The 72,089-nt window shown below is 41.5% G+C and overlaps 1 protein-coding gene and 1 long non-coding RNA gene across 6 annotated transcripts; both read right to left on the bottom strand.

Annotated features, from left to right (window-relative positions):
- Positions 1-19,329: 19,329 nt before the first annotated feature.
- Positions 19,330-31,548, bottom strand: LOC106783139 (uncharacterized). Of its 5 annotated transcripts, XR_011438459.1 has the most exons (7): positions 31,210-31,387; positions 28,507-28,705; positions 27,257-27,385; positions 27,008-27,127; positions 24,929-25,049; positions 24,396-24,581; positions 19,330-20,115 (listed from the first exon to the last, which is right to left on the bottom strand). It is a non-coding gene; the product is annotated as an uncharacterized lncRNA (long non-coding RNA). The 5 variants fall into 5 exon arrangements; XR_011438456.1 differs by lacking the exons at positions 27,257-27,385; positions 31,210-31,387 and adding an exon at positions 31,398-31,548; XR_011438458.1 differs by lacking the exons at positions 27,257-27,385; positions 31,210-31,387 and adding an exon at positions 31,442-31,502.
- Positions 31,549-66,061: 34,513 nt separating this feature from the next.
- Positions 66,062-70,426, bottom strand: XCL1 (X-C motif chemokine ligand 1). The gene is made up of 3 exons (XM_001490960.5): positions 70,161-70,426; positions 67,974-68,088; positions 66,062-67,100 (listed from the first exon to the last, which is right to left on the bottom strand). The coding sequence occupies exons 1-3, from the start codon at positions 70,219-70,221 to the stop codon at positions 66,938-66,940; spliced, it is 339 nt and encodes a 112-aa protein (XP_001491010.1). The 5' UTR covers positions 70,222-70,426; the 3' UTR covers positions 66,062-66,937.
- Positions 70,427-72,089: the final 1,663 nt, after the last annotated feature.

Genomic DNA, 72,089 nt, shown 5'->3' with positions numbered 1-72,089 from the left:
ATGTTTCAATGGCCAGATTTGTCATTCATCCATGTCCCAATCAAAGACTCCTAAGAGGTCAGAACCACATTGATTGGCTTGGAACATCAGTATGAACCCCTTCACCCTCCACCCTCAGACTCACCCTGGGACCAATCTTCCCTAGACACCTGGCTCTCCGGAGGAGGTTGTATCCACTCACAAAATCGAGTCTGTTAGGGAGCAAGAATGGGAGGAAAGAAATTGGGAACAAACCGTAATGCTACATAAAACAGACTTTCCAAGTCTAACTACTGAAAAAATTAAATTTTCATTTATGATGAGCCTAGAATCTCAGGTACCAAGACAAAGTCTCAGAGAACTTGAACCTAAGTAAAGCGAGTTTTTGACATTCCTCCTCCTTGCCTCCCTCACAGATGACCCTCTCCCCCTCACAGATCTCACTCCCATCCAGATGTTCTGCCCTTAAGCCAACTCCCAGTTGCCCAGGAGCCCCAAGGCACCACATTCAGACCTCCACTCCCAGAGCCAGGCCTCACCTACACCTCATAGACACTACTTCTCCTTCTATCAAAGGCTAACCAGACTCCCACCTATTTTTTAGGGTTCAGCCCTCAGCAATCTAACAGCTTATTTTTTTTTCTCATTTCCTTTTAAATTGTTTCCAGGAATCCTGGACATACTATCTGGCCAAAGATATGCACATTTTTGCAAGTTCCTATGGAGTAAAAGTGAGTTCAATTCAGAAATAAATCTCATCTCAGAATGGTATGTGTGACCCTGTGGCAGATTGAAGAGGAGAAATGGGGGAGGGGAAAACTTCCTAGAGGCCCTCAAGCATGCACACATCATCTCTCCCATCATTTTCTTTCTCTTTCCTGTGCTCTGTATAGTCCCTTCTTCTTGTATCAAGAGTAGGTAAGGTATTTATGACAGCTGGAAAGCTGTGGAGAGACGGGTAAAGAAAGATGAGTTGTGGGAAGCAGGAAGTCTCACTGCCTTAAAAGCTGCAGCTGAAGCTGTCAGATGGCTCAGCGCCCCCTACAGGACACCGCGTAGCACAGCAGCACACACAAGGAAGGTACCATTTTGTTGATCTCCTAGCCCTGCAATTTCACCTTGTCCTGCGCTATCATATAAGAACACTGAGTCATGGATACCATCTCCAGCCTCTCTTCACCAAAAACTTTTTCCTGGTCTTCCTTAACCTTGGCAAATAGACTCAAAAATCTGGGAGTAAATCGTTTTCCACAATTAAAAAATAAACTGCAAACATTCCCAGTGGGAAGTTGAACTGAAAACCTTCCAATGTCTCCTCTAAGTCTAAGATATCATCGCCCTTCCTGCCAGATTACAAGCTGTTCATGTAGTTGGCTCTGGCCTCAGCTCACATATGACCTGTAAAGACTTCTGCACCTCTGTCATTAGATAGAGAAACAACTGCTGAAGCTGGACCATGGGACAGAAGGCATGTATGTCACTCTGGAAACCTTCAGACAGCCCAGGACTAAGAAGTCTCAATTGTTTATTCTAAGAAAAATTTCAGCAGGGTTGTGTGTGCGTGCACATGTGCATGTAGAGCCTCCTGCACGTGGGTGGATCAGAAGGAAAGAAAGAGTGAGAGAGAGAGAGAGAAGAGACTGCTCTCTGTTTTATGTTGTATTAAATTGCACTTAGAGAAAACGCAAGCAACATAGAGCTGACTTTCATGTTGCAGAAACCTCTTTCATCACAGTCAGACAAACTGTTAGTAATTGGGCGGCTGACAGAATTACGCCACAGTGCCATCTAGCTCTCACTACCAGAGCCTAACATCCTACTCCCAGCCTGATTGAGAGGCTTAGAGTTAGTCGCTGCCCAAGGAAACTCAGCTGACTGCCAGTATTTGAAGATGAAAAAAAGCAAAATTCCCAAAGGAAGTGTATGCCTAATAATAACTTATATGGTTGTCTACATGCCAAACCAATTTTTCATTAAAAATATCAAAACATAGATCTCCTTGTTGAACATAGGTTAAATGTTGTCCTGGGTTAGTTTTGTTAACCAAACTTCCACAAAGTTTGCATAAATTGCCTCTGATCCTCTTTGAAAAGCTATCAGCAGATAGTGTTCCAGACTATAGATCTAAAGCCAACAGGTCACTGATTTTGTAGCCTGGTTTAACAAAGATCTCTGACAATGACAAGCAGTAAAATTCCATTTTAATTCACTCACATTGAACAGTAGAGTAGTTCACATAGTATTTGGGCTAAGGAGTAAGGGGTCATATAAAATAAAATAATAAATGGGTGTCATGATTGCAGAAGATCAAAATTCCTTGCTATAGGCATGGTCTAGAAGAAAGTCTAAGAACCATATTTTATGATGCTTCCAGATAATAAATTCTTTCTTTATTTGCTTGAGGAAGATTGTCCCTGAACTAACATCCGTGCCAATCTTTCTCCATTTTGTACATGGGATATCGCCACAGCATGGCTTGATGAGTGGTGTGTAGGTCCACACCCAGGATCTGAAGCCATGAACCCTGGGCCATGGAAGTGGAGCACATGAACTTAACCACTATACCACCAGGCCAACCCCCAAATAATAAATTCTTTACAAAAGTACCTAGTTTGGGAAATTGTGCTTGCTTCCCATTGCTAGTGCTGGCTAGTGGGAGGAAACACCAATTATCCAAACCAGGACTGGATTTCTTCCCTTCAGTAGACACTATCATGCTGGAGAGAGCATGACTTTTGTCTTTACATTCTTGGATTCAAATATTCAAACAAGCACTTTCTAGGTGTTTGGGGAAATTAACCTTCCTGAGCCTTTCAGTGTTATTGCAAAAAGTAGTGTAGACAATGTATGTAAAATATCTAAAACTATATTTTTTCAGATAGTCTTTATCATTCCATGTAAATGCTATTAAAACATCAAAGAGGAACATAATCGGATGCTGGCGTCTTTGTGGGTGTCATTAGACAGTGCATGTTTGGATCCCTGGTAATCTGATTATGATTTGAGCCTGTGATTTATGAGGGGCAAAAGGCTCTGTATCACATTACCTCTCCTCTGCGTCATGGCTTCTGAAAATAGGGACAGTACATCTTTTAGCAGATTTAGATGTCTGGAATACCTGCTAAACTGTTTGAATGTCAAAGTCATAAGCACAAGGTAAATTAACCCGAAATAGAACTGTAGCAGAAAAGAGTCAAGTGTGAGTGCATTCGGCAACAGAGACGGTGCTCACGTGCAGGACTCCTTCTGACTTCAGGGGGACAATTTGGTAGAGAAATAAGCAACAGACCTACGCAACAAGAAGCCCAACTTTCCACATGGCCTTTCCATTTACTAGCTGTGTGGGTAGAAACAAATCTACTTTCTCAGGTTCTTAATTACCTTTTGTAAATAGGAATTATATTTTTACTACCTCTCAAGGATTGCTGTAAAAACAAAAGAGAGAATGCATCTTAAAGTCTTCTGCAAATCATAAAGTTACAAGCAAATGGTGTTCCCCATCTCAGTAATCAATCCACCCCATGTAGTGATGGCTTAAGCCAAAATCTAGCAGCTTCTGAGTCCTGTCTCTCTCCCCATCACCCACTACCTCGAATGTATCAACAAGTCCATTCATCTCTACTCTCTAAACACGCCCTGCATCTATACACTTCTTTCCATCTCTACTGGTGCCAACTCGTGCACGGCACCAATCTCTCTCATCCAAGCTACTACGTGCACCTCCCAACTGAACTCCCCCTTCACACTCTGACCTCGCTCAAAAACATTCTCCAAGGGAACCCTCATACACTGCTGGTGGGAGTGTAAACTGGTGCAGCCACTACGGAAAGCAGTATGGAGTTTCCTCAGAAAATTAAGAACAGATCTACCATATGATCCAGCTATTCCACTGCTGGGTATTTATCCAAAGAATTTGGAAATACAAATGCATAAAGATACCTTCACCCCTATGTTCATCACAGCATTATTCACAATAGCCAAGACTTGGAAGCAACATAGGTGCCCATCAAGGGACGAATGGATAAAGAAGATGTGGTATATACACAATGGAATACCACTCAGTCATAAAAAAGGATGAAATCCAGCCATTTGTGACAACATGGATGGACCTTGAGGGTGTTATGCTGAGTGAAATAAGTCAGAGGGAGAAAGTCAAATACTGTATGATCTCACTCATAAGTAGAAGATGAAAACAACGACAAACAAACAGATAGCAAAACGGAGAATGGATTGGTGGTTACCAGAGGCGAAGAGGGGAGGGAAGAGGGGGACAGCGGTGACTCTGCTCACACGTGTGGTGATGGACTATAATTAGTCTTTGGGTGGTGAACATGATGTAATCTTCACAGAATTCGAAATATGTTATGATGTACATCTGAAAGTTATATAATATTATAATCCAATGTCACTGCTATAAAAACAAAAATTAAAATTAAGAAAAAATCATTCTCCAAACAACAGTCAGAACGACCTTGTTACAGCATAAATCAACAGACAACCAAATGTTACGTACCTTCTTCTGGAAGTATTCAATGACTTTAGGAAATAAGTTAAACATGATCAGCCCTGCCCCATTCTCCATTCATACCCAGTTCCTCACTACCTGTCACTACTGGGCTCCAGCCTCTTTGGCCCCACCCAAGGTCACTAAGATGTTCTTCTTGCTTTGTTCTAAAAGTTTTACAGTTTTAGCTCTCTCATTTAGGTCTACGAGGATCCATATAAAGTTTATTTTTGTATCTGGTATGAGGTAAGATTTGAGGATTTTTTTTTTTTTGCATGTGGATAGCAATTGTTTTCACACCATTTGTTATAAAGATTATTCTTTCCCCATTGAATTGCTTTACCACCTTTATCAAAAATCAATTGACCATACATACATGGGTCTGTTCCCAGACTCAATTCTGTCCTCATTAATCTATGGCTTTTTTATATATATGCTAAAACTGTGCTGTTTTGACTACTGCAACTTTATAGTAAGTTTTAAAATCTGATAGTATTAAGCCTTTAAACTTTATTCTTTTTCAAATTGGCTTTGGCTATTATAAGTCCTTTGTATTTCCATTTAAATCAGCTTGTCAATTTCTGAAAAAAGAATCTTACTGACCTGGTCACTTTCTATCCCATTGACTGATTTTAACTCTCTGCATCGCACTTATTTTTTTTTTATTGTTTATCATCAATGTCTTCCCACTAGAATATAAGCTTTCTGAAGGGAGAGGAATTATCTACTGTTTCTTTTTTTCTCCACTGTATCTCCAGCTCCTTGAATATGGCCTTTCACATAATAGGTTTTCAATACGTATTTGTTGAATAAATGAATTCATTAGTCTAAGGAGTTGTTTTTCTCATGACAATGAAATCTATGCCTTGCCATTGAAGAATTCAGGGGTTGATCACCCTCCCCCAGTGTCTTCTTGAATTAGAAGAGTTTTCAAGGCTACCACCATGTTCTCTGTACCTAGAAAGACTGAGAACAGCCAAAATGTAACGGAAGGAGCATTGGCCTAATATTTAGATCAAATGTCTAGTTCTGTTCCGCCACTAACTAGGCGTGTGATCTTGGGAAAGTCACTTAACCTCTCCACAGCTCTTTTTTTTTTTAATCTGTAATTTGGGGGATAATAATTGTATCTGCCCCATCTGTACATTATGAGAATTCAATGAGATAACAATGTAAAGCATTTGGTACTTTGCCTGTCATGTAACAATTGATCATAAATACTAGTGTATCGTTATTTAGATGATTAACACGTTTAGAATATTCTTTGGGTTGTTTCAAGACAGATTGAAAGCTGGAAAAAAAAAAAAAGAAAAGTCAAAAATAAGTAACCAACCCTTTTTTAGAGGTAGGAATTAGGGAATTAGTAGTGACTCTGGGCCTGGCTGACCCAGGTGTAACTTTGACCCACTTCCTGATCTGAAATGAAACTGCTTAGCTGACCCCTGCTTGTTACAACCATCGTTCCTTACCAACAAACCTCCTTTCCAGAAAGTAGGATTCAGATCTTCACCAACAAATGTTTTTCATTCCCAAATGTCTTCTATATTTTACTCAAACTGCTCTTCATGCCTTTATCTCAGGACCTGGCTGCCTAAATGTCAAAGAGATACAGCAAACCAATAGTTCGTTCAGGCGTGTAAGCCATAGATCTTTAAAATCGGGCTATGTGAAGTTGGTGGTCTTCCTCACTAATGCCGTTATTTGCTAAAACAAAAGAAGATTGGGCAAGGGGGAAAGAAAGGCTGGGAGATGCTGAATGAGGGTACCACCTGCTTTATGTAAGTGTGTTTGTTAGGATGTGTGTGTGTGGGGGTAGGTGTGTGTCAGAGAGAGAGAGAAAATAAGAGAAAGCACTTGCATTGGCATTGGTTATAACTGGGGAGGACACCTGGACCATCTCTTTCTTAACGGCTACATCAGGGACTCAAATCTTCCTATGTCTGCTCAGGACAGGGTTGGAACCCAAAGCAGTAGACTGGAGGGAAACAGCAGCTCCACTCTGCAGTCAGGGGTAGACACAATGACTGGCTAAATTTGTCCATTCTTTGGCTGAAGCATTTGGCTTCAGTTAGTGTACACACAGCACCGGATGGGTTGGCCAACTGAAAGGCATTCAAGTGCCGTGGGAATACGGACTCTCTCTCCCAGAGTTCAATGACCTATATTGACCTTCACTATTTGAAGGACCCAAATAGGAGATAAGATTCTTCCCCCTTCCCAGGGCTGTAGAGATGAGAGTGTGGGCACAAAGTTCTATTATAGGAAGCTTCAGAACTGTTCAAAGGAACCATGACAGAGGAACTGATAGCCTGCACAGGACAGGCGAGTGGAATAACCTGGACCCCAGAGGAGAACAGGTGATGTGTGAGAAGAGTGGGTCCTGGTCCTTGGCATGCCACCACACACGGCCCCTCTCAGCCCTGCAGGAAGCACCCTGAACCCTGCAGGGCAGGGGGCACAGCTCACTCCCCACTGAGCGCACAGAGGACATGGGACATCACTAAGAATAGAGTCTCCGTTTCCTCCACAATGGATCACACAAGAAAGTCCAGACAGACTAGAAAAACGTTGTTCTTGTTGTTGTTTTTCTCACAGGGAGGGGATGTTTATCTCTAAGCTGGTCCTGCTTCCCTGACCCCTACTTGCCAAACACTTGTCCAACACGTTTTCCCACTTGCTTTCTCTGACAGAGCAGTGTTCTGGGCAGACAGGGAAGGGCACCCAGGAAAGAGAAGCCATAAGGAAATAAAAACTTGTCACCACGGGCCACCTTCAGGACAACTGGGAAGTACAGTGACCTTGAAGGAAAGATGCTAGGAGAGCACACAATGCTACAGAAGTGACACTTTTCAAAATTGAAGACAACAAGGCCCAGAGGAGCATCCCCACGTCGCAGCACTCTGAGTTTGAAAGCAGAGTGAACCATCAGAGCTCAAGCCATAGAAAAAGCTTTACCTGGCTCCACCATCATTCCACTAAAGTAGAGACAGCAATTACCCCCAATCTACTGGAAGGAAAATGTAAGGAAAACAAGACAGAAGGAAGGAAGTTTACAGTCCGTGGGGCCCTGCTGGGGCCAGTACAGGAGTCCTGCCAAAGCCACCCTGCGGGTGCTCGTCTTATCTTAGTTTAAACACACCTGGTGACAGGAGTTTGCCACTTCCTCTGGAAGCCTACTGGATTATTGGCCACAATCCTGATAGAATGGTTTCTCAGACCGTGCCAACATCTATCCCCTGCAACTGCCACAGACGTGGAACTGTCCCCATGTCCTGCCTTTGAAGCAATAAAAAATTACTCTTGCTCTTTCATACAACAGCCCTTCACGCATTTGCATATGACTATTAGCCTGCCTTAATGCATCCTCATCCAGTCTATTCACCTCTCCTCCCATCAGTTCATGTGTGACAACGCTTGTAATCCTCAGCATCTCAATTGCCTCCTTTGTCCCAGGTCAGTTCAGCCACTGGGCATCAGCTGGAGGTGGGAAGGGACCTCTGTCATGCTTCCTGCCTGTGACAGGCAATACGTCTGAACTCTTTTCTGAGAGCTAAGGAGAAAAGAAAACAGCGCTCTACCAAACAATGTAATTTCTGAGCCCAGTATAAAACTTTCTCTATTTTCTGAGAAAGCAGAAAAAGAAATAGTTTGACCTTTTCTGTGGTATTGTACAGAGAGGATACGAACAAAAGCCGCTTTAGCTTATTGTGGGCAGCTGATGGGCATAAAGTTTAACATTCACCTTTCAAATTTAGAAGCAGAGTTTTTCTGTCTCTCTTGTTTCTGGCTGTTGACATTCACCCATCACCTCTCCTCACATGCATGCACACACACACACACATATGCTATGCTAATACCTTGAAAAAGAGTCCATATACATACCGTGTAGCTAAGAGCACCCAGGGGGTGGCTCAAGAAACACTCTGAAAAGGGAGCCTGTTTCTCTAGAAGATACCTGACACCCAGAGCGAACAAGGGATCTGAGAGCTTCTCATTGCTTCACAACAAAGGTCAGTGGGGTTTCCCCCAGACAGAACAGGTTTCCACTTGGACACAGTTTTCTGAATCAGGTCAAGAAGAAAGTACAGTTAATTTAGCTAATAAGCTAAATAAAGTTAAATGGTCTTTCTGAGGATGGCTTTGTGCCAGAAGTCCTCAGAACCATTCAGCAGCCAATTCTGTATAATCAGACATGCCGTTGGCTCCCCGCATGCATCGTCATCATTTTGCATCCAGTTCTCTAACACTCACTTTGGCCCTCTCCGTGGATTTTTATGAGTAGGTTTAGAGAGGATCTAGACAAGGGTCTGTTTTCAGCAAATGCTTGCTCTTCTACTGCCCTCCTTCGCATGCATTTCTCCCTTCCTCACTGAACTGTTCAGGTTTCTTTGAGGCAGCTGAGACTTAAGGCTTGTGCTTTTCGTCTTGGTGTCTCCCATCGGATTGTCTTCTACTTTTTGATCCATGACCTGTTACTTTAGATGGATTAGAGATAAAGTTCCTGAACCAAAGAAATGGTAATGTAGTTAAATCAAAATAAAACACCAAGAACAGGACCAACAACAGATAGACTACTAATTAGGAAAGAATTGTATAGCAAAGGTTTCCTAGTTGGAGGCTTAGAATTCTAAGTACATTTTCTCATGGTAACCATAATAAGCACAGCATGTGATGTAGTTAAATTAATGTAATATTGCCCTACTTTGAGTAAAAGAGGCCTTGGGAACTGGCCTGAGTACCTGATCATCATTTATAATAATGTCTCATGGGAAGACACCCTCCTGGTCTTACTCACCAAAAGGCTTTTCCTGAAATGGCAGACATGATTGGATTTTACTTGTTTTTGTAGGACAAGGGAATGAGTGAACAAATGCTTTCATTCAGTCTTCAGACATTCATTAAACATTCACCAAAGGCAGGTGCTATGCTAGGTGCTGGGGCTATAGAGATAGTCCTTGCCATTAAGGAGCTCAGAGTTGAGAGAAGAAGAAAAATAATTAGAGTGTCAGAGAATCATGTGATGGTGCAGAATGCTGGTTAAACAGGAAGAGTGAGCTAATACAGAGGAAAAGACCCTGTGGAATACCGTTAAAGCTGCTGATGGAGGAAGGGATGTGTGCCAGGGTAACTGGGAAGAAGGTGTGAGAGAGGTCAGAAGGTGGAATGGCATCACAGAAGCCGAATAAGAAGAGCACTTGAAGGAGTGAGTGGCAGTCACTCACTTCTCTTTGGAATGTACATTGCAGCCCAGACTTCTACCCTGAACTTGGAGCATCCACCTGCCCATCCCACATCTCCACATGGATACCTAATAGGCATCTCATCAAAACTGCCAACAATTAGAAAGCACATTTGGACAAATATATAGGAATAGATTTTTAAACTCTTAATCATAAGAGCTAGAACAAAAACCTGAGGCATGGAGGATGTCAGGAGTTTCTTGTGGAAGGTAAACTGTAAGATTTGCCTTAGGGAAGTTGTAAATGATGAAAAGAGGGAAGAAATCTTGAGTTTGGAAAGAAGAGTGTGAATCCCTGAACAGATCTGTCCATTAACCAAAACTTGACAAGTCAGATGATATATAAATTTTTTACGGCAAGACCCTAAGTTTGACAAACGTATCCCCCACCTTCTTGAGCACTAATTATCCAGTCTAAGGAAAAATCTTCCTTTAAATTAGATAGAACCATGCTCAGTTGATAGATAATTTTATCAAATGTGAGTAGGTCAGCTATCAGGACAAGCAGCTTAGGACAATAGGAACATTTTCATTCCTCTTCAAACCACTTATTTTTATTTTTTAAGAAGTCTTAAGAATAACTCCCCGCCTCCCATCCATTGTTTCACAGGATAACCTGGAAACGAACAAAAACATCTCTGAACCAGATGGTTCCTCCTCCAGTGGGTCAGAGCCTACATTTTTCAATTGAGAAAATCGAGGTACAGCAGGTGCTGTTGACGTTTCAAGCAGTAAGCATCCTGCTTCTTGTAAATGCACTTAATAAATAGGGAACTAAAAGAGAAGTGGATCTCAGCAGAATTTCCTCCTAGCAAATGTTCAGCAAATCCTTTCCAAAGTGAGGGACTCCGATGTTAACTTTTTAATTTGGTTTACTTGTTTCTCAGGGATTAATATTAACAACATTTTATGTGAAGCCAAATTATGGAACACTGTCATAGGTAAAATTTTATTTGGTACCAATTTCTTGATTTAGTCAGTTTTCTTCTGGAAGAAAATGTCTATGCAATCTACCCTCCTGTACCCCTGCTCCAGGCTCGGTGACATCACTCACCTCCGAAGTTGCCTTAGCAACTTGGCTAAAATTGCTTGATTTCCTCTGGAACTTCTGTGAAGATTGTTTCTGGAGTATTCAATCTCTCTTTCCTGGTTATAATTCAGGAGGTAATGACTCCTGGTTTGGGTGCCAAAGAGTTAGTTTTTCCATTGCGTTTAGCCAGGTCTTGGTAATTAACGATAGATCGACATTTCTACCAAAGGTCAGATTCTCTACCTGCCACCCTCCATCCTTGTCTCCATGAGGGTCAAGGGCATCCAGGTATACTTTTCCACCTGCCATTGTCTCTGCTCAGGGCACACTGAGAACTTAGCCCATGTTATTACCAGGATGTGTCTGTGTGCAACCTTTCACCCCATATCTGGTACATAGGACACCAAGGGTGGAATAAACCATAACGAATGAAAATTCATTAGACAGGATTCTTGCTAGATTAGACTTCTTGCTAGGAACATTGACAAATGAGGCTGGGGATGAGTGGGGATCATCCATTATTATTATTAGATATGTGGACCTACTCAAAGTAAGGCATAGCAGGAAACAAAAAATTAAGACTTAAGTTGCTTCTGGAGAAAAGATATTAGAGGTTCACTTAAGAAATATAACAGCACAGGCAGAATTTGATGGTCTGAAAACTGATATCACTGCCTTACCATGCCAAGGCCAGCATGCAGAAAGCTCCCCATGCTGTCTGCCCCAATCTCTTCTGCAGCCCCAGAGACCTGGGATCAAGCTTAGTTCTTCAGTCCCCCAGCTCAGACTAACAAAAAGGTACTGAGAGTCGTGGGTAACTGAGTTTAACCTACTCCATGCCAGACACTGGGCTAAGAATTGTGGCAGGATATAGACCATGGTCTCTAAGCTCAAGAAATTTACAGTTTAATGAAGTAAATCCCATTATTCGACTTCGTAAAAATAAAATGAGACCCAGTCAAGTTACAGTGTTTCTCTTGCATAATCCAAACATCGTTTGCACCAATGTATCCTGAGATGCTTGATTAAAATGCATGTCTTCCTGAGTCCCATCTGAAACTTCTAATTCAGAATATTTGATGGACGAGACTTGGGAATCCCTAATTTAACAAGCTCCCTGAGTGACTCTTACACCCATTAAACTTTGAGAACCACCAATAAATCACTTCATGAGAGTAAGTGCCTCAGAGAAGTCCCATGCTGTCCTTTTGATGAGAAGAGTGGGAGTCAACATAGCAGGTTGTATTATTGGTGTCTGAGTCAGCCAGATGCAGTATGCTGATAAATCTACAGAAGAAAAGAAAGAATAATCTCAGCAACATGCCTCACTCCAGCACTACAAATGGCCTTGAGGGAGTCAGAAGACCTCAAGCACTAGGAGAGAGGGCAGGAGTGACTCTCAGCTTGCACAAGCAGGTTCTTAAAGGGCACTCTCCAGTGCAGTGCAGTGCAGGAAGCTTTGCGGCACAGGGACCTGCTCTAGATCCTTCTGGACATGATGTTGAGGACTATACCCTCTTCTGACATCATTGATCTGTTGGATCAACTACCCACAGGTGAAAGAGCACGTGCCCTGGAGCCTGTGGACTGCAGCTGGAGAACATGTTGCACCTGCCCTTCTGTCATCTTTACTTTTTGACGCCGGCTGCCAGGCTGGCCCCAAGCAGAATTGTGAGGCTTTCAGCAAATGGTGTTTTTATGTGTTTGTCTTTCAGGGCCTTTTGCTCCTCTTTATGGCTGTTGTAGTTTCTCTAATTAAGAAGAAAAGTAATTTGATAAATTATTTCACATAAAGTGTTAGGGATTTGATTTGCTGACTTCTCTCAAGGACATTAAATTTTAAGGAGATTGACTTGAATAGTTATTAAGGCATTTAAGGCCCTGAAAGGTCAGGCAGAAAGCAAATTTGGGGCTTCCAGGAAAGGCCTTCTTTCCCACTCTCCTCTGCAAGTCATAACCACATAGGGCAGAAGTTCAGGGAAGGGGTGAGAATAGATGGAAACTGGGCTCTGAGCATCTCTGGGTGCTTCTACCCTGAAATATTCCAGGTCTGGTATTTACCCTTGAAGTCGAACCAGGTCATTAGCTTTCAGTCTTTGCCATTGCCCATCCTCCCATATCCCCCCACCACACTAATGCTTTCATTCTCTGAAATAGTCATGTCATTCCCGCATCAGTTCTTCTCATGTTCCCCCTGCCTTGCCCGCAGTTTCTCTTCTCTAAACTGGTGTCTGGAAAGCCTTTGGGGTCAGAGGACCTGGAACTGTGTTCTACCATTTCTTAGCTGAGTGACCTGGAGTTTTTCCCTTAACTTCTTTGGCTCTCTATTTCCTTGTGTGTAAAATGGGCATGCTAATACTAATGCTCATAAGATTATTGTGAGGGTCAGACTATGTGATAGATGTGAGAGTTTAGCCTTGTAAACCTATAAACCCCAATTGATACTGTGCTGGAGAAGAAACTGGCCTGCTCTGAAGGTTACTGATTACATCATGGTGACATCGGGGCAAAGACTGGACCTGGGTAGACACATATCTCAGGAGCAGCCATTGTAGAATGACCACAAAAGGGTCTATCAGAGGTGATGGAGATTATGGATCCACTAGTGACTCTCTTGAGCAGGTTGGGGCACACTTATTGATTGATTGATTTTTTATTGTGGTAACATTGGTTTATAACATTATATCAATTTCAAGTGTGCATCATTATATTTTGATTTCTGTGTAGATTACATCATGCTCACCACCCAAAGACTAACTGCCATCCATCACCACACACATGTGCGTAACCACCCCTTTTGCTCTCCTCCCTTACTCCTTACCCTGTGGTAAGCACCAATCTAATCTCTGTCTCCATGTGATTGTTTGTTGTTGTTTTTATCTTATATTTATGAGTGAGATCATATGGCATTTGACTTTCTTTCTCTGACTTATTTAGCTTAGCATAATATCCTCAAGGTCCAGCCATGTTGTCACAAATGGCTGGATTTCACCATTTTTTATGGCTAAGTTGTATACCATTGTGTATATATGCCACATCTTCTTTATCTATTCACCTGTTGATAGGCACCTAGGTTGCTTCCAAGTCTTGGCTATTGTGAAAAATGCTGCAATGAACATAGGGGTTCATGTGTCTTCATGCATTCATGTTTTCAAGTTCTTTGGATAAATATCCAGCAGTGGAATAGCTGGATCATATGGTAGTTCTGTTCTTAATTTTTGGAGGAATCTCCATACTGTTTTCCACAATGGCTGCACCAGTTTGCACTCCCACCAGTAGTGTATGAGAGTTCCCTTCTCTCCACATCCTCTCCAACACTTGTTGTTTCCTGTCTTGTTAATTATAGCCATTCTGACAGGAATTAGGTGATATCTCATTTAGTTTTTATTTGCATTTCTATGATAGCTAGTGATGTTGAACATCTTTTCATGTGCCTGTTGTCCATCTGTATATCTTCTTTGGAGAAATGTCTATTCAGATCTTTTGCCCATTTTTTATTTGGGTTGTTAGTTTTTTTGTTGTTGAGCTGTATGACTTCTTTATATATTTTGGATATTAACCCCTTATCAGCTGTAGGGTTTGCAAATATCTTCTCCCAGTTCTTAGGTAGTCTTTTCATTTTGTTGATGGTATCCTTTGCTGTGCAGAAGCTTTTTAGTTTGATTTAGGTCAAAACAGTAATCAAAAATCTCCCAAAAAATAAAAGCCCAGGACCAGATGGCTTCCCTGATGGATTCTACCAAACATTCCAAGAAGACTTAATACCTATCCTTCTCAAACTCTTCCAAATTTGAAGAGGAGGGGAATCTTCCTAACTTATTCTATGAAGCCAATGTTACCCTGGTACCAAAACCAGATAAGGACAACCCAAAAAAAGAAAATTACAGGCCAATATCACTGATGAACATCGAAGCAAAAATTCTCAACAAAATACTAGCAAATTGAATACAACAATACATTAAAAAGATCATATGCCATGATCACGTGGGATTTATTCCAGGGATGCAGGGATGGTTCAATATCCTGCAAATCAATTAATGTGCTGCACCACATTAACAAGATGAAGAATAAAAATCACATAATCATCTCAATAGATGTAGAGAAAGCATTTGACTAGATATGGCATTGATTTGTGATAAAAAAAAAAAAAAAACCTCTGAATAAAATGGGTATATAAGGAAAGTACCTCAACATAATAAAGACCATACATGACAAACTCACAGCTGACATCATTCTCAATGGAGAAAAACTGAAAGCTATCCCTCTAAGAAGAAAAGCCAGACAAGGATGCCCACTTTTGCCACTCTTATTTAACATAGTATTGGAAGTGCTAGCCAGAGCAATCAGGCAAGAAAAAGAAATAAAAGAGACCCAAATTGGAAAGGAAGAAGTGAAGCTGCTACTATTTGCAGATGACATGATTTTATATAGGGAAAATGCTAAAGAATCCACCAAAAAATCTTGTAGAAATAATAAATGAATACAGTAAAGTTGCAGGATACAACTCAACATACAAAAATCAGTTACATTTCTATGCACTGACAATGAGGCAGCAGAAAGAGAAATTAAGAATATAATCCCATTTTCAAATGCAACAAAAAGAATAAAACACCTAGGAGTAAACTTAACCAAATACGTGAAAGATCTGTACACTGAAAACTATAAAAGATTGTTGAAAGAAGTAGGAGAATACACAAAGAAATTGAAAGATATTCCATGCTCTTGGATTGGAAGAATTAGCATAGTTAAAATGTTCATACTTCGTAAAACAATCTACAGATTCAATGCAATCCCTATCAAAGTTCCAAAAACATTTTTCACAGAAATAGAACATAGAATCCTAAAATTTGTGTGGAACAACAAAAGACCACAAATAAGCAAAGGAATCCTAAGAAAAAAGAACAAAGCTAGAGGTATCACATGCCCTGATTTCAAAATATACCAGAAAGCTATAATAACCAAAAGAGCATGATACTGGCACAAAAACAGACACACAGATCAATGGAACAGAATTAAGAGCTGAGAAATAAACCCACACATCTATGGACAGTTAATTTTCAACAAAGAAGCCAAGAACCTACAATGGAGAAAGGAAAGTCTCTTCAATAAATTGTGTTGGGAAAACTGGACAGCCACATGCAAAAGAATGAAAGTAGACCATTATCTTACACCACGCACAAAAATCAACTCAAAATGGATGAAAAACTTGGATGTAAGACCTGAAACCATGTCACTTTTAGAAGAAAATATAGGCAGGATGCTCTTCGACATGGGTCTTAGCAGCATATTTTCAAGAACTATGTCTGATCAGGCAAGGGAAACAATAGAAAAAATAAACAAATGGGGCACATTTAAAAAGGTCAGCACTTAAAAATGGGGGGAAGAAAACAAACACAGATAGAGGAAATAGCAAGGCAAAAGACTAGAAGGCAGAATCTGTAAAAGAGAATGGAGGTGGCAACAGGAAGAGTGCAAAGAGTAGAAGAGCCACCAGAACAGAGAAACACTAGAGTAGAAATCAACAGATGTCTGCTGCTGAGCGGGGGCAAGATTGTTCAAGCTACACCAAACCCTAAATAATGTGGTTCCTAAACAACAGTGTCTGTGTGGCCTGGCATCCTGATGCTTCTTTTCCTTCAGGAGGTCCATGAAATGCAACTTATGTTTTTCTTAATTCTATACGTATATTGAAAACAAACCCTGTCACTTAAGGAAACCCCAATGGACGTCCTTCTTCCCGTTTGAAAGAGCCTAACACCCAAATGGTAGGTTTTATTTGAGGTCATGATCCTCTTTTGTTTGGCCCAAAACCCTTGGATCATTTACTAACAGTCGTTTAAAAAAAAATCCACCAACACTTCCTGAAATTTAAAAAAGAAATCAATATAGTGATTAAATAAATAAATATAACTAGATTTGAAAAAGTGACATCCATGCAGCTGAGAAAACACCAAAAAAGTAATATTCATAAACCCTGTTTGACACACAGACCTGCCTGAGGAAGCTCTAGACCCGTCACTGTCTCACGATAACCTATGTGAATCCATAAAGCAGAATCTCCTAAGAGGGCGATCCATGGAGCAGCCTTAGGGAAACTGGGAATTCCACGAAAGTGTATCAACATTTGGAATTTATATACTCTTTTTTATCCATTGATTTCACCAAATTCTCAAAAACCACTGACTTAGATGTTCATAAATACCTTCTTTCTGGGACCCCTTTGACCTCTCAGTGTATTTTACAAATTTAACCTTCTTTTATTGGTCGTCCCCATAGCTTGAGTTTCAATCCTAAATAATGACACTCTTTTCCTACATCCTCCTTTTTCCCTTTCTCTTTTCTGGTTCCTTCCTTCTTTATTGATCTCTTCCCTTCACCTTTTCTAACTCCCTCTCCAACTTCCCTCTCTCTCCTAACTTTCATTAGGCCACCAGTGACTTCTGTGTTTCTCATCTCTCAAAGCTAAAGAGGGTGCTAATTCCTCATTTAAAATATTTCATCTAAGTCTCAATCCTTCTTCTCCTCCCTCCATATTTTTGTAGATCTATCCCCACCCTTCCCCTCTGGCAAGTGCCTGGAGAGTCACACAGTGTGAGTCACTGTGATATTAATAATGTTCTTCATGTAGGAAGATGACATCACTAATTCACCATCAGTGGGACATGTGCCCTTGAGCAATTTTCTCCATAGTAGGAACAAGTGAGCATTGATATTTCCCCATGCCTCAGCTCAGTGCCCCTAAGAACAATTTCAAGAACTTTCTAAGCTGAAAATTGGGGTACAGAAGAGGACCCAGAACAGAAAGAAACCAATTTACTGTCTGCTGAGGTTCTGATCCAGGGCAAGAAGAGTCTTAGGAGGCCCATGCCCAAAACTCACAGCAGTCAGAACATTTTCACTGAAATTGATTTTTTTTATAACTGTCTAATTTTTATTATTCTTCCCTAATTTGAAAAAAATCAGGTGTCAAGTATTAGAGTCCTCAATAATGAAGTTGCCAGGTGGTGAGCATGGGTATGTAACATCGTCTCTAATTCTCCCAAACATCCTTAGGAAACTGAAATTCACTGAGATTAAGCAAATTGCAAAAGCCACAGAGCTAGTAAGTGTTAAACCCAGGATTTGAATCTCCTTTTCTTTCCATTACACCACACTGTCATGTGTGTTACAGCTTCAGTTCCCCTCTTCTTGGATGTTAATAACACGAGCCCGGTTACGGCAGAGAAGAGCCCGGCAGTAGCTTAAGTGACTGAGATCCTCCTCTCGTCAACCTCCCCTTTCACAGCCTCTGTCCTACACCAAATCAGAGTCTCTTTCAGTCACTGGAGATACAATGACTAATGCTTGTCCTCAGAGTTTTACGTGTATTTTTATAATATGCTACCTTATCCCTGTCACGGAAGTGGAGTCCATTCTATGCCTGGCTTTACTGGGCACTTAGCTGTTCTAATTACTTTGACCAGCTGGTGCAGGAAGCTGTTGAAATGACCTCAGAATAGTTTGTTTCCTTTCTGTCGTGCCAAGAGAGTGATCATTTCTTGATTGGAACCAGATGTGCCATCCGTGCTCCACATGAAGTGAGGGCTCTTAACTATCAGTCATATACTGAGCTTTGGTTGCATCATGTATGTGTCCTTCTTCCCTACATCCATTATAAGCAAGATGGACATTGTCTCTGTTAATGATGATGACGGTACCCACAATGACAATAACAATAATGATAGATAGCATAACATTAGCTACCTGTGATATACCAGGCAACATGCTATCAATTGCTGGAATAGGATTCCAAAAGAGACCTGCTGACATCAGACACTATACATTTAGTCACTACTATATGTTGTTGCAGAAATTCTGATAGGGGTAATTTGGGAAAAGAGAGGGAGGCTCTTTTAAATGTAAGTCAGTTTCCTGGCTTTGAGGATTAGAGAGAACTCTCAATTCTATAAATATTTGTTAGATGCCTACTATATCCTAGCCTTTTTACTAAACAGCAAAGAGATCCAGAGATGCATAAAAAATCTTAAATCTAGCTCAGACATGCAAGGAAAAAGACTTTCAAGATGAGTTGGGGGAAGGGAGACTGAGAAAGAGAAGCATCCGCAAAATGTAATAGGAGTCCAGAGGAAGGAAAGAGTAAATCTGACCAAGAGAATCTGGAGGGGATTTTCACGGAGGTTGGCATCAAGTTGGTCCTGAAAAGGTAAAGAAGATTTCTGTACATGGAAAGAAAAAATAAGAATTTTCCCACTTAAGGAATCCACCAAAGTTCCTAATAATCACAGCTACCGTTGTCGGAGTTATTCTGTGTACCCAACGCTATTCACATTACATTATATACATTGATTTATTCAACCCTGATAACAATCTCAAGGGTAGATATTATCTTCTCTACTTCACAAATCATAAAAGTAAGGTTCTTGGAAGTTAAGTAGCTTGGCCAAGTGCCTAGGCTGCCTGAGGGCTCTCTGGCTCAAAACCTCTTCCCACTACCCAACCTTACCTTCACGTCACATTTGGGATGTGTTTCATGGTTGTCAATATCATCCTTGTATAAGAACTACATTAACCAATCTATTAATTTCTGTCGTATATTTAAACAATTTTCTTCATGGTATGGAAAAAGACACAGAAACAAGAAGCAGGTAAGCTCTAGCCACGGCATAATGATAAAATAATAAGAATAATTTGTCAGTATTATTATGTTGTTTAATATATATTGAGCTTTACTATCTGCCAGATACCGTTCTGAGTGTTTTACGGGTATTAATGCTGAACTGCTCTCTGAGTAAATACTGTTCTTTCCCTAGCTCGCAGAGATGGGCGCGTCAACACATGTCTACATCGCTGGATTCTAGGCTAGCCTCCTTTCCCTTTTGATTTGTGGAGTTGTGCTTTGTTTTTGTGGGGAGATCATTTTATCTCAAGCGTATTTCATTTAAATCATATCCAAACTTTACTGCTTCTTTGACTGCCTCCTTCCCTGACACCACTCTCACCTTTAAGAAAAGCTCTAGATCTGCCCACCTCAGAATCCAGTCTATTCTTACTGTCCCTGGGCAAATGGATTCCACTGCAATTCAGTGCAGGCTCTGCTGATTGAGCATTCCAAAGGTCCCTAAGTCCCCTCCGGTGTAAAGGGCAGTGACGTGGATTGCATAGGATGGCTGCCGGGCCAGCTTAGAACACATTTAGATGCTTAAAATACCAGTGCAGTCAAAGGCCGGCCTGCCAGATGAACACTGACTGGCAGGAAGAACAGACATTCCAGAGAAAGCTCTGTCTCTCTTCAAGCCCCAGCTCTCATCCGGAATTCACCGCGGTGGTTGGAAAAAACAGCCAAGAGCTTCAAGAGTTTGCATGCTGCAAGAGAAAAGAGAGGAAAGGAAGGGAGTTGGTGGTGCACCTTTTCCTCCCCGAACCTCCAGTCTAGCTGGAGAAAACACACAGCCATGTAACTGGCGGCAGTGCACAGCCACTAACCTCCCTGAGGCCCTTCGTGGCAACCTCCATCCCATTACACATCCTTAGTCCAATCAATCTCCCTCTTCTCTAGACAAGAATTTTACCCCTTCTCCTCCCACCTTAAAGCTCCAACAACGCCTCTCGTTCTCAGCTGATGACATGGCTTCCTATTTCCTACAGAAATTAGACACAATTAGAAAAGGACTGCACATGCTTCCACCTATCAATCTACCAGCAGCTCCTACCTATAAGAGTCGTCTTATCTCCTGTTACAATGTATGCACTATCCATGGTCCTAGCTGGGGTCAACCCCTCTACTGGTACTCTGGGTCTCACCCCCTTTCACCTTCTCAAGGACTTTGCTCGCTCCAATATTTCATCTCTTTCCTACATAATGAATTTTCCTATCTGGATACAAACATACTTTTTAAAATCTCATTTTAAACCCATCTGTCAATCCCACTTCTGCCTTCAGCTACTACACTATTTCTCTGCTCCTCTGTATACCAGGAGTCATCAGGAGCAGTCTACACACAGTGTCTTCTCTTCCACTCTTTGCACTCTCTCTTTTTATTTCATTTTATTTTTTATTGAGGCCATATTGGTTTATAACATTACGTGAATTTGTAAATCATTATATTTTGACTTCTGTATAGACTGCATCATGTTCACCACCAAAAGTCTAGTTGCCATCCACCCTTGTACACAGGTGCCCTTTTACCCTTTTTGCCCTACCCCTCTTGGTATTCACCAGTCTGTTCTCTGTATCTTTGTGTTTGTTTATCTTCTACATAAGAGTGAAATCATACAATATTTGTCTTTCTCCATCTGACTTATTTCGTTTAGTGTAATACCCTCAAGGTCCATCCATGTTGTCACTAATGGCAAGATTTCATCTTCTTTATGGGTAAGTAGTATTCCATTGTGTACACATACCATCTCTTCTTTATCCATTCATTTGTCAATGGGCACTTGGGTTGCTTCCAAGTATTGGCTATTGTGAATAATGGTGCAATGAACATAGGTGTGCATTTACCTTTTTGAATTACCGTTTCCTTATTCTTTGGATAAATAGGCAGAAGTGAAATAGCTAGATATGATAGTTCTATTTTTCATTTTTTGAGGAATCTCCATATCATTTTCCATAATGGCTGCCCCAGTTTGCATTCCCATCAGCAGTGTACAAGAATTCCCTTTTCTCCACATCCTCTCCAACACTTGTTATTTCTTGTCTTTTTAATAATAGCCACTCTGATGGGCATGAGGTATCTCGTTGTGGTTTTGATTTACATCTCCCTAATATTTAGTGATGTTGAACATCTTTTCACATGCCTACTGGCCATCTGTATATCTTCTTTGGAAAAATGTCTGTTCAGATCCTCTGTCCATTTTTTAATAGGGTTGTTTGTTGTTTTGTTGTTGAGTTATATGAGTTCTTTATATTTTGGATATGGATCCCTTATCAGATATATAGGCACCACACTCTTTCATGTCAGTCTTAGCAGTATCTTTTTGAATATGTCTCTTTAGGTAATGGAAACAAAGGAAAAAATAAACAAATGGGACTACATCAAACTAAAAAGCTTCTGCATGGCAAAGGAAACCATCAACAAGATGAAAAGACAACCTACCAATTGGGAGAAGATATTTTCATTCTCTCTTAGACTCATTCCAATCATTCCTTCCCAACAGGCCTTAAAAACTGCTCTTGTCAAGGTCTTCAATCCCCTCTCCCACTCCCCCAACACACACACTCCTACACATACACACCAACACACAGATAGCCAAATCCAGGGGTTAATTCTCACACTTCATCCTACTTGACCTAACAGCAAAATTTGACCCTGAGGATCACAGTTTTCTTCCTGAAATACTTTTTTTTTCTGGAACATCATTCTTGGTTCTTTATCTACTTCATTGGCTGCTCCCGCTCAGTCTCCTTTGTTGGTTCCTACTTATATCTGCCATCTAAGTGTGCACAGGACTGGGGCTTACCTTCAGATATCTTCAACATCTACACTCACTCCCTTGGTGATCTCCACCAGTTTCATAGATTTAAATACTATGCCTATGTTGACAATTCCCTATTTTATATCTCTAACCTAATATCCCCTCTGAAGATCACCCTTACACATACAACTGCCAGTTAATATCTGCACTTGGATGTTTAATAGTCATTTCAAATTTATCATGACAAAAAATAAACTCTTAATTTCCCATCCTATCCCCAATCCTGCTTCTCCTGTAGTCTTTCCCATTTCAGTAAATGATAACTCCATTCCTCCCGTTGCTCAGGCCAAAATCTTAGAGTAATCTTTGACTCCTCTTCTCCCTAAGATAAACAAATCCCGCCAATTTCTCTCTCAATTTATAGCCAGAACGTGACCACATCTCACTACATTCACTGTTACCACCTCGGTTCTATCCACCATTATCTCTTTCCTGCATTACTGTAAAATTGTCCGATTAATCTCTTTTCCCGTCCTTGTTCACTTACAGTCTATTCTCTAATCAGCAGAGTGACCTTCTCAAATGTAAGTCAGGTTGTGTCACTCCTCTGCTCAAAGCTTCCATGCTTCTCATGTCACTCAGAGTAAAATCCAAAATCCTTACCATTGGCAGGGGGACAGCAGGGTGGACTGAGTTTTTCTGTGTGATAGCCCGACTTGAAAGAACAGAATTGACGGGTATTCTCCCATTTGTTCAGGCCAAAACCTTGGAACTGCTTTTGACTCCCATCTTTCTCTCACACTTAGTCTCCACTCCACCTGCAAATCCTCTCAACTCTACAGTTAAAACATCCCCAGAACCTGACCATTTTTCACCACTTACATTGCTACCATATTAGCTCAAGCCACCATTATACCTCATACATACTATTCTAATGGTATTCTAATTGTTCTCCCTGCCTTCATACTTGCATCTTTCAGCATGACCTTGATGAAGCATACGTTATATTATGTCACTTCTCTGTTCATAATTCTCCAACAGCTTCTGACCTGAGAGAAAAATACAAGCTCTTCACTATAGATCAAGTAGCCTGTAGGTTTGGTGATATGGAGATAACCATGATAAGAGTAGTTTCAAGGAAGTAATGGGCAGAAACCATATGAGTTCAAGAGTTAATCAGAGGTGATAAAACGGGAACAACCAGTAGAAACTGCTATTTTGAGAAATGTGGCTGAAACAGAAGGAAAAAAAACCAGGATAGTAGATGCAGGTGGGTTAGGCTTGAGTGGGAATTCTTCCATAAGATAGAATAGATGTGAGCCTACTTTCATGCTAAGCGTAGTGACTAGAAAGGAAGAGGTGAAGAAGCAGTAGAGAGAGACAGTGAATAGCCCCAGGTGGAAGGGAAGGAGATGGTTGGAGGCTTGGTTGAAAAAGACGCTTCAAACAGGAGGTAGGACATACATTCTAATGAGACAGAAAAGGAGAAAAGAATTGGTTCTATGCAGATAAGCTTGTAGGTGGCAGGGATAGAAGCCAGTAACAAAGTGATCCATATGATTTGAAAGTTTCACTAATATTGATCATACTTGTCAAATAAGCTAATATATTTTAAAATCAATATCAAATTCTTACCAATTAAATTAAGACAAAATTCAAATCTGGATGGATTTTCCTTTAAAAACATAGTTTTCAATATTATAGCTCTGGTGCACATACTCCAATTTGATGTCGGATCTTTATTACAACGAGGAATATCAGTGTTTCCAAAATGGTGGTTTGTGAAACCCCAAGAGTTCAAAACTGGGTTCCAGTGAGTTCATTTGATTAAAAACAATAATGCCATTTGTTTCCATTGCTATTTTGAAAGATTGATCAGTAAAATAATTATTTAAACTTTTTTCATCACAAAATGGAAGCTTAAGAATGCCCAAGTAATATTAAAAGAGATCATATGGCAGTGAGTGGCATTCAGATAAGCATGCTGGTGACTCAGTCAGTTCATCGCTCAGCTGAACAAGACTAAGCGTGGAGGTTTTCACTCGTACATAGATTTACATCTGTTCCTCCTTAGTCATGTTTTATTTGACATACACATAATTAACCTATAACCATAATTAACCATCATGAAGACAGATGAAGTCATGTTGCTGTTGAAATATAGGATGTTACTAGGAAGCATAAGGAATTATAAGAAGTTCTCAAGTTTGCCCCAAGATGCCCTTTACCAGATACATGTTGAACGCATTTGGTCAAAATCCTCTTGTATCCTCTGTCTCGCCAAGTGGTACACCATCCATTCAGTCCTTAGACACAGAAACCTTTGAATCTTCTTATTCTTTTCTCTCTCTCAAGTTGGGAAAAGAGCATCAACTTTCTTCTTAAAAAGGAGATATACGTAATTGTACACACTTCTAAAAAACAATCATAAAGCCACAAAATATACAAGAGTCAAACAAGGAACATACAGTAATCTCGTTTTGACAATTCAGAGGACATTTGAGATTTCATAATAGAATCACCAGATTGAAGATGCTCAAAAAATGTCTGCTGGACAGAACTCTCTGGATGACAGAATGGCACACAAGTACTGTCACAAATTTCCTAAGACAATTCTTCTGTCCCATTTCAAAATGAAAATTAAAATTCTTGCTGAAACCATACATCCTTACTTATAACAATGCTTAATTCATTTCTATTTCAACTCTGGGTACTTAGTTTTGGAGTTTAAGGATTGCAAGTCTCTGTTTTTAGCACTGACCTGTGGAAGAGAAATACAAGATGCTTCTTTTCCCAACTTGTAAGGTCCATTTCAAGTTCTGCCTCCTCTACAGAGACTTCTGGGCAGTGGAACTCCGATAGATGCGTAACAACCAGCTCTCCTGAAGAGTGAGTGGAGGAGGAACGCTGATTTATAGTGTTTGCCAATTTTCATGGTGTAAATACTCCCACCATGGCCAATTTGAAACTACCAATGGTTTAACAACTAGCTCACAATATTGCTGTACGTTTAACAATTAGCTTAAGAGCAAGTTTAAGCTAACTCCACCATACGACGCTCCCAGGTAACACTGGTCCACAGAGACCTCTTGCTTATCTGAGCTCTGAAGCACTCAAGGCCTGCTCTTGCCCCACAGCAATCCCCCTTTCATACCTAACAGTCACCGCCTCATATTCTGACACGGTCGGAACTTACCTGAGCCCTGTGCTCCTGGAAAATAACAAAGGTAAGAAATTCCCCCGGTCCTTTCAGTTCTGAGACATCTCCTACGTCTTTTGGTTTCCAAAATTGTTAACTTCAAAGGCCCACCTTCCCTCCAATAGTCTGAATGTTCTGAGATAAGACCCGTCCTCATGATGTCATTTGTTTGCCTCTGTACCACCACGGGGTCTCCTTCCTTTACCTTGAGACATTGCTCATTCATGAATTTCTCCCTGTTACAATAGTCTCAATTAAATCATCTCCTTAATTGTCTGGTGTATTTCGTCTTTCACCACTCTTTGTTGTCAGTTTACTGGTACCCTGAAACCTCCCCCACCTCCCCGATGGATTGTCCTATGAGAACCGTTAACCATCTATCTCTTGGGCTGCGCCTCAGGAGCAGGAAAACCCAAGCCCCTCCACAGCAGCCCCAGCCTTTAGTTACCCCCGCAGCATTGCTTGTTCTGATGAAAGAGAGGTCTCCAGGTGCGAGAGTGGAAACAGCTCCAGGCCTGAACTGCAGTCCATGGGCAATCCTTCTTTCCCACGTACTAGGATCTCTCTCTCACCTGGTACAGCTCCACTGGCCAGCAATCATGGTGTTATGGGGGAGCGGGGATGAAGACCCGCACTTTCCTCCTTACCAACACCCCTCCTATAATGCCTTCACCTATAAACTCACAAGCTCAGCCCCTGAGGCAATGTCTGGATTTGCTATAGGCTGGTCAGCCTGGTATCGCCTCTGTCCCAGAGCAGCCCCTCTGTGGCACTACCAGAGTCTTGCCCTGAGAGCTTACTAGAAAGGCAAGATCTAAGGTCCCAGATATACCAAAATGGAACCTGCATTTTAACAACATTCCAAGTGATTTATTTGCACATTCCAGTTTCAGGAGGTAGCTGCTGCGCAGTGTGGCAGAGGAAATACAGTGTGCAGTGGAGGGGCTCCTAATCCACTTTGAGGGGTCTCAAGTCAAGTTTCCACAAGAAGTGACATCTAAGCTGGGGCCTTAAAACCCACACCCAGTTGCCGGCAACTTCAGTGGGAACAGAATAATTGCAGCAGGGCCTGCTGACCCTTCCCTGCTTTCTTGCCTCCCCTTGCCCCTGCCCTCTGGCTCTCTGGAGCCACACTCTGCTCCCTGGCTCCATGCCTGGCACTCTCAGGCACTCCTCACATCATCCCAGTCAGGAGAAAACCCCTTTGGCCCAGTGAATTCTTGCTCTTAGAATGGCTTTTACCCCTGGTGGAGAGCAAGTGCCTCTTTTGGAAGGATTTTTCTCTACGTGTCGCTTGGATGGAGGATGGCTGATGGCTTGATGAATTGTATGCTGAACTCTGACTTTCAGGCACTAAAAATACACTGTGCACATGCCGGAAGAGATAAATTTAGCAGCGCTGGCATGGGGTGGGGAGTGGCTTTCGGGGGCTCTCCTGGGACTGAATGGAAACAGCCCTGAGTGATGCCCCGGCAGCTGCTGCAGCCTAGGATTAATTTATTATTCCTGTCAGGGAAGGGGGTGCGCTGGAAATCCCATCCTAGGCTCATTTGTTTGTTAGAGGGGTTTGTTGAGAGAGTCATTTTTCTGTTTAAAAAACAACAACAACAACAAATGCAGATCGGGGAGGTGTCTGCCTGCCTCTATCTGATTCATCTTCTCCCATCTTTGGGTCGTAGCATGGTGCTGTCCTCCTCGGGCTGAGTGCTGGTCTCCTGGTGGGTTGGTTCTAATTCTGTCCCACGCTGCCCTAGATGTTCCCTGTTTAGTGAGATGAGAAAGCTCTAATTACTTAGATTGGAGGTCAGAAGGAGAGTGGATCTCTAATGCTGCCAAATTGCAATACCCCACGAGCCCTTTCCGGTTAAAAATCCCAGTGGCCCAGCGTACTTTGAGGAAAGCCACTCAGCTGCTCATCTTTGTTCAGGTTGGGACGAAGGGAGGAGGCAACCAGGTCCCTCGGTGCTGCCTCCCCTCCAGCAGCGTGAAAGAGAGCTGGAGGACAGCGCTTGGCCTCTCCTGGCAGAAAGCAGGCAAGTCGATGCAGGCGAGTGTCAGCTCAAGACACAAAGTGTGTCTTCTGGCCCTCTACCCTCTGTCCCCCACCTCCACCCCAGTTGGCCACCTGCAGACAGAGAAGCCACAATAAACATCCATTTGCCATTTTCCCCTTCATTATCAAGAATCCGTGTTCCTCTCCTACAGTAAGATAGAGCTCGTCTGCACTTTGGTGGCCATCTTTGGGTAAAGACAACGGGAAACAGACTCCCCCTACAATTAGGTCCCATTAATTGGACTTAATTATGTTGCCCAAGTAAGAAAAAGAGAAAGCAAAGCCATCTCATTCCTGTCTATGAATAAATCATATTCGATTGATTCCACAGTGTCTTCCTTCACTTCTCCCTGATTCCCCGAGCTCAGGAGGAGTCGGAGAACACTGTGGGAGATGCACCATATCACCCAGCATCACAACTGAGAACCACTCACTCTGCCATTTCTCTCTCACTTACCTTCCTCCCTGTGGTGCTCTAAGAAACTGGCTGGTCTCACTTCCAAAAAATGGAGACAGGGAAGAGATTGGCCCCTTGATTATTTAAATGTTCTCATGCTCAGCAGTTTGCAGACCATACTCAAAGTGACTGTAATTTAGGGAGCTCCCAAACCAGGCTTTGAGAAACACAGCTGACTGCCTTCTAGGAACTAAGGGCAAACGCAGCATTGAGTTCCTGGAAAAAACTTTCCAAGGAGTCTTAATCCTTCTAATTCTGGGTATTTCTACTAGCCCATGAGTATGTCCAAAGTGGCTGGAAAAAAGTCTCCCACTTCATGGAGACTGAATATGTTACCACACAAAATTGGGGTTCTCTCGCCCAATGCATATAAAAAAAGACAATTAACTATGGCAGCTTTGGGGAAAAGAAATCAGCTCTATTCTGCAAGATTAATCTTCAGGGGAACAGAAGGCAAGTGCCCTCAGATCTGATTCTCTGATTAAGGATTTGGGGTGAAATTAAAGAGGTTAGGCACATGGAAACGCTGGCAAGACAGGTTTTGATGGGTGGGCTTCAAGCATTTACGGTAAGGTTCTGCACATTCAGGATGAAGTTATAAACATGTATGATGAGGTTGTAAACACTTACGGTAAGGTGGGGAAGGAGTTTTAACACTAGATCTTCCAGAATGACAAACCCCTTGCTTCTGATGAAAGTGTGACTTTTAAGCTCTGTTCAGGTCCTGGCCCTTTGATTCCATGAGAAGGGGAATCCTTGGTTCCACAGTCATTTCAGGTCAAGTTTCCTTTTTCTGCACATGCTCTGGCTGGGTGACTTTGCAATTTTTCTAAAAGACAATTTCTTAATTACTCTGTTGATAAGATGGAGTCAGTTGAACTGGTCCTGGAGGGCTCACGATTACAAATATGTTAATATAAATATGGTTCCCGGACTTATGATAGACAGTGCTGGAGAAGCCAGGAAGTCAGAGGAGGGAGCTCTCCTATTTTGCGGCCCAATGGCTTAGTGTTGATCAAACCACCATGGGCCTAGACCCTCCCTTCCTCTACCCTTCCCAACTTCAGGGTTCCTATCCCACTCCCTGGGAGACCTGAGGCAAGACTTCTTGTTCAAGCCTGCAGCACCTCCGGAAGAGGAGTCATCAGGCCATAGAATCTCTCTGATGAGCCTGATAGCAAAAAGCAGCCTCTGGTACCAGGTATCCTGGTATCAGTTATCAACACTAAACAGTCTCACATTTGAAGGAGGGTGGTCTTGATCCTGGGAACCCAAGGGGTTTGCTAAGGTAGCATCACAAATGTAGTCACCTCATTTTATATAATGAACTCACAAGTGTCAATGCTTCTCACAAATAAACCTCCCCTCTTTCCAACTTAAAAGGTATTTTATCATTTGATTCATCTTTAAACATCAGGGACTCTACTGGGTGTCCTTTCAGGGAAGACCTGGGCACAGGCTAGCAGACTCTGGGAACTATCTGATTCTATAGGCTGTGCATCTTCAACTGTTTTCATTCACTAGGCAATTTGACAGCTCTGTAGGAATGCAAGTTAAGTTTCAGAAAACTGATAGTAAAGCAAATGATTCTTTCCTATAAAAATGCAAATGTATCTTTCTGGTAGAGATCTGATTGATTTCCATCCTGTAAAAAAGTTGACTCTAAATATTATACTTTGCAAACATCGCGCTATAGGCTATTAACGGGTTTTGTATCCACTAGCAAATTCATCTCTACATTCCTGGTTGTGTGTGTGTGTTCTTCAAATTCTCCTTTGAACAGATGTTAGCATCTTACTCATTCCCTAATTAAGGGGTTAAATAAAACGTTTGAAGTTTATGCGTTTTGTATTTGTATGTGAGTCATAATTTTTACCTTTTTGAAAATTGCTCTTTAGCATGACTTTTTAATTTAATGTTGAGAGCTATTACATCATATTAATAATCATTCCCTATATCAACTTTAGTTTCCATTTTCTTAAAGGTAAAGTGGCAAAAGAAGAAAAAGTTATCTCCCCATATTAGATTTAATTCTGAGGTGCAGAATGTTAGCACAGAGGGCTCTTCTGTTATTTCCTAACTCCTTATAAGTAAAGGAAGGAGATAGTCACATGTATTTGTATTTATTTCCCAGGTACTTCTAAGAACGTTGTTTAATTTATACCTCACGGCAACCTTGAGATGAAATTATTATTGTTATTATCATTATTATAAAAAACTTACTCTGTGCTAGCCACTGTCTTAAGCTCTCTGCATATTTTAACATATTTAATCCTCACAGCAACCCTATGATGTAGGTGCTGTTATTATCCCCATTTTCCAGATGAAGAAACTGAGCCACTGGGAGGTTTAGCAACTTAGCCACGATCACACAGCTAATAAGTGTTGGGTTCTGTATTCACACCCAGGCAGGGTCACTTCAGAGCCTGTGCTCTTAACCACATTTTATTTAAGTCCCATTTCACAGACGAGAAAACTGACAGCGAGTGAAGTTACTTGCCCAACAACCCAAAGCAAGTAAATGGCAGTGCCAAGACCTCTACCCAGGTCCATCTGCTTTTCAAAGCCAGCTTTCCCTCCCAGAGCACAGAGAGATGAATATATGGACACTGGATAGAAGCTGAAATGTACGATTGGCTTTAGGCCTATGGACAACCCGATCAGATTGGCAGAGATCAGACAAAATGACCCCCATCTTGCTCCTCCAAAGCAGAAAATCAGCTGGAAGGACAGAGGTGTTAGGTATGTGAATCTACAAAAAAAACATGTAGCCTTTGCATCTCCCTCCAGGTTTTCAGGTACCATCTTGGGCTGTATTACTTATTTATCTGGGCCATTGTCCTATTTCTTACCATTATCCTGCTAGACCCAGAGGGCAGGAATATGCCCTGAAAAAGCCCAGCCTTGTTCCTTGTGCAGAATAAGTTCAAATAAATATTGTGGGATTGCAACCACCTGATTGGTGCACCATGCAGCCGCCTACTCGGCTGAGACGTAGAGCATCCCCAGCGGGACGACTCCAGCAGAGGCTTCTGCTGCTTACCAGGGGCTGGGTGGGCAGCTGTGCGCTGCGGCTTCGCTTCGGAGAGCCAAAGATGGGGTGAAATTATAAGGAAGACAGAATTTAGGGGAGAGGCCCATAGGAGAAACCCTGCTGCTAATCAGTTACAGGAGCCTGCCGCTTTAATTCCTGCCGCCTATGAAGCAGCTCCAAGGCCGCTGGCCTTTGCCTCTCCCCTCTGCCTCCTCAGCTCCCTCCCACACTGCACACCCCCACCTATTGTCACAAGCAAGCCCCAATAAGGCAGCTTTCCCCACCATCCCCAGCCCTACCCCCTGAGCATTGCCAAATTAGGGCTTTGCGCCCCAGCACCGCCGCTAGAAGCTCCTCTGCTCCCTCCTCCGCCCCTGCTGCTGGCTCTGCACTGCAGGGTTTCAGTCACCGCGGCACCTCCACGCGCAGCTCTGCGGCCGAGCCTGCACTGCGGCGCCTGCCCGGCCAGCTCTCCCTGCCCCCGCACCTCGCCGCATTCCTTTCTCCACTCCGCGGCCGCCTGCGGCTTACATAAGCCCGGCGCACGCACGCAGTGAATCGGTCTTCTCCGTCGTCCAAGCTCCCGCGAGACAGCAAAAGCTGAAATGCTGCTAGATTGTCCTCTCCCCCCCGGAGCTGTCAGTCACGCCCCGAAACAACAAATCCAGCGGCAGAAACAAATACCCTGTGACCGGTCAGAAAGGCGCCCTTATCTAACCGTGGACAGAGAACTCTCTTTCCTAAGAAAAGAGGAACACTTGAGACACGCCATCTGAGCAAGTGCCTGAACGTCTGTGCTTAGCATAGCGCCTCCTCTGACCTGCTAGGACAACCTGCCCTCTCTGGTGGGCCGGGGAAAGCCAGCCAAAGCCAGCCGACCCGCTTTGCCAAGAGAAATGAAGGACAAACTGGTCCGTGCTGGATCTACTCAGTTAACTCATAGACTGATTGACGTTGTAGGTAATTGCTCCCTGCCTGGCTTTGCTAAAATGTTCTACCCCGGGAACATTAAGAATTCTCCCTGGGGCAATGGGATAGTCCTAATTTCCTGCTGGCATGAGTGAGCGGCACCAACACCTCTTCCTGTCACCTCTGACCAGCCACAGCCACTCTCTTCCACTCCTAGGAGCCTCTCCAGTCTCACACCAGGAAGCCCAGGCCCCAGAAAATCTGCCCTTCACCTTTGTGGGGACTGTCCTTGTCCTACAGAGCAAAAGGCCACTGCTCCGCCTTTGTTAGATGTAGATGGAGCCACAGAACGTCTTTCCAGCCAGGGCAATGCGTTTTGCAGAGTCTGACTCATCACCCCACGAAGCAGGGAGAGGGAACGCCTTCCGATCAAGATCAACTCCACCATACCTGAGCCACGCAGGCCCATCTCCCTCTGCCTCGGGTGATCCCAGGGGATGTCTGTTTGCTATTAACAAGCCCCTGTGGCAGCAGGATCAACTTGCAAAAATTAGTCCTAAATATAGGAATGGAAGAGGCAGGATTCAGGGAGAGCGGCTGGTGCAGGAAATCCGGACCACTCGAGTTTGCCCCGGATCAAAGGGAGAACACGGCACTTTCAGCTGGGACAGTCCGGGGTGGACTGGGACAAGCTGGTCACCCAAGGTAGGGTTGGGGGATGGTAAAGCAATTTTTTATTGGCAACTAAGGCTCTGGACTGAAAGGAATTCTTTTCCTTCCCAAAAGTATATGAGAGAATATTTGCTCCCTGAAGAGTGGCGAGGAAGAGGACATCTCTTCATGAACCTTCTGCAAATGTGATAAACAGAAACTGGCTTGGGAATGTAAACAGGACAGAATTCTGGGAGAAGGTGTCAGGAAATCTAATGGGCTAATGACGTTGAGGACGTTTAATCTTCAGCTATGCCTTGTGTATGCCAGTTGGAGTGGCATAAGCCATAAAAAAAGACTCCATATCCAGGATGGCAGGACGGCGTCCCCATCCTTCACCCCTGGCTGTACCCACTACACACTGCCCCCCACCCCACCCCCAACTTAAACTTAGAATAGTAACAGCCGTCTTCCACATGGCATTTTCTGGGCATCGGATGTGGGTCTCTTGGAAGTGGGCAGCTAAGCATAGTGGGAGGGGCCTGGCCTAGATGTCAGGGCACCTGAGTTCTATTTTCATCTTATCCCTTGTGGCTGTATGACTTTGGGCAAGCACCTAACCTTCCCTCAACTGTAAAATGGAGAAAACCATTCCCACCCTCCTTTCTCCCTCCACTGTTGTGAGGATTAAATGAGGTGACTGGGGCCTTGGGCTTCCAGTGACTCTGAAAGACTTAGACCTTGATAAACAATGCCCAGGATGTCTTAAGTCCTAGTTTCCTAGGCTAACCAACTTTTTGCCCCCTGGTTTGGGAATCATCAGTTCCCCTCCACTTGATTTTTGTGCATCTTCTTCTTGTGCATCGTCATGGTCTTGAATAGAGTACCTTGAACTCTGAAGGTGTAAGTTATATCTCTTTCAGGCGTGTTTTGACTAATTTACGCACCTTTAACAATGGTTCTGTCGGAAGGTCAGATACCCAAAGTTAGGGGTGGGCTGGAGGCCAGTCATAACCAGAGGCTAAAAGCCTATGGCAACCACTTGGGTTGGGAGCACCTGAAGATCCAAGGACCTTGGAAGAATTTCCAGGGTTTGAGTCCCTAAAAGATCAGCATTTGAACCTGGAGGGGGAAGTCTGAGGGTTTGTGTGGGAGAGTTGTCGCTGCAGCTGACTACATGGATGCTCTAAATTTCAAGTTCATCATCATCAAAGCAGGGGTGGAAGCAGGGGGTATGAAGGAAATGGTAAATATTCTGCCTAGTTCATGGGGCTATGAGGATTAAATGAGATATTATGACAATCTTTTGTAAACTATAAAATCTAATACCATTTAAATGTGAAGGACCAAAGTAACAGATGTTTTTTGTGTGGTAAAATATATGTAACAAAATTTGTAACTTTAGATGTACAATTCAGTGGCGTTAATTACATTCACAACATTATGCAACCATTACCACTTTTTTTTTCCATAACTTTCATCACCCCAAACAGAAACTTTGTGCCCACTGAAACAGTAACACCCATTCGCACACCCCCTCAGCCCCTGGCAACCTCGGGTTATCTCATGGGGTTTACTTTCTGGCTCCATGAATTTGCCTCTTCTAGATATTTCATATAAGTGGAATCATACAATATTTGTCCTATTGTGTCTGACTTATTTCATGTAACATCATGTTTTCAAGGTTCATCATGTTGTAGCATGTATCAGAATTTTATTCCTATAAAGCTGAAGAATATTCCACTGTAGTAGATACTACATTTTTTTATCCATGCAACTGTTGCCGGACACTTGGGTTGTTTCCACCTTTGCCTGTTGTGAATAATGCTGCTATGAACATTGGCATATGAGTATCTGTTGAGTCCTTGTTTTCAATTCTTTTTTCAGAGTAGAACTGCTGAGCCATCTACTAATTTTTGTTTAGCTCTTTGAGGAACTGACAAACTGTTTTCCACAGGGGCTGCTCCCTTTTACATTCCCATGAGCCATGTATGAGGGTTCCAATTACTGCACATCATTGTCAACACTTGTTACTTTCTGGGGTTTTTTTATCATAGCCATCCTGGTGGATGTGAAGTAGTATATAGACTTTTTCAAGGCACATGCAATTCTCAGACAAAAACTGTCAATCAATACATGTACATGAATTGAGCATCAACTATATACAATTAGAAATTATTTCTTGAGTAGAGTACACTGCATGTATATGTGGTTTGGGAGAAGGATGAGAACGCTGGAAATAAAGACGGACACAAAATTAAATAGAGACATTTGGCCCAACCAATTGGTCAGCAGAAAGACCATTTGCCAAGTGGTTATGGATGATAAGAAAAGACTGAAGATTCTGGGATCCATTGCTCAAGCTAATACCTGTTCTTTGTTTAATTTCGCTAATCCACAAAACTTATATCACCGTCTTTATATCGCCAGTAATTTATGAAATTATGTTATCGTGATTTCTGGCTCTTGTGCACTCGACGAGGGGTACAACATGTATATACTACCATGCTGAAATCCTGCCTCTCTAAGTTGCCCTGAGTCTACTGATGTGTAGCTTTCCATTAAAGCTCCTCGGCCTGTCCAAATCAGGTTTTTTAAATTTGGATGATGCTTGACCCAGAGAACTGCTGCCTTTCTTCCTTCTCCCTTAGTTTCTTTTTTTGCTTCCTGATGTTTTAGCACATATTCATTTTTCTTTGTCAAGGAAAGGATATGAAGCAAACTTCCAGCCTCACTTGAAGTTTCCTTGAGCGTTTCCTCTCAGATCAGTTGATCTCCAGACAGAGAGGCTGGGCCGGGAAAGAGAGCAAAGCATGAGGAGTTACAGCCATTTGACATCCAAAGTGAATTCGAAGCATCTCTGAAACTATAGTCGGTGTCAAAGGAAAAGCAGACTATAACTAAAAGAAAGAAAAACAACAGGCTAGTCTCCACAGCGCTGTGTTTTCTGTGTAAAGGAGGAACACAGGCATTCCAGGAAATCAGCAATGTGTGAGTCATTTAAGAGCAAACCTCATATCTCATGATTGTGTGCCTCCGGGACACCGACTGTCATTTGTTCCTTGGTGTCTGTTCTTTACTTAATCCATCTGATTTTTAGCTGGAAAATGATCACTTGGAAAAAAGACTGCATTTCCCACCCTCCCTTGCAGCTGAATTTGGCTGTCTGGGCAACGAGCTGTACGAGGAAGAGACGTGCAGCTTCTGCAAAGTGTCTTCTGGAAAGAGCAGCGTAGCTCCTGGGCCCTTCTCTCCTTCCTGCTGGATGGAATGTGGATGCAAACTTGGGAACGGAAAATGGCAAGAACCTGGTTTCATGGATCTCACACTAGCCTTGGCCTGCTTAACTCCTAATTTTGTTGATATGAGAAAGAGAAAAAAAATCTATCTAGTTTCAACCACTGGTATTTGGATTTTTGGTCACTCACAGCTGAGCCTACTCCTTAGTGATACACCCCTTTAACCTCTGAAAGAACAACTTGCATTCAATCAACAGCTACAGTTGCCAGAATTACCATCGACCAAACAAACATGTTGGGGTGTTACTTTCCTCACATTTTTGGAAGGTTTGGTGTCTTGGAGTCACAAGGATATATGTGAGACAGAGGATTGGGGCATGATTCGCTTTAATACCATAAGCAAAGCAGCCTGAGAGAAGTATATTTCATATATATAAATATGGGAAAATACCTACCTAGGTGATAGATGATAGATAGATGATAGATACGATACCATTCAGCGGGAGGTACAGTGAGCCAGGGCTCAAGGAGAGGCACTGTTGCTGGCCCATGGGAGTATAAATTGGTAATACTTTTTGGAAGCGATTTGCCAATATGTATCACAACCCTTAAAATGTTTATTCTCTTTTATCCAGTAATTCCATTTTTAGGAAGCTACTCTAAAGAAAGAATGTGGACAAAGAGTGATCTCCAAATTCTCACCGTAGCACCAGGTGTGGAGAAAGTTACTGAACCTAGGGGTTCAGACTATAAACACACGTGTCATGAAACATCAGAGTGGGCAGTTAACTGGTGTCCTTTTATCTGAGTTGATTTTCACTGAGGAAAGAGCTTCTGAGAAGGAAATTTGGCTTGGACACCAAGGTATAGAGATGACGACATGTCTGCCTGGACCCAGGCCCGTTGGTCGGTCCACCCACAAGGGAGAGAGGATTACCCACAGGGGCTGAACCGGCTGTTTTCGTTAATGAGACAGAGAGGCCTGTCCAGTACTCAGGAAAGATGTGGAGGAGCCAATGCAGCGTCTTCTTCACGTGGGGAGAACCTCGATTGGATTCGACACAGGTGAAGTGGAGGCGTGCTTTGGCAACCTGAGGGTCTGCAGCTTTGGGAGGACGAGAGGACCTGGCCTGAGGAGAGACGCCAGCGTGGCCATGGTGGGCACCCGCTGCAGTGGCAGTGGGGAGGTGCTGCCCTCCAGTGGCTGTGCGGACTGTCAACACAGCAAGGGGTCAAAAGTGGAAGAGCAGGAGGACCATTTGTGAACACACCTGAGCTCCCTGAGAGACCTGAAATGGGGTGTGTGGTTAAGACCTATGCAGGTGGGGACACCAGCCAGTGAAATCTGAGTTATCATGGTCTCGTCTGTAGCCACAGGCCAGGAGAATAACCTAAATGTGCAATGATGGGGAAAATTAGGTAAAGTATGGTTTGTCTCATAACCTGTGGGCCTGATATTATCTATGCAAGCTCAGTGTCTTCCGTGTCCTTCTAAGCTCCCCCTGGACCACAGGTGCTGAAAGCTTGGGAACTGTATTTCTCAAATTTCCTTGGTGGCAGCTGTCTGTTTGGATATCATCAGGGGACAGCACTTTTTGAGGTTTTCATGGCAGAAGAAAAGGAGAAGCCATTCTTTCTGGCAGAAGCTCTAGGCCTGTGTGTGGGCATCAGCAAATGGCTGCTGTGGGGTTTTGCCAGCAGCTCTCAGGTGCTGCAGGCAGCTGAGGTCAGCAACAGTGACATCGCTGCAATATTTGTATTTCTGGGTCTAGGGCCTTCCTGACCTCCGCTCTCTTCCAATGGAGACATAAATGAAGGTTGTATAAGCCTTGCATTCCCTGTAGGTTCCTCACATTCCCTTTATACTGAAAAAATTAGAGTGCTTCCATTTTCATAAACAAAACCTGCCTCCTACAGTGCAGCCTGTGGCTCTGCACCTGAGCTCTGGGGTCACTCAGACTTGGTTCAACCCCAAGATCTGCACTTATTTCTGGCGACACCTTGAGCAAGTTCTTTAACCCATATTTGCCCAATTTCTCCATGTGCAAAATGGATTAATAAAATCATCTACCTCATAGAACTGTCACATGGGTAAAATTATATGATGTTTATTAGCATCCAGGAACATTAGGTTGCAATATTCATCATTATTGAATATCACATGACCATTAAAGTGTTGAATAGTAGGTGGAAAGGGAAGAAAAATTACATATACAGTATAATCTCAGCTCTCTGAAATATACAAATATACAAGAGTGTCTCGGTTTAGACAATAATGTGTGTTTGTGCTCTATGGAAGACTTATCCAATAGCAGTGACTCTTGGATTTTAATAAAGGTATGTATACAACAATCTGCATACAATTGGTTTTTAGTTAACTACTCAAGAATAGCATCAGTTTTGTCACTGTTTTTTCAAAAGTTTAGGGCTTTTTTGTTGTGGTTGTATGATTGACGTACAACATTGTATCAGTACACCCGGAACCAGTACAATGCTGTGTGTTTTGTTTTTGATGATCTTGCCTTGAGAGGTTGTGGCTCACCTCCAACTACCTGAAACCACATACCTTATATTTTTCCTTCCTCCAGCTAGGAGGAAGTTGGACTCCTAGGGTACCTCCTTGAAAAATAAGTATTTTATTTTTAAAAATAATAGTTTCTTCTATACCTGTGTTTCTACCTTTATTTATGTAACATGCGCACCTGCTAGGAAATTCCAAGCAGTCGTATCAAATGTAACCCCATAAGCAAGTCTCATTTTTCTCCATATTGCCAGGGCCTATGCAACAGCAGTTTGTAGAAATGAAACAAATCCTAGTTGGACTGAATCGAACTTGCTGGGAGTTACTAACAAAGGAGAAGATAGAGGAATCCATTATTCGGGCTTATCTATTAATCATTTCTGTGGAGGTTGTTTTCCAATCGACATCCTGCAAAGAAATATTGTTTGGGTGGGAATTTTTATTTACTTTTTAATTTCTTTTTTATTTTTTCATTGTACTTGGAATAGAGTCAGCATATAGCAGATGCATCAATCAATTGAGTCACTGGGCTGTATGCTGGTAGAGATAAAAATCATTAATACAGAGACATTGCCTTTGAGTTATAGTGTGGGGCAGAAGATAAAATATATACCCAGCATGTTTTTGATTTGTTAGTGCATAATCTTGATAACCTACAGCATGCATCTGCGTTTTCTCCTCGTTACCCCTTCCTCCTGTCTTTGCCTCTCTACTTCTTAGCTGCAAGATGGAGTACTAATTTATTTGAGAAAGAAATGTTAATGTGGATCTGAAGGTAAAGGTGATGGAGCCCATCCCTAAAGAGTCCTACAAACACTCATGAAAAGCTTAACAACAAGAGGAGCCTTGCATGACAAGTGCTAGATGAGCGCTTTAAAGTCTTAAAGAGAAAGAGACGAAATGGGCTTTGGAGTCAGAAGTAGAGGGCTCTTGCAGGAACTGAGGTGTGAACTAGATCTTGAGTATTGAGATGTGCAGAACAATGGCTCTTTTGGAAAGGACCTCACTATGCAGACAGAACTCTAGCCCCCAGAAGAAGTTCTGGGAAACCAGTGGGGCACAAAAGCAACATTATAATCCCATAGCTCAAAAGTAGAGGAGAGTCACATGGACATGACTGAGAGATATCCTAATTGTGACTGCATGGAACAGTGGATACCTGTGTGGACCAAGGACTGGATGGGTTTTTGTCCCAGTGTGTTGGCTTTACTCACAAGTAAAAGCTTTACTTACAAGTCTCCTGAAACTAGACTTAAAGCCAGGATGGTAAAGGCAGTGGTGAGAGAAGACTCCAGAATGAGTGAGAATACATTGCCCGACACTAGTGAAATGGGGCTTGAAATTAACACTAAGTAGGTGACATCATCATCATGGCAGCATGAGAGGATCCCCTTGTCTCTCCCTTTCAATCTACAGTGAGTAAAACATCCATAACCCAACAAAAGCTACACTGTCCAACACACCAGGATGCTGGAAAGATCCACACATTGGTACACATGAAGGTGGGTGGAATGGAGCACACAGAGGAGACTAAATGGGGGAACAGCAGAGATGATGCCGAAGATCTTGGACCCCCAGCTGTGCTGGCTCAACCGACAGCCCTGAGCCTCAGAGAACCCAGTGGGCAGCAATAGAGATATATGGATGACTTCACTGAGCCAGCTGCAGTGGCACCTCTAGCCACAGGGAGTGAAGCCCCGTGATCCTTGGCTCCCAGTGACAGCTTGGAGCCTGGTAGCAGCAATAGAAGCATGCATAAGACTCTGACATCTCAACCACAGCATCACCTATCACCATAAAGTGAGTGGCAACAGCTAAGATGGTGCCCTGTGTATCCAGGCCCCTCCTCCCCACTCCCTCCTTCCAATCCAAGTGATCCTGGGCTCAGTAGAGGTGTCAGCCACCCAAATACCCCCCAGAAATGAAGCCTGCAACCACAGTGACACAGTCAACAGCAAGGCATCAGTGACTCCTAGAGGTACAGGCAATGACAACAAGAGTACAGGCCACATCCTGAATACAGGCAGTTTTTGAGAGTGGAACATGCAGAGCCTCAAATATAGCCAGAGGCAGCTCAGGTAATAGGAACCAAAAACTAGTGCTATAGCACCACATACCAAAAAACAAAAGAAAGGTAGAAAAGTTTGAATCAAAACAAACAAAGCTATACCTGTATGTGAAAAGTGTTTACTACGACAAATGCACCAGGAGAGGAATAACTCAGCAAGCACCACAAAAAGCCACAGTAACATGGCATCACAAAAAGAAGACAACAATTCTCCAGAAATGAAACATAAAGTCATGGAATGTTGTGATCTAACTGATAGTAATTCAAAATAGCTGTCATGAAGAAATTTGATAAAATACAAGAAAACTCAGAAAGACAGTTCCATGAGCTCAGGAACACAATCAATGAACAAAAGGAACACTTTACCAAAGAGATTGAAACTCTAAAAAAAGACAAAACCGAAATTCTGAAGCTGAAGAACTCAATAAATGAGATGGAGAATGCGTTAGAAAGCATTGGAAATAGAGCAGACCAAATGGAAGAGAGAATTAGTGAGCTGGAATATAGAAACCTAGAAATGATGCAGATAGAAGAAGAGAGGGAACTGAGATTTTTTCTTATACATAGAAATTCTATGAGAATTATCCAACTTCATTAGAAAGCACAACATAAGGATAATGGGTATCTCAGAAGAATGACAGAGAGAAGGGAGCTGGGAGCTTATTTAAAGAAGTAATCACTGAGAATTTCCCAAACCTGAGGAAAGAACTGGATACACAAATCCCTGAAGCTAATAAAACACTCAATTATCTCAATGCAAAAAGACCTTCTCCAAGACACATGAAAACAAAGCTCTCAATCAAAGTTCAATCTCAATCAAAGTTCAATCTCAATCAAAACTCCAAAGAAAGAAAGGATATTAAATGCAGCCAGAGGAAAAAATCAGTAATCTACAAGGGAATCTCTATTAGTCTATGTGCAGATTTATCAGCAGAAACTCCACAGGCCAGGAGAGAGTGAGATGACATATCAAAATATTGAAATGAAAACTGTCAGCCAAATATACTCTATCCAGCAAAGTTATCTTTCAGATATAAAGGAGAAGTAAAGCCTTTTGCAGACAAACAAAAGCTGAGGAAGTTGATCACCACTAGACCTACCTTACAAGAAATGTTGGAAGGAGCTCTCCTACCTGAAGCAAAAAGGCAAAGTTATGCAAAGTGATAAATAGACAGACATGATCACAAATTGTAGCTCTATAACAGAATAGGTTAGTAAACACCTAACTATAACAGAAAGGTTAGAGGAAAAGGAAGCATTAAAAGTAACTATAACCACTTCAATTTGGTAATGAACTCACAATACAAAAAAGGGGTAATTCGTGACCAAAAAAAACATAGAAGGGGAATAGGGAAAGGACAGAACCTGCATAAACAAATGAAGATAAGAGGCTATCAGCAGAAAAAGAGCTATCTCATCTATGAGACTTTTCATACAAACCTCATGGTAACTATAAAACAAAAATTCAGAGCAGAGTCATGAAACAAAAAAAGGGGAAACTGATAAAAACCTGACACAAAACCATCGCCTGAAATGGCAGACAGAAACACAAGGATAAAGAAACAATGGAAATATAGAGTAACCAGCAAACAAAAGATAAAATGGCAACATTAAACCCTCATATAAGAATAATGACCATTAATGGATTGAATTCACCAATCAAAAGACAAAGAGTGGTTGGATGGATTAAAAAACAAGACCCAACAATATCCTACCTCCAGGAGACCCATCTCAGCTTTAAAGAGAATCATAGGCTCAGAGTGAAGGGATAGAAAATGGTACTCCAAGCAAATGGGAACCAAAAGAAACTGAGTGGAGCCATACTTGTACCAGACAAAATAGACTTCAAGCCAAAAAAGACAAGAGACAAAGATGGACATTATATAATAATAAGCGGGATAATCCATAAAGAAGACATAACACTTATTAATATATATGCACCTAACATAGGAGCACCAAAGTATATAAAGCAATTATTAACAAACCTAAAGGGAGAGACTGACAGCAACACAATAATAATAGTGAGACTTTAGCACCCACTTACATCAATGAATAGATCATCCAGACAAAAAGCCAACAAGAAACCACCAGCCTTAAATGAAACATTAGACCAGATGGACTGAATATATATACAGAGAGAGAGAAAATTCTATTCAAAAGCAACAGAATACACATTCTTCTCAATTGTTGATGAAACATTCTCAAAAATAGACTATGTTAGGAAATAAAACAAGTCACTAATAATTTAAGAATGTTGAAATCATATCAAGCATCTTTTCTGCTCACAATGGTAAGAAACTAGTCAACTAGAAGAAGAATGCTGGAAAAATTACAAATATGTGGAGACTAAACAACATGCTACTGAACAACTATTAGATCAAAGGAGAAATCAAAGAAGAAATCAAAAAAATACTTGGAAACAAATGAAAATGAAAACACAACATACCAAAATCTGTGGAATGCAGCAAAAGTGGTAATGAAAGAGAAGTTTATAACAATTCAGGCCTTTCTCAAGAAACAAGAAAAATCTCAAATAAACAGTCCAACATTATACCTAAAGGAATGAGAAGAAGAACAAGCAAAGCCTAAAATCAGTGGAAGAAAGGAAATAATAAAAATCAAAGAAGAAATAAATGAAAAGCTAAAAGCAAAATAGAAAATATCATTGAAACTAAGAGCTGGTTCTTTGAAAAGATAAACAAAATTGACAAATCTTCAGCTAGACTCACTAAGAAAAAAGAGAGAAGTCTCAAATAAATAAAATCGGGAGCATAGGCGGAGAAATTACAACAGATACCACAGAATACAAAGTATTGTAAGAGTATACTATGAAAAGCTATACGCCAACAAATTGGATAACCTAGAAGAAATGGGTAAATTCTTGGAATCATACAACCGCCCAAAACTGAATCAAGAAAAAATAGAGAATCTTAATAGACTAATCATTAGCAAAGAGATTAAAACAGTAATCAAAAATCTCCCAAAAATCTAAAGTCCAGGACAAGACGGCTTCTCTGGTGAATTCTACCAAACGTTCAGAGAAGATTTAATACCTATCCTTCTCAAACTCTTCCAAAAAATTAAAGAGGAGAGGGTGCTTCCTAACTCATTTTAGGAAGCCAACATTACTCTGATACCAAAACCAGACAAGGACAACACAAAAAAAGAAATTTACAGGCCAATATCACTGATTAACATAGATGCAAAATTATCAACAAAATATTAGCAAACTGAATAAAGCAATGTGTTGAGGATCATACAATATGATCAAGTGTGATTTACTCCAGTAATGCAAAAATGGCTGAACATCCACAAATCAATCAACATGATATACCACATTAGCAAAATGAAGAATAAAAATCACATGATCATCTCAATAGCTGCAGAGAAAGTATTTGACAAGATTCAGTATCCATTTATGATAAAAACTCTGAATAAAATGGGTACAAAAGGAAAGTACATAAACATAATAAAGGCCATATATGACAAACCCACAGCTAACATTGTATTCAATGGAGAAAAGCTGAAGGCCATCCCTCTGAGAACAGGAACAAGACAAGGATGCCCACTTTCATCACTCTTATTCAAAATAGTATTGGAAGTCCTAGCCAGGGTAACTAGGTAAGAAAAAGAAATAAATGCTATCCAAATTGGAAAAGAAGAAGTAAAACTGTAACTATTTGCAGATGACATGATTTTATATAGAGAAAACCTTAAAGAATCCACCAAAAAGTGTTAGAAATAATAAATGAATACAGTAAAGTTGCAGGGTACAAAATCAACATACAAAAGTCATTTCTATACACTAACAATGAACTAGCAGAAAGAGAAATCAAGAATACAATCCAACTTACAATCACAACAAAAAGAATAAAATACCTGGGAATAAATTCAACCAAGGAGGTGAAAGACCTGTACACAGAAAAGTATAAGACATTGCTGAAAGAAATCAAGGAAGCCATAAAGTAATGGAAAGATATTCCATGGTCGTGGATTGGAAGAATTAACATAGTTAAAATGTCCATATTACCAAAAGCATTCTACAGATTCAATGCAATCCCCATGAAAATTCCAATGACATTTTTCACAGAAATAGAACAAAGAATCTAAAGTTTATATGGAACAACAGAAGACCTTCAACAGCCAAAACAATCCTGAGGAAAAAAGAACAAACTTCGAGGCATCACACTGTCTGATTTCAAAGCATACTACAAAGCTATAGTAATCAGAACAGCATGGTACTGGCGGAAAAACAGACACACAGGTCAATGGAATACAATTGAGAGCCCAGAAATACATCCACATATTTATGGGCAGTTAATTTGCAATGAAGGGGCCAAGAACATACAAGGAAGAAAGGAAAGTCTCTTCAATAAATGATGTTGGGGAAACTGGGGAGCCACATGCAAAAGAATGAAAGTAGCCCACTATCTTACACCACAAACAAAAACTAACTCAAAATGGTTTAAAGACCTGAAACCGTAAAACTCCTAGAAGAAAGCACAGGCAGTATGCTGTTTGACATCAGTCTTAGCAATATCTTTTTGTATATGTCTCCTCATGGAAGGGAAATAAAAGAAAAAATAAACAAATTGGACCTCATCAAACTAAGAATGTTCCACACAGCAAAGGAAACCATAAACAAAATGAAAAGACAGCCTACCAATTGGGAGAGGATATTTACAAACTGTGTATCCAAAAAGGAGTTAATATCCAAAATATATAAGCAACTCATACAACTCAGCAATGAAAAAACCAACAACCTGATTAAAAAATGGGCAGACAGTATGAATAGCCATTTTTCCAAGCAAGATACACAGATAGCCAATAGGTACATAAAAAGTTGTTCAACATCACTAATTATTAGGGAAATGCAAATCAAAACCACAATGAGCTATCACTTGATGACTGTCAGAATAGCTATTATTAAAAAGACAAATAGGGGCCAGCCCCATGGCAGAGTGGTTAAGTTCACATGCCCTGTTTCAGTGGCCTGGGGTTCACCCGTTTGGGTCCTGGATGTGGACCTATGCACTGCTCATCAAGGCATGCTGTGGCAGCATCTCCCACAGAAGAATTAGAATGACCTACAACTATGTCCTGGGGCTTTGGGGAGGAAAAAAAAAAAGAAGATTGGTGGCAGATGTTAGCTCAGGGCCAATCTTCCTTTAAAAAAAAAAAGACATATAACAAGCATTGGAGAAGATGTGGAGAAAAGAGAACACTCATATACTGCTGATAGGAATGTAAATTGGTGCAGCCACTATGGAAAACAGTATGGAGGTTCCTCAAAAAATTAAAAATAGAACTACCCTATGATCAAGCTATTCTACTTCTGGTTATTTATCCAAAGAACTTGAAGACACTAATTTGAAAAGATAAATGCATCCCTATGTTTATTGCAGCATTAGTCACAATAGCCAATACCTGGAAGCAACCTCAGTGTCCATTGATGAATGAATAGATAAAGAAGATGTGGTGTATATATACAATGAAACACTACTCAGCCATAAAGAAGATGAAATCTTGCCATTTCAACAACATGGATGGACCTTTAGGGTATTATGCTAAGCGAACTAAGTCGGAGGGAGAAAGTCAAATACCATATGATTTCACTCATATATTTAAGATAAGAAAACCAAATAAACAAACACATAGATACAGAGAATTGATTGGCGGTTACCAGAGGGGAAGCGGGGTGGAGGGGTCAAAAGCAAAGGGGGATATTTGTACAGTGATGGATGGAAAGTAGATTTTGGTGGTGAACCCAATGTAATGTACACCAAAGTCGAAATATAATGATGTACACCTAAAATTTACACAATGTTATAAACCAATGTTACCTCAGTTAAAAAAAATTAACATTAAGTGGAGATTTGTAAAACAAAGAAGGCTAGGTTTCTCACACTCTTATGTTTGTAGATTGAGAAGTATTTCTGCTATTTGTGTCTCTGTGATAATCTCAGAAAGAACAAACTCAGCAACAGTGTGTGGCCACTTGGGAAGGGAGCAGGAACGGCACTTGTCTCCAGGGCCTGTCACCGGGCCTGTTGTGCATGTGACTTATCAGAGGCAGCCTTGCAAAGTGGGCTCGTGGTGTGGAGGACCACAAGTCACAAACAGCAACATGGGTCTGGACATTTCCTATTGCCAAAGTGAACTCCATACAAACTTTACCCAATCCAGTTTGAGCTGCAGAATTGGACTGTAAATCTCAGAAGAGCAGCCAGCATCACTTGTCAGATGGTTAACTTACCATTCGCCTCAGCTCCTCCTGAACTAGATGAACAGTTGTTTCTGTGGGGCTTAATTTCACATTTTTGTTCTTAGTGTAGGCATAAAAGAGTCAGTATTAGAGCAGATAAAGTGAAAAAGGATGGTGGGATAACATGCGTTCCAGAAATCAGCACGCATGTTGCCTTTATTCATACAGCCCATTGGCACTGGGCATATAATCATACATTTTCAAAATAAATATACATTCTTTGTTTTTAAGAAAAGTTCGCATTAATGTACTCTCTACCACATCAGATTTATGTGCCTGTCTGTCTTGCCAAAATCAAGTTAGTTAATTTCCTACATGAAGCGATCCTGCTTTGTCAAAGGCAAGAACTTGCCAGTGGAATGAAATAGCAACAGAACCGATCTGCTCTCAGAAACATATTGTGAACATCGGCCTGGAAAATAGTTAGACTGTGTCATCATAAATCCCTTTTTCTCGATTCTCTTGAAATAGGAGTTGGCCAACCCAGTTCAAATCACCCATGAATCATTTTGCAGACATCTCCTGGGTGGAGATAAAAAGCTCACTAAAATCAGAATTATTAGGTGGCATCTATGATTTGTCCCTTTTTCCAACATCTGGAGGTCATGATGGAACCTACCAATCATAGAGACTGGTCACTTATTCACTGGAAGTGAAGGCAAAGGGCTTCCATTATGGTGAAGCAGGACAGAAACTGAAAACATTAGCTTGCATTTTTGTTTTATTGTTTTCTTTTTCTTGTGCCTACAGAAGAGGCTGTAGACTATGAAGGGGTCAGCCTCTGAGAGAAGCTTCTAGGGTTGCGTCAAAGGAAACATCAGTCATAGTGGATGCTTTGTATTAGCTGTACTATAATTTCACTTCTCTACCTTGCTTATTTCTTCAATCAGGTTAATCAATAAGACCTTAAAGAAATCTCTGGTTATGACACTTAGTATTTTTAGAGGAAGACACAAAGTTATATATAATCCTAATTTTATTTTTTAAAAAATCATAGGGATAAGGGGAAAAGCAACATAGAAATAGTAACAACTCAATGATACCTATGGATGCTAAGGTTATAGATGATTTTTGTTTTCTCTTTTTTACTCTTGTCTGTTCTCTAGAGCTATTATTATAATCAAAAATTTTACCTTTCATGTTTTTTTGGGAGAAAAAGGAATTTGAAAGTGCCTGTGGAAAAAAATACTTTAAAACTATATACTCTAATAACTGCGGCATATTGGGATATATAGAACTGACTGGGAGGATGACAGATGAGAGCTAACGTTGAAAGGAATCTGTGGTTTATGTCAGACTGAATAAACTGGGTTTAGCTCAGTTGAATCAATAGTGAAGGAAAATGGAATGCTCCCAAGTTTAACCCATTCTCCACTATGCCAGTATTATACCTTTTTTTTATCTGTTCGTAGGTTTGTGCTTGATCAATTCTATCACCTGGTCTGACAGGACAGGGGCACAGGGAGATGTCTGACAAGTGTGCCTCCTTTGTGGAGGTGGCAGCACCCCTCGCTCTAAGAATCTACTTGCATCTAGAGATTCATGAAAATGCCAATGAGCCTGGCAAAGGGAGGAAGTCAAAACAAATGAGATAACAAAGGAAAAACTTATAGAGAAGCCATCAGTGGCACTGAAATATATGCAGAAAGTGCTAACAGACTCCTTTGTCTGGGGGTTGTGGGAGAAAGCTGTCAATGAATCAGGTTGCAATGAGATGGCAGGAACATAGGACAGTCTGTAATTGAAAAAAGGGCTCTGTTGTGATGACTAGACTCTGAATGGGAGGCGAATCATGGTTTCCACAGTCTTGACGGCAACTGGTGCTTGCAACTTGTCCTAACTCAGCCACCCTGTGGACAGTCTGAGGCCCAGGAGAGAAGAGCTGTGCGACTCTGCAAGTTCACCCTCCCTTTATCACTTCAAGGCCCAAGCCATCCTCTCCCCACTCCCAACTGCACATAAGTGGAAGGAGTGCACAGTCTCATTTTTACATCCAGAGAAGAGCGTGGGCCAAGGTAAGTCACCTGTGCCATAGGGTGACAGAGGCAAGCAGGAGAGACAGGACTCAGCTCAGAGCTCACCTCTCAACATGCCGGACTAGCAGCTCTGCTGGCTGGAAGGGCAGCTGGGCTCCTGCAGCAACAGAGGCCACAGCAAGACAAGAGCAGGACTTTATGGGAGTGGTAAGAGACCTCCTGGGGGGTCTCAGAAGTACTTGGAGGAAAAGGGGCTTTGCAAGGGGCTCAGGTGCTGCATTAGCAGGTGCAGGTCAAGAGCCACGAATATGCCGCTGGGACTACCTTAGAATTCAGAGCTGATGATGTCTGGGTGCTAGCAAGTACAGCATCAGAAAAAGGAGCCTCATCCATGGGCTTTCATTCTTCTAACGGTCATGTGGCTTCGCACCAAGAAAATGCAAGTTCATAGCCACAGAAAGAGAACCTCAACCGTCTCACCTGCAAAACATGTAACTCTGACCAAAAATGACATTTTTTTCAGTTGCTTTCTGAGTATTCTTGAGGATCTGTGTGTGTGTATCCGTGAGTGTGTGTGTGTTTGTTTCGCTGTCCCAAGAAAAACTTAGAGCCATTTGAAACTAAGAAAAGCATTAATATGCCTTAGAAGTGGGTTTAGAGTAGTGCTAATGCTAAGCCACCACAGCTGAGCCAAGTAACAATTGACTTAGAAATAAGATATGCAGGTTTGGAGAAACATTGCTGCTGACTATGAAAAGGAAACTAGCGTTGTCGGAGCACCTGCTCTGTGCCAGGCACGTGATGGCCATTTTGTCTCCTGCACTTCAAATGCAGCTGGTCTGGAGACAGATTAAACATCCTCCTTGTGTTTTGTTGCTGTTTCCAAACCACTGTTCCTCCCTCATCCCTACCTTCCCTATACAGAGACTTTGAAGATGAGACTGTGACACAATGTGGTCCTTTCCAGAAGTAAAGGATCCCAACCTTCTCTACTTGAACATTTTCACACCCGGTGCTTGTCTCTCTATCATTACGGCAGCTCTAATTCTTGCTGATTTCAATATCACATGGACTATTTTTTCAAATACTGGCCTGCGCTTTTCCCATATTTTCCACCATACCTGAGACCCTCATTCCCATGGCCATAGTCTAGACACTCTCATCACCAAAGTATGGCATCTCATCCATTATGTTGATGCCCTGACCAGCATATGCTCTCTTTGTATCTCATTCATTCTAGTATCCTGATTCTAACAATCTCTGACCCCCTTCCACTATGACCTCAAATATATTGACTTTACCCCCTTTCCACTGGCTGTCACCTCCTCAGGTCCTCACTTACCTCCTTTTCCAGCTTAGATTCCGTGATCCTCCATTACTGTCACTCCCTTACATGCACCAAAAATTCCTTTGCCTCTCTTTTCCTTCTTCAATCTCACCACATTTCCCTAGTCCAATAACTCTCCCACTCTGCTAGATGTCGGATATCTGCTTTCTTCTCTTTCTCTAAGCTAACAATTTCTTTCTCTCCTCCTTTCCCTTCTCAGCTGATGACCTTGAAAAAAACAAGATCAGTTGGAAGCAAGCTTCCCCATACTCCCACCACCAAATCTACCAGCTGACATACAATTCTTCTCACAAACTTTACCTTTTTTTATTTACAATGGATCAGCCATCCAAGTTCCTTTCTATACATGCTTGTTTGCTAGAACTCAGCTTTTATGTTCTCAGGAATCTCACTTCTGCCATTATCTCCCCGCCGACCCGGACCCCCGCATCAATTTCTGTTGTAGTATCTCCCGTATTTAAAAAAGGAAGGAAGGAAAGAAGGAAAAGAACTCTGCTCGATCTCACATTTCCCTCCAGCTGCTATGTCGTTTTTCTGCTCTTCATTATGGCTGAGTTCCCCCTAACCACACTCTCCACTTTCTCTCCTTCCATTCTCTCATTCCCCCATTCTAATAAGACTTCAGTCATCGTTACTCCACAATACTGTTTTTGTCAAGAGCACCACTGACCTCCATGTTGCCAAATCCGATAACTAATTCTGGGTCCTATTGTCTTCACGTATCTGCACACTTTGCCCGATCACTCACCCTCCTTGAATCAGTTTCTTTGCTTGTCCCCTCTCTTGGTCCATCTGACATGCTGGATGCCGCTTTTCAGTCTCCATTCTGGTTCCTCCCTTTCTCCCTGGCGTTTCTTACTTTAAGTTCTCCAGGAGTCAGTCCTTAGAACTGTTTTCTTCTCAGTGCACATTCACTCCCTGAGTACTATCATATCGGCCATCGTTTTAAAGACCATCTTTATGCTGATGACTCCTACGTTTATATCGCTAACACCTGAACTGTAAGCGTCTACGTCTAATTGCCTGCTTTACATCCTTACTTGAGTGTCTGATAAGGATCTTAAACATAACCTGGTTAAAACAACTAGTGGTTTCCACTGCCTGGCTTTTTCCTTCCCCGGTCTTTAATCACTCAATAAATGGAAAATCCACTTTTTCTGATAGCTCAGAACAAAAATTTCAGTCATTTTTGGCTCTTCTTTTCTTTTATACCCAACATCCAATCCATCACCAAATCCTATTAGATTTACCTTTGAAAATACCCAAAGTTCTTAGATATGACACCAAAAGCAAAATCCATAAAAGAAAAAATACGTCGGACCTTATCAAATTTAAAACATGTTATGCTTCAAAAGATATGGGCCTGACCGGTGGAGTAGTGGTTAAGTTTGCACACTCTACTTTAGCGGCCAGGGGTTTGCAGGATCAGATCCCTGACACGGATGTACACACCGCTCATCAAACCATGCTATGAGGCATCCCACATACCAAAAATAGAGGAAGATTGGCACAGATGTTAGCTCAGGGTCAATCTTCCTCACACGCACACAAAAAGATACATTAAGAAAATTAAAAGACAAGCCACGAGTTGGGAGAAAATATTTGTATAGCATATATCTGACGAAGGTCTGGTGACCCAAATATATGAAGCACTCATATAGATCAATAATAAGGAAACAAACAAGCCAATTAAAAAGTGAGTGTAACATTTGAATAGACATTTCATCAGAAAAGATATATAAGTGACCAATAAGTGCATGAAAAGATGTTCAACGTTGTTAGTCATTAGGGTACTGAAAATTAAAATCGTGAGATACTACGTCATATCTCCTAGAATGGCTATAATAAAAAAGATAATAACAAGTTTCAGTGAGTATATGGAAAAACCTGAATTCTCGCATATTTTTTGACAGTAATATAAAATGACAGTCACTTTGGAAAAAAGTTTTTCACTTTCTTAACATGTTGAATATCAACTTACAATAAGACCCAGTAGTCCCACTGCTAGGTATCTACCTAAGAAAAATGGAAACATGTCCTCACAAAGATTTGTACGTGAATATTCACAGCAGTATTATTCATATCAGCCACTAAGTAAGACGATCCAAATATCCATCAATTGGTGAATAAATAAACAAAAGGTGGTAAATTCGTGCGATGGAATACTACAACAAAATGGACTAATACAACAAAAAGGAATAAACTACTGTTCAATGCTCCAACACAGGTGACTTCAAAAATGTGATGCCAGATGAAAGAAGCAAGGCTCAAAAGACTACATATTGTATGATTCCATTCATAAGCAATGTCCAGGAAAGGCAAATCTATATGGATGGAAAGCATGCCTGCGACTGGGAATGGGAACAGGAAGTAAACGCAAATGGGAACATGGGTCACTCGGGACTGATGGAAATATTCTAAACCCGGATGGTGGTGATGGTTGCACAAATCTATAAATTTTCTAAAAACATTAATTGTACATTTAAAATGGATGAGATTTATGGTATATAAATTATACCTCAACAAAGCTGCTTAAAATAGGGAAAAAAATAAATCCCAAATATGACCATTTTGTCACCTCTCCTGCTAACCACCCCAGCCGCTATCTCTGGCCCCGATTATTTCAATCGTCTAACTGAAAGCTCTGTTTCCACCCTTTAGAATCTATTCTTCATATAACTGACAGAAAGATCCTTTCAAAATATACAAATAATTGCATCATGGCTCTTCTCAAAAACCTCTAATGGCTCCTCATTCTACTCAAAATAAAATCCAAAGTCCCTCTGTGGCCAACACAGTGCTGCATGCTCTGCTCTGTGAGCTCCCTGAGTCCCCTTCTACTGTTCTCCTCTTGCTCATGGACCCCAGCCACACAGGCCTTCTTGCTGCTCTTCAACACGTCAATCACACTCCTACCTCAAGGCCTTTGCATTAACTCCTCCCCCGGCCTGGAATATTCTTCCTTGAGATATCTTCATGGGCACTCTCTCACTTCATTCAGGTCTCCTGCATTTATCAAAGAAGACATTCGTGTCCACATCATATTTAAAGTGGAACACCACTCTTTACTCCCCTGCCCTCCTACCTCTACCCATCCTCACCCTCCTACCCTGCTTTATTTTTCTTTATAGTACTCATCACCTCCTGACACATTTTGATTGACACACGCGTGCATGTGTGTATGTCTGTAGTTCCCCCAACCACCCTATCTAGAAGGGAAGCTCTATGAGGACAGAGATCTCGTCTCTTATCTATTTTGTTCATCACTATTTGACATTTGATTCCCACAAGCACCATGTGAGCTGAGTCATCTTATTTACAGGTGTATGCAATGAAACTCAGAGGTTCAGCCATTTGTTAAAGGTCACACAGCCCGTGATGATGCAAGCTGGAATTCGAGGCCAGGCCTGTCTGATTCCAACGCCATGGAGTCACACTCACTACGTAAAGACAGCCTCCCCAGAAAAGCAGTTACACCAGATCCCACTGAACAAAGCTTTATTTATTCTGTTCCTCTTAAATCAGAGTTAATGGTCTTAATGATTTGAATTCCTCAAGTCTATGTACGTCAGCAAGATCTGTGTAGTACAAAAATAAGAGCTGTAGCTGCAATATCTTGGCTTCCTCACATTTGCTCCAGCCTGTAAAGAATTCAACCCTCTCATCCTATAAGCTGAAATAAACACATTTCAGAAAAATTAAAAATTCCAAGCACTTACATAAATCCAGTTTAACATCAAGATTAGAAGGGTAGGAACATGTAAGATAGATTCATATGATGAATACCAATTCATCATAATCTCTTTCTTCCTCCAGAGCATAATGTATTACACATCTTCATAGCAATCTGCGTGATTTATTAGTGTAATCAGAGGATAGCTATACCTTTTTAAATTGTGTTTTTGCTCAAAAGTTGTACACAAAATGTAATCCAGAAAAGAATAAAATACTTATTTACATCTAAGCTCATCTCAATGTCAAGAGACTCCATTTTTACAATTTCCTTCCTTCTATCTCTTTCTTTGTATCTTAGAAATATTCCCAATATACAGATGTACTTAAGGACACGGTGATGAAACCAGGATGCTCTGAGCATGTGAATTAGTGCCAGGGAGAAAAAGGAAGGAAGGAAAAGGAAAGGTGGTGCCTCAGGTAATGACCGCCTCACCTCCAAAAACACATTCAGAAAACTATCACCAAGCTCCCGCAGTATACCTATCCCTTTGTCAGTTCTGAATGTAGAGGTGGCACTGTATAGAAGATGGAACTCCCCCCAAGGATCACACCCACTACTCAGAAGGACAAGCAAGAATGTCCTCCCCAGTTTTCTCTCCTGAGTTCTAGAAGGTGAGCGAGGAGAGGATGGAGCTGAGTCTGAGAGTTATCACCGTGGTAACCTCTAGAGGTGAGAATAAGTACCTGCAGCCCACCAAGCCCAACTCCAGAGCGGAGCTCAGCACAAACCTGACAAGATGCTTAAAAAAAATACATCCTGACAATCCTGATCCAAGAGAAAAATGCTGATTCAGTTCCAGGCTCGTTGATGTACACCAACACAGGGTAGCATCTCCGTTCTTAATCTGCAGCTGTCTTTACAAAATAGTTTCATGTTCCTTGCAGTAAATTCCTATGGCATCTCTAAGGCTCCTCTCCCAAGACCTGCTGTGAAGCTTGCTGGCAACAGTAAACAGGGGGCCAGAGCACAAACCCTGAGATCACTCATGCATCTGTTTTCAACAGGAGAATAGAAAGAAAAACACTATATATTTGACATAAAACAATTCATTGTGTTTATTTGGTGGTAGCTGGAGTTAGAAATCATTATATCTTCACATGATCCTTGTGGAATGCCCCCCGCCCCCGACCTATTCATACGTCCTTGATTTGGCTCCAATCATGGTTTGCCTCCCATCATTGCACTTGGATTTCTGTGCCACATTCGAGTCATCAGAGCTTCAAACACAGAGTGTTTACCAGTGTCTTGAGAGCAAACATCAATAATGCAAGAGTTACTGCAGTTTTGCAGTTAGTGAAACCCACCCTATCCAGCTTCTGAGAAAGCAGAGGATCTGGCTGGAGGAAGAGATGGCAATCAAGTAGAAAGGACTTATTGATTGTGTCCACTGCACTTGCTTTGTAGGGAATGGACAATCAATAACGGTTATGGGTGTGATGTGTTGAAAAACCCTTATTTACATGTATTATAATTATAAAAATAATGAACATCCAACACAGAATGTTTGAAGAACACGGAAGACAGAACTGGACCACCGTCAGGAGCTCTGGCTGAGTTCTCACAGGGCTGTGCAGCCTGGGGTAAGTTGCTTACCTCTCTTTGTCTTCATTTGTAAACATTACAATTCCTGTCTTCCTACCTCATCTCGCCTGCAGTTTTACATGAAGCTTCAGTGAATTAATGCAAGTAAAAATATTCTAAAAAGGACCTACGTAAACAGAAGCATTTGGCGTTCTTTCTTAGTCTCAAAGCAACAAGGGAATGCGCCAAAGGTGTACATCAAGGGCATATTGGAATCTTTTCATTTTTACGCAGTTTTCCTTTGCTTGTTGATCTAGCTTTTGACAAGTGAAGAAACACTTCACTGGTTAGAAGGAAAAAGATTTCCAAACCCTTAATCTTTCATCTTTAGCTATGATGCTATTCATTATTAGAATCACACAGGTGATTATGATTAATACTATATCAACTCCATGAAATTAATTTTTCAAGGTAAATGTGACGATATGTAAACTATCTTCTTCCATTTCTATCCACCCTAAATCTTCCATCTTTACAACAATTTGCCACCTCTAAATTTTGTCAAATTTAACTCTCCTGTGTTCTCAATGAATCCAGTCTTAAACATCGTGAAAAAGACAGTGAACTAAGCAGTGACTTCTTTCAACCTTTTATTGAAGTATAATACACACATCGAAAAATACATATACGTTAACAGCTAAGGGAATTTTCATATGCTGAACACACTGGTTTAATCACCATCCAGATAAGAAACAACCTCAACTGCACTAAGCAGCTCATTTTTTAATTTAATGTTCATCTCCAGTGCCTTCTTTACTAATAATGAATCTATTATATGGAATGTAAATTTTTAGTATATTCACGTTCAATCATGTAAACGTAAGTTTTAATCCAAACATTCAACGATTTCTTTGACACATATCAAAGGATTGTGTGTCTCCACGAGATGTAGCCAGTCTAACCATTAGATTCCTCTGCTGCTGTCAATCAACATATTTAGGTAATTCTGATTCCTTGAGTCTCAAGACAACTTCTTCCAAACACGCTACAAAATTTTAACACCGTAGTGAGGTAGCAACTTAGGGAACTCCAATCAATGGAGAAAAATAATCACAAAAATAGTTAAAACAATCATCGCACCACGTTACTACTCTTTTTGCTTATTCTGTTTACAATGAAAAATAAACACTGGGACCTATATTGAGCCCAGGTGGAAAGTTTATGGGTTGGATACACAAATAACCATGTTTTCCCTCAACCCGTTTTGATGTGGACGTGCCTCAAGGCCCAAAAGTACAGAGCTTTCCTGAAGTTATTTTGAGGTATGAAATGAATTTTCCTCCCAAACTGAGCTGCCACTAGTGGTGTGGTGAAGGCAGAGAACAGGATTCACACTGCAGGTTTCTCTGCTCAGGACTTACGTCCTGTGTCTGCAGCCCACTCACAATGACCTGCCTGTCTGGGACAGGAGACAGGGGGCTATCCACGGAACACCCGTGGCATGCAGCATGTTTGAGCTCAGATGAACAGCCCTAGAGATGTGTCTGGATGTCCATGATTCATTAGGACTTGCATTTCTTACTAGTGTGGGTACAGATATGTGATGCTGTGATGAGGCCAATCGTGGGAAATGGTTCTAAATGAACTATGTTAATTCAGCTGTAAGATATATGACTCAAATATCACTGACATCTCAATGGAGCTCAAGTTGGCCCACAAAAATATCTTGGTTTCCTACTCCGTCACACCTTTTTGCTTACATCATACCTCCCCTTGGGCTTTTAAATCCTACTCATCTTCCATAGATCAGTCAAAATCTCTTTATTAGTGGCACAAGCTTTCCTTGACTAACCCCAGTCAGCCCACAGTAACTTGCACCTTCTCTGAGGCCCGTACACCATTGATCATACAAAGATCATAGAGTAATCTAAATGCATGCCACCACTCACATGCATGTGTGAGCTTATAGCACAAGACAGGCATCAACAACCAATCATAGCACTCTTCCCACTGAGCCAGGAAGTAGCCTCAAGTCTCACCCAACATAGAAAGTCAGGCAGCCACTACCAATCAAATGGAGCTGATTCTTTGAAAGAAACATTGTGTCCTCCTCAGTCCATCCCCTTAGCTAGGCAATTATAAGTCATATCTACCTTCTGTTGTGATTATATCCTCATGTATAGGTATTATCTCCATAACTACAATATAAATGACTTAAGTAACAGAGACTCTGCCTATGTTCCTTTTAAGAGTTCTAATTCAGCAACTATTTGTTAAGCACAGACTATGGGACAGCCCTGTTGTTGGTACTATAGGAAATACAGAGATGAATAAGACACAGTCCCTGCTGCCAAGAACTTCCTTTTTTTTTTTTTTTTTTTTTGCAGAGAAAGATGTGCCCTGGCTGACATCTGTTGCCAATCTTCCTCTTTTTTTCCCCTTTCTAAAGCCTCAGTGCATGGTTGTATATATGTCTAGTTGTAGGTCCTTCTAGTTCTTCTAGATGAGCTGCCATCACAGTATGGCAACTGAAGACATGTGGTGCGGTTCCATGGCCAGGAAACGAACCCAGGCCGCTGAAGTGGTGAGAACACTAAACTTTAACCACTAGGAAAGCAGGGCTGGCTTAAGAACTTCCAATTTTTTTGAGGGGTGAGAAGTTCACAAATATCTACAATTCAGGGCATAGTAAAATGAATGCCATAAGAAAGGCCTGGAGGTTTACAGAAGCCACAGATCAGATCCAGGGGAAGGTTTCTTAGAGAAGGTGGCATCTGAGGTGGACACTGATGATTGGGGAAGCAGGACGGAGGAGGCAGAGTGTCACTCTCCAGGCACAATGAAGAAGATTTAAGCAAAGCCACCAAAAGAGGAAAGTTCGGAATCCTTCAAGTATTCTACTTTGGCTCCAAAGTGCTCAGCACAACATCTCATTCATAGTATGTATTCAATGAGTGAGGTAAGTAGATACTCTAGGTAGTCCCTGGTTAATTAACAATGTAACTTCAACAAAGGAGTCAAAAGCACAATGGAGAAAAAGAATCTCTTCAATAAATGATGTTGGGAAAACTGGACAGCCACATGCAAAAGAATGAAGTAAACCATTATCTTTTGCCATACACAAAAATGAACTCAAAATGGATCAAAGACTTGAATGTAAGACCTGAAACCATAAAACTCCTAGAAGAAAACATGGGCAGTACACTCTTTGATATTGGTCTTAGCAGCATCTTTTTGAATGCCTTCTCTCCTCAGGCAAGGGAAACAAAAGAAAAAATAAACAAATGGGACTTCATCCGACTAAAAAGCTTCTGCATAGCAAAGGAAACCATGAACAAAACAAAAAGACAACCAATCAACTGGAAGAAAAATATTTGCAAATTGTATACCTAATAAACTGTTAATTTCCAAAATATATAAAGAACTCATACTATTCAACAATAAAAATGCGAACAACCCAATCAAAAAAATGGTTAAAGGATATGAACAGAGATCTTTTTCCAAAGAAGATATAGAGATGGCCAACAGATACATGAAAAGATCTTCAGCAGCATTAATTATTAAGGAAATGCAAATCAAAACTACAATGAGATATCACCTCACACCCCTCAGAATGGATTTTATTAAAAAGACAAGAGATAGCAGGTATTGGAAAGGATATGGAGAAAAGGGAACTCTCATACACTGCTGGTGGGAATGCAAACTGGTGCAGCCACTATAGAAAACAGTATGGAGATTCCTGAAATAGAAATACCATAAGTTTCATCTATTCCATTTCTGGGTATTTATCCAAAGAACATGAAAACACTAATTCGAAAAGATATTTGCACCCCTATGTTCATTGCAGTATTATTCACAATAGCCAAGACTTGGAAGTAACCCAAGTGCCCATCAAGGGACAAATGGATAAAGAAGATGTGGTATATATATACAATGGAATACTACTCAGCCATAAAAAGATGCAATCTTACCATTCAGGACAGCATGGATGGACCTTGAGGGTATCATGCTAAGCAAAATAAGTGAGACAGAGAAAGACAAAGACCATATGATTTCACTTACAAGTGGAAGATAAACAAACAAACCTGTAGATAAGGAGAATATATTGGTGGTTACCAGAGGGGGAGGGGATGTGGGAGGGCAAAAGTGGTAAAGGGGCGCATGTGTGGTGACAGATGGGAACTAGCCTTTTGGTGATGAACACAATGCAGTCCATACAGAAGCCAAAATATAATGATGTACACCTGAAATTTACACAATGTTTTAAACCAACGTGATCTCAACAAAATAATTTTTAAAAATATATGAAAGAACCAAAGAGTCTGTGAGCACACACACATACTCAGAATAACAGACGTTTCCAAAATGAGACTCTAGTCTCTAAGAGGCTACAGAAACATAAGTAAGGGGACTTAGAGTAGATTTCTCTTTCTGATTGCGTTGATGCTGCTCACAAACTGTAACTTTGTTCTCTTGAGATTATGGATCTCAGTAGATTTTTGTTCTCCAATGTTTTGAAGAATTTATGTTCAATAGGTGGTCCTGGGATATTAATAAATGGTATACGGAAAGGAGTTTTGTACTCATGTTAACTTGAGGAAATACTGAGATAAGTGAGGTTCAATGGGTGTCTTTTACACGGTACATCTCAGAGGCTTTGATAAGCTATGTCACTGTGATTCTCCAAGGGGAAGGGGAAGTATGATCATTTCCTAAATACATTTGATATAGTATCTTTTTTTAAAATGGAGGCTATCATGGCATAAGTATTCCATAGAACATTCTATGATTTAATGAGTTAGATGAAATTATTAAGAAAATATAGAAAATTAAACCAAATTTTGCCTAAATGATGAACACAGAGGTCTCAACCAATAAATGTCCACTTCCAGGCAATCTTGTAGATGCTTGATATATCTATTCCCTTTTCCACCCACCCTCCATTTTACCACATCCTATCCCATCCTACCCGCTAGGGATAATGAAAGCTAACACTTATGAGTTTTCTTATGTGCCTGGCTCTGTTTGAAGTGTGACAACTCTTACAAGAATCCTATGAGGTCAGCACTATTATTATTCCAATTTTGTAAATGAAGCAGCTTAAGGCACAGAGAAATTGAGGAGTTTTCCATGGTCACTTATATAGTAAGTGGTGAAGCCAGTACACAAATCCAGGCAGAACTAAGGCCCCGAACCACCACGAGAGTCTCTACCCCAGAGAGCAAGCAGGAGAGAGACATCACGTGGCCATCCTTCCCTCCTCTCAGTCACCCACTGCTTATGAGGGTTAGTTTACCAATACTCCCTCCACTCATCCACATCTTCACCCACCAATTCCCTCCACCCGGTCTTCAGAGAAATGAGGGTCCACTCTCTCCTCACACAGCATCGGGTGGTTCTGAGTAAGACCATCTCAGTCTGGCCATGCGGTCTTTTGTTTCCTTACTCTGGAATGGGAAACTTCATTTCCAAATATCTCATTCAGCAGTTCTACCTTGATGAGACAAATCACATGTTTCGAGAGGAAGAGAATTATACAGCCTTAGCAATTACTCTAGGCAACAGAACCATGTTGTGTGTGACAGGAAATCAACATACATCACTTGTATTTGATTGAAATTTCTCCCAGAAAGATGGGGGGCAACTTTCTCTCAGCTGAGATTCCTCTAAATCTCCCTTTTAGCCTCCAAAATAATAACTCCAGGTCACTCCTCTGGCCTTCCACCCTCAGCAGTTTGTCCCGATTTTTACTAATGCCTTCTGAAGAAAGATAAAAGGCCCTTTGACCTCCTGCCTCCCTTTCTTTCATCAAACTCCACCTTGCAAGCATGCGCACTCCTAATTCCCACTCAAAACCTTTTCCGTCACCTCATTTCTCTTTTTCTCTCATTACAGATTCATCTCTCTGCTCCTCTTTGCCTCCCACTGCTGTGTGACAAATCCCTCTTAAAATAACACTGGTGACTCACCCAGTGGATACTGTATTCCATTTATATGTACTCTTTTTTCCCCAAGGGGCGTAAAGAGTTTCGCAGATATCCAGCCTTATTTTCACCCCACCCCTGTAAGAAGATTGTCTGTCAAAAGAGAATAAAAATGTAGTTTGGGCTTTTGTCTGAGTTAGCGAAGTATAAAGGCTGATAATGAGTTTTTTACTTTTCCAGGCCTCTTCTGTCGCCTCATCTCCTTCTCTTTGGTGATCTTTTCTTCAGAGTCTATTAGTAACTACCCCAGAAATTAGACTAAAATCTTACCAGTCAGGTGTCCTATTTCTTAACTGGTCACTCAAGCAGGAAACCTCAGAGCAGCCTCAATTCTTCCAGCCAGTTCATTGCCCGCATCCAGTTGATAACCAAGCCATTTCAATTCTGTCTTGGGCTCCTTCACTCCTCTTCTCACTGCCACTACCCATTTCAGGCCACCATCCCCTCCAGCCTGACCCCATAGTCACCTCACTGTTCCCCTCCAACCTCAACCATTTTCTGCACTCCTCCAGTTATGATCCTAAACCTCTGACCTGACCATGTTGCTCCCTGGAACCCTCTGTTTAAAATTCTCTCCCGCATGGCACTCATGGCCTTCCCAGTCCAGCCTCAGCTTCCTTTCCTCTGTGTTCCCTGTGCTCTATAACCCAGCCACCCCAGAAATGGGCAGTTTCCCTAAACACGCCTTGGTTTTCCTGCCACTGTGCTCTCATCCATGCAGTTCCCTCTGGCAGGAGCGCCAGCTGCTAGCTTCTCGTCCTGGCAGGCTCCTTCTCAGCTTTAAAGGCACAATTTTTATGTCACCTCTTTTACAGAGCTTCTCCTCTTTCCCAGGGCAGATTTAAATATTCTCTCCTCAGCATCCCTAGGGCTTTTCACGATAACTGATAGAGATACAGATAATGTAGTAAATTTTCCACAAAAAGTTATTGGAGGCCTATGATATCCCAGGCACTATGCCAGGTACTAGGTACAGAGAGACCAACTTCAGTCTCTACCCCAACTTACCAAGACAGAAAATAAAGAAAAATACATTGGTATTTCAGGGTGATATGAGCAATAATACCTCTATGGTAAGCCCAGGGGCTGAGTGGGCACATGAGAGGGGCGTCAACTGGGCTGGGGACATCAGAAAGGTCTCTGAAAGGAGGCAAGCCCTGAGCTGTGCTGTTTGGAACATCCAAATGGGAATGGCTTTGGTGACAGCACTTTCTCCCCACGAGATAGTGGGCTTAGTGACAGCAGACTAGATTCTATGTCCCTTGTACTCTGCAGGTGCTCAACAAACATGCAGGAAACTGAATAAATCAGGAGGGGCTCTGTCTGTGGACATCTAAAACCCCACCAAGATCAAGTTTCTTGCTTCTCAACCCTGTCTCCTCCTTCCTCTTGGTGGTTGGCTCCAATCTTGGTCCCACAGATCCAATCTTAGCTTAGCCGGTAAAAAATGCAAATAATCAGCCCATTTCCATAAACGTGGTTTTTCCCATCCCAGCCCTGGCTCCCCACAGCCATGAATGGAGTCACCGCCTGAGGCAGTTGACATGTCCAGCTGAGCCCCACCACGAGTCACACAGTCACTCATCACTAAGGTGCTCCCTGGCTAAGCAGAAAAGGCCCATGAGGAAAAGGGAAAATGTGTCACACTGTGCCAGGCCAAGCTCAAAAGTCACCAGGTCCAGAGCCACCTCGCAATTGACGTCTAGCTCCCATCTTATTCTCCGCACTCCATATTCCACCTGACAGCCAGTGTCATTTCCCGCACCCTTTAAAATGAAGCACGCACTCCTTGTTCTAGCAGACGAAGCCCTTGGTGATATCTCCTCCTACTCTCTAACCTCACCTTGTGCCCACACTCCCTTTGTGTCTAACCTTTGCCTTGTCCCTCAGTCGTATTAAATGACTTGCATTTCCTTAATGCATCCAGATTTCTCTCGCCTGCAGGCCTTTTCATGTGCTGCTTGTTCCCTTTGCTTGGAAGGCACTGAAACCCCCTGGATAACTCAGACTCATCCTTAGGTGTCAGGTCAGAGGCTGTTTTCAAGGGGAAGCCTGTCCTGACCCTCTCTACATGCTAACACCTGGGCAGGTTTGCTCCTGCACATCCAAACCACATACCGTCTGCTTTCCCCTCATCGCGCAGGTGACACTGTGTGGAAATTGTCTGCTTGCTGTGTAAGCTCTCTGAAGGGAAGGACTGTGTCTGGTTTCACCACTGCATTCCAGTGCCCAGAGATGCATCTGCACTCCATTAGGCACGCAATGATCAGCTGTGGGTTGAGTGAGTAGATAAAAGAATGCTGAGGAAGGGTATAGAAGGCACATTTTACCAGAACGTAAGCTCCACGAAAGCAGGGAGCTTGTTCTGCTCACCGCTGTACTTTCAGCTCCTGGCACCAGTAGACCCTCAATATATATTTACTCAATGAATGAACTAATAATTAGTTAGTTAACTAATTAGTTAATTAAGTTGGTTAGATGAAGATATTACGCAGGCCTGAGTAGTGTCTTCATAGGTTCATCACATACAAAGAGAGGAAGGCAGCGTGACAGTTGTTGACAGCCATGGAGCCATGCTTCCATGGGTTCAAATCTGAACTCTATCCCTCATGAACCAATAGCCTTTTTATATCTTAGTTGTTCAGTCTTTAATTGAGGCCTGTTATGTGATTAAATGTCTTAATGTTTACAAAGCAGTAACATAGCATTCGTTACATAGTAAAGGCTATTGGAAAGTCAAGAAGTACTGTCCGTCATTGACAGAACAAGAGACACATGATAGGTATATTACATAAAGTTATAAACATAACCAACTGAAAATATCGACATAATTATAAAACAGAAGATAGAAGGAAGTTGGGGCTAAGTGAGCTAAATCTTCGTGCATCATAGAGGCAGCCACAGATAAGGTCCAAAATTGGTGACCCAGGAAATAGTGATGCATGAATACTGGGGATTTGAAGGTGACTATCAGAAGAATCACCAGCTAAAAGAGTTAAAAGCACGTGTCTGTGAGGAAGGAGATTAGAAAGGGAAAGACTAGGGTGGAGTATTATTAATTTTCATTAGTAGCTCTTTTGTGATATTTGAATTCTTGACCATGTTCATGTATTACTTTGATAAAATAAAAACATTTAAAAAATAATTGCGTGGAAAAAGTCAAATGAGAAGTACTTGTTATAGCCTTCAGATACTCCTAATTTATCTTGAAAATTCTGAGTCTCATGAGATGATGTGGCCGTGCTCAGAGGACACCCACTGTAGGAATACTCCTCCACTCTCACTGTCCTTCGTGAGCTTGGGATACACAGAAAGTCCACGTCTGAGCTCAGGCTCAGCTTCTCAATAACCATCTGCCCTTGACCTACACAATCCACCTCTTTGTGGTTCAATCTTCTCACCAATTAAATTATAGTGACAGTTTTAGACTCACTGTATCGTAACATCAAATATCTAAAAAAAGAATAAAATACTACACAAATATTATAATCACAGTGGAGGAATTTTTCAGTCAAGAGAGAAAAAGGTGACAACATCCTTCTTCAAATCCACTAAGGGTGCATCTTCTAGGCATTTCTTATTAATAATAATAATTCATAATTATATATAAAGTCAGAAGTCCTTTGAGAGAACATTTCCAAGATAGGTAATCATTCACTTCATGTTATTTCTGTTTCTTGAACACGCTTATATTATTTACTGCTTCAAATCCTGTGCTGCACCTGGCTTGTTTCCAACATAATCTCATGTCCTAGACAGTGGGTTCCTGGAGAGCAGAAATGGGGTTTTACTTATCTTGGCATATCCTAAGCTTAACACAGTCTTGTCCTACATAAAGTACTCAAAAATGCTTGCTGAATTGAACCCGCTTTTAATAAAGTTGCTTTTATGTTATATATAACTTTATAAATATAAAAGAGTAGAATGAAGAATATAATGTAACATAAGTTCTTCTTCCCTTTCATCCAACAAATATTAATTGACCCCCCACAGTTCTATGCTAGGCACCGGTGACCCGGTGTGAATAACACACACAAGGAGCTCTAGTCAAATTGCAGGGCGGGTGGAGCTCAGACAGGCAAATGAGTAATTTCAATACAAATTGGTAAGTTTTAGGTTAAAGGTAAGTATAAGAGTCATAAGAACACAAAGGAGGGGTTGCAGCCACTTAAAAATATTTAATATTTTGAGATATCTTTTTGTAGATTATTTCTCTGGTTTGAATTGAAATCCAATAAGCCCTAGGTGCACGGTTAGTAGACTCAGGTCCTACTTAAATGAATTCAAAACCTCCAGTCAATTAGCTAAGAGTCATGTATAGGATCTGGTTGAAACCCCTTGGCATCACATGGCACCACCTTAGAGAGTGTGATCAACTAACAAGATGTGCGAACCCACATTCTTCCACATGTCATATTATTATTATCTCATGAAAACCTCTAGGGTCTGGGAGACACTTGGGAAACACAAAGATGCAGCTCAGCCAGGAAACCATTCCTTTCGTCTTCTGTGACTTTGCTATGCTTCACCCCTCAAAAGGCAAGTGTTTTACTCTTAGTGTTTGTTTTCTTTAAGACCAGCTTTGAAAATTGTTGTGGGCAAATAGCAAAGAGAAAGGATAGATGACCCCAACTTTTGCCAAGAGGCAGCCTTTTAATGGTTTCCACTCTGGGTCACTAGAAGTAAGTGAGGCGATTCCAACAAGCTGCCCTCAGTTACCCTCTGAAAGTGTTTGATACCGCGGAGCGTCCCCTCAGGACTAGACTACAGTTAGTACTTTCTCTTCCCTTGAAACCATCAAGGCACGCTCAGTTCTTACAATGTGGAGTCACGTGGAATTGGTGTGTACATCATCGGCTACTTGGAGAGCAGAGCCATGAACATGAACCAAATCAGCAATCTAATGGGAATATAAGCAGGCCTGAGTCTGAGGTAGAGTGACCAGATGAACATTTTATTAAAACTTGACTGCAAATTATGATCACATTCAAGAAATGTTCCAGGTGACAGTGTTTGGGGTATTAAAAGCTTACTGGCAAAGAAGCATGACTCGTATGATAACAGGAGTAGTGACAATTACAGAAATCACAGAAAGGCAGTGAGATCATTGTCCAATTCAAAGAGCATTGACTTTTATTTGCATAAAGTATCTTTTCCCCAGAAGTCTAACCTTTGCTACCTTGACAAATGAAAGAACTGGCAAGCCCTGTCTTTTTTCCCTTTCACAGGAGATCAAATGAAACACAGAGAGGTGAGAGAATTTCCTAGAGATCAAACTTGAGTGAAATCACTCTTTGAGTAGCCGACCCTCAGAATGGGAACCCAGTGACAGTTGGATTATTTTCTCCCTTATTCCATAAACAGAGCTCCATTATAAAGACAGGTTGAAAGAAATCTTGAATTGTTGCCATTGCCACAGTTGTCACTTGTGACTCATGTGTAGAGAACCACTTCAAGCTGGAACCTAAGAATGATGAATATAGCTTTCCTCTCTGATAAACACTGGCCAAAATCTCTCCCATCATGGATACCATCAAAGGGAGGTATAGTTAGAACAAAAATAGAACATAAATGATATATTACTTTTCCCAAAACATAGTGAATAGTCTTTTGGACTATTCTTAATAATAAATATTTATTAATTAGAACATCTAAATGAATATGAAAGACATGAAAAATAAAAACATAAGAAAATAATTTGACTCATGCAGCGCTTTCGTAAAAGGTAAATATAATCTAATTAGTCCATGAGTTTGTAAAGGGAAATGAGCTAGCTGGCTAGTGAGGGGGACAAGGTGCTGGAAGTCCACTATGTCGTCAGGGTCGTAGCTGTCTTGGTGGTTTGTTGGGGTCCTGTAGGCTGGGTCTGGATCACTCTTCTTCTGGTGGTCTTGTCCACACTTTCGACTGCTTTTTTCACCCACTCAACTTGTGGGTCAGCACAGACTTTAAGGCCCCGTTTGGTAATAAATCTGCAATCCAAGGAAAAGATAGGCAAAGTTAGTCACATCCTCAAAGGTTTGGAACCAGGAGTTAAGATCAGATCAAATACAAAAGATCTTGTGCAGAAATTACCGGACAAAATAGTCTTTCAGAATCACAAGACCAAAAATGAGAATCTTTCTTCTACGATCTTTTTTAACATGAAGGAGAAGTGTCTCCAGGTTACACCTAGCATCTTCGTTCACCTTAATTCACAGGCGCCTTTTCTCATCAGTGCTACAAAATATTGTAACTAAACTGGACATCTGAGGTCATCTAGTCCAATAATTACACATCCTCCTTTTCAAATATCTAAACACAATCATCTTATTTTCTGGACAAAAGGTGATTTCTCTTCATTTCTTTGGACAAAGCTGCACTTGTGTGTTGAGAAGAGCTGCTATTCTGAGAATGTGATCCTGCAAAGAGAGTGGTACCATGTAGGCTAGTTTTTGACACATTTCCTTGAGATAGGGCAACTGGTAAAACATGGCACTCTACTCCAACACACCATAGGGTAGGGAAGGAGGGGAGCAAAGCACCTGTGTAGCTATATGGTCAAATCCTGATCTGAACCAGCCATCTGTAACCCTAACCCTCAGAACTGTGCACAGTACTCATCGGGTTCCCAGTCAGATTCTTCTGCTAAGCTAAATCACAAAGGAGGATGATGCTCTATTTGGTTGTGAAATTTTTGTGATAATCATTATTTTGTGCTACATAAAGACATGGTTACTATGGAAAAACAAAGGAGCTGTTGGCTAAGTTGAGGCCTTCCTCCACACTGACTTATTTTTCCTGAGGAGGGCAGCATTTCTGTACACTGTGTTCCATTGAGCCCAGCTTTGGGGAGACAAACTCACATGATTGCTCTCATGGAGCCCTCCTTGATGGTGTAGGTCTTGATGTTTTTAACTGGCAGTCGCCGGGTCGTTAGACTCACACATATGCTCTTTTCCAGGACTTCACTCCCCACACCTGGTGAAGAAAACCAAGCAAACAAAAATAAAATATAACTTCAAATAGTATAAATGTTGCAGTGCTATAAATAAAATAACAAAGAATGATGTCATATAGAGTAATTTGGAAAAGGCAACATTAAGCCTGGAGGAGGCAGCTTGTTTTTGACCAAATAAATAAAGATATTCTCATTTTAAATGGTAAAATGTGAGAGATATAAAGGAAGCCGTTCACAAAGTAATCATCCTCAATACAAATGGCGCAAGCAGAATTAAACGTTATAGTCCAGAGAACATCTTACACTGGAGAAAGGAAAATAACTTAAGAGGAGAGTTAACAATATTAAGGGTTTTGTAAAATCTAATCAAGGTTTCTAAGTGCTGATTTTCTCCTAAGCTGAAGAGACTGGTATTTGCTTCCCAGAGAAATATTCAGTGAAAAAGCATCTAAAGTACCAGCTGATGATGATCAAGTTTGATCTGTAGTGTGGCTGATACCAGAAGGCTTTTTTTAAAACATGAAACTAAACAAAAGGTGCTCCCTAACATTGCCTTTCTTCACCAATCCTTTCTCGTTCTCAGTACCCAGTCTACACATTCTTTACCCTGTATCTTTGCCAATTTATTTTGAATGTTGAATCATCTCTGAACCCAGCAAAAGAGGGAGATCTGCTTTGTTTTCTCTATTTCTCTCACTTCTTAAGAAATAATGTCTCTCTCTGTGAAGTATCTAGCACAGACTCCCAAGATCCAGAGAATCCTGCCGGACTTTAAACCTCAAAACCTCCTTATTCTCAGCAACATTTGTGTGTCTGTGTTATGATGACACCACCTTCGCTCAAGTTGCAGAGTTGAGTCAAACCAGAGATTGCTTTGTCCCACTGCTGTACATAAGAAGCTAAGCCCCAGTGGACCCTGGAGAAGTCATTCAAGTTAGAAAACCTGGGAGTCTGAGCCAAGCAATTGCAGGCTTCCTCAGCCTCCAACAGAGCGTCCTTTCCCTACCCAGGTAGGGCACACCTAGCGTCTCGGCAACATGCCAGCCATGTTGCAGTATTTGGCCTAATTTAGTAGTCTCAAACTTTTTTGTTTCATCAATATTTTTTATTTTTTGCACAATTTCAGGGAGTTCCAGAGTTTGCCACCGCTATTCATGGACAGCCTTAGGGATCCATGACTGAATTCAGATATTCTAGTGTAAGGAACAAGTCTACAAATCAAGAAGTTGAAAGGAGAGTTAACTGAAACATTAATTATACCCAAAGGATATTCTCTCTTCTTTCCAGAGCCACAAGGAGAAATACACTCCAACCAATTGGAAAAAGATGATCGTTTAAGAAACATGTGTAGAACGCTCAGGTCTGGCTCAGGACATCTAAGTCTCGTCTGGTGTTCTTGCAGGCTTATTTGGTTGTGTTTAAGCCCTTGATCTATTTGTTAGCTTTATCATATCGTCTCTTATAAACTCAAGAAGTTTATCATAAATAGGAGCAACTCTCAGAGCAGTAAGAATAGTCTCCTATCTACTTAGAGATTATACTGATTTCCTGAGTATGAAGGTCTGAGCTTCCAGTCATTTTTTTAAATAGAAAACATTGATTTGCTTCAGAACATACACTCCCACATTGTGACTGAACTCTCAACATTTTTGAGAATTTATCAAGATCCATACTAAATAGCCAAAAGCTACAAAGGCATATATAATCATCACCACCATTCTACAGCTAACATTAATCAAGAAAGGACTACTTGTGAGGAAATCTAATAAGTGATCATAAGATTTATTTCATTTTAATCCCAGGTAAGAGTATCTGTTATTATATTCAACTTATAGATAAGTAAGTGTAGGCCGAGAGAGGTTAAGAATTTTATCCAAAATCTCTCAGTTACGAAAAGTACCCGTCCAGATTCTAACCAGGTTCTATCTTCAGAATTTACAAGGTCCTCTAGAGTCAAAATTATCACTCCCATTTTGCATAGGGCAAGTCTGAGGCTTACCTTGGGGAAGCAGTTTACTCCAGTCAAAACCAAAACGTATGCCCACCTGCCTGCGTATCTGTTCCTTATCTCATAAGCCGCCTTTCGACTTACCTTCCACAACCTGCGCCGTGAGACAGCAGATCCCGAGCAAGGCCAGGAGGAGAGGTCGCATGGCTGAGGTCCTGTGAGCTGTGCAGGCAGAGAATGAAGAATGCTGCTCTCGAGCCTCTTTTATCCCTCTAATGGTCAGCGCACTTCCTGTGGTAAGAGGGGGCTTTCGAGGCGGGTGTGGAATCACGGAAAGTCTTTGCAAGACTGGTGCTTTTTTTCTTTGAAAAAAAGTTCCTTTGCCTCCACTCGTACTCACCCCACACCTTGTGGCCCTTTCCCCTTCTCCTGTGGTTAACGTGTCAATGAACCCAAATGTATGCATAAAGAAATGTGGTTGTCTCATCTTCTGCCATCAGTCTAAATTTAAATCTTCCACTGCAGACATTCCCCAAGGCCATGTCAGTGTCATGGCCCAGCACGAGGATGAGGTGGGTGGTCCCTGTGGTCCTGCTCTCCCACCTACCCAGTGTAACATCTGCTGTCGTGTCACCTGAGGCTTCTGCCACCATGGATCCTGAGCCCCTGATGCCAGCCCTAGTGACTCCCTTGGGGGGCAAAGGGCTGCTGCTGCCCCGCTGAGCTGCTCATTCCTTCGCCTTCCTTTTCTCCTCATTTCTCTCCTCTGCCCTCTCTCAAGTGACCCTCATTTCTTTACAGCGCCCTCCCCAGGTACTTAAGAAACATTTAAATAAGAGTGTTTGAAGCACGTCTATATGCACTTGTTTGCTTTATTGCAACTCAACATATACCTTTTAAAAAGCTTTTGAAAAGTTGTCCTTACGTGAACTTTATTTTGGGAAAAAAAGAGAAAATTGTCTACAATCTTACCATTCTGACAGTTTTCATTTTTAATGTTTTTCCAGTGAGCCTGTGTTGGTATACATATGTTTGCATAATTGTGACAATTATAACTATTTTAACATCAATGTAAATATCTTCCCATGTTTCTTCATAGTCTTTATGTTTCTACTCCGAGTAAACATATACACACACGTTGAACCATTCTCTTATAACTAGTTGTATAGATCACATCTATAAGGTAATTTTTCACGAATACATCCTGAATTATTTCCCTTTGATAACCAGGAGTAGGATTACTAGGCAAAATCACATGATCATCTTTGCAGCTCTTGCTGCATATTGTGAGATACAATCCTCCCAAAATGCAGTTTCAATTTGCACTGCCTCCAGCAGGGTTTCAATTTGAGTGTTTTTGTTGCATTGCAACTTTTCTGGCACTCAATTTGTTGTGTTGGGCTCTTTTGTCTTATTTTGTTTTACATAGGCACTTATAAAATGTATTTATTAATTGTGTGTGTAGCGAAAAGGTGTGCCATTACTATTAGGGATATGAAAATAAAGTCCTATATTTCAATACAAATTACAGGTTAACCTCTAAGAGATTTTTTTTTTTTTTGAGGAAGATCAGCCCTGAGCTAACATCTGTTGCCAATCCTCCTCTTTTTGGTGAGGAAGACCGGCCCTGAGCTAACATCCGTGCCCATCTTCCTCTACTTTATATGTGGGACGCCTACCACAGCATGGCTTGTCAAGCAGTGCCATGTCCACACCGGGAATCGAACCAGGGAACACTGGGCTGCCGAAGCAGAATGTGCACACTTAACCGCTGTGCCACCAGCTGGCCCTACCTCTAAGAGATTTTTCATTAACGGCATTTAATTTTCCAGCCAGACTTCACCCTGAACTTCAGAACACCTTTTTAGTTATCTCCACCTGGCTACACCATCAGTTCCTAAACTCTGATCACATCTTTCTACTCAAAATGCTTCTCCTCCTATTACTATTACTCCTTGATTTGAAGTAACGTGCCATTTTCCACCCAGTTTCCAAATACGGATACCTGGAGGTCGTCTTAGACTCGCTGCACTCCACCCAGATGTCATTCTCCACCAAGCCGCGCTAAGTCTC

The sequence above is a fragment of the Equus caballus genome, chromosome 5 (genome assembly GCF_041296265.1).
Source record: "Equus caballus isolate H_3958 breed thoroughbred chromosome 5, TB-T2T, whole genome shotgun sequence".
Classification (NCBI taxonomy): Eukaryota; Metazoa; Chordata; class Mammalia; order Perissodactyla; family Equidae; genus Equus; species Equus caballus.
The sequence above is the reverse complement of the archived record's forward strand: the minus strand, read 5'-3'. Positions and strand labels throughout refer to the sequence as shown.

Excerpts from the sequence above, each read along its gene's own strand:
- XCL1 (XM_001490960.5), bottom strand. The coding sequence starts at position 70,221 with ATGCGACCTCTCCTCCTGGCCTTGCTCGGGATCTGCTGTCTCACGGCG. Across the intron at positions 68,089-70,160 it reads CACGGCGCAGGTTGTGGAAG|GTGTGGGGAGTGAAGTCCTG; the intron begins GTAAGTCGAAAG and ends TTTCTTCACCAG. Across the intron at positions 67,101-67,973 it reads GGCTCCATGAGAGCAATCAT|ATTTATTACCAAACGGGGCC; the intron begins GTGAGTTTGTCT and ends CTTGGATTGCAG.